The sequence below is a fragment of the Saccopteryx bilineata genome, chromosome 4 (genome assembly GCF_036850765.1).
Source record: "Saccopteryx bilineata isolate mSacBil1 chromosome 4, mSacBil1_pri_phased_curated, whole genome shotgun sequence".
In the NCBI taxonomy this organism is placed as follows: domain Eukaryota; kingdom Metazoa; phylum Chordata; class Mammalia; order Chiroptera; family Emballonuridae; genus Saccopteryx; species Saccopteryx bilineata.
The window spans coordinates 87,389,035-87,460,799 of NC_089493.1; the positions used below are offsets into that span (position 1 = coordinate 87,389,035).

A 71,765-nucleotide genomic window follows, 5' to 3' on the forward strand; every position below is an offset into this window, starting at 1 on the left:
CAGATTCTGCAGCTGCCCATCAGTTCAGCTTCTTTTAGACAGCTTCCTCGGGACCATGTGCACATCTCCAGTCTCAGCATGGTACACAACCCCTCCAAAGGCTCAGTAAATGTAATTAGTATTACCCCTGCTGTTATTCTGGGTCCGATGTGTGCCTACTCTTTAACGGGGAAGAGATGGGTTTCCCATTATTATGCCTGTGAGCGGAAGTGGTGGCAGGAGCACCTCTGAGTTCACAGCTGTCACCTTCTCTGCAGGCCCTTGCGCACTGGTGGGAGCACTAAACCCTGTGGGCTCAGGTTGGGCAATGACACATTTGGGTTCTCAAAGGCAGGCTTGCTCCAGGTAACACTTGAAAGACTGAAACTCCATAAATAGAGTGACTGCCGGTGTGGGGAGCAAACCAAATTTGAGTGCAGAGGAATGCCTTCAAGGCAGAACCTGCAAGTTTCAGCAGTTCATTCTTTTTTTTTCTTAAATATTATTTGTATTTTTTATTTATTTTTATTGAATGTATTGGAGTGACACTGGTTAACAAAATTATACAGGTTTCAATGCACAATTCCATAATACATCATCTGTACACCGTATTGTGTGTTCACCACCCAAAGTCAAGTCTTGTCCATCAGCATTTATCCACCACCTCCACCTCACCCCCGCCACCGAAGCTTCCTCCACTTCCCTTTACCTCCTCCCTCAATCACCACACTGCATTTCATTCTTGAAGGACAGACTTCTTTTAAGGAATTTAAAAAGCTTTAGAAATCCTTTGTAATCAGACCTATACCAGGTAGAGTGAAAATTCGGCTTCGAGATCATTAGGCCCATGTGACTCCAAGACCCAATGGAATCTCCTTTCTTCATTCTGTGCCTGCCTCCACTACCTCCTGGCCTTGTCCTCCTTTTCTAAATTTTACTAAAGGGTTCATCACAGTTTGTCATAGAGTGTCAGAAGGCAGGGACTGCCAGAGTCTGCCGAGAGCAGTCCATTTGGAGCTGAAATAGCCTCCCCCGGGGTAATCTCTTTGGTGGCCGCATGTAAAACACGGGCCAGCATGTGGCAGAGATTAGGCATGCTGTGGTGTTGAATTCTGAGCACCAGGATGTGTGGGGGCCCGCATCCCTCACAGTCACATCACTTGCTTCTTTTAATGAAAACTGAAACCCAGCTCCAGCCAGAGGGCAGTGGGAGTGAACACATGTAGGGGAAGAAAATAGAAATGTTGAGGAAGGCTGGCCGCCTCCCCACCCACCCACCCGCGCGCGCGCGCACACACACACACACACACACACACACACACACTGTCTGGTCTAGAAAGAGCCTACCCCTCCCTCCCAGCCCATGGAATGCAGGGGCTGCAGGAGACAGGGAGAGCTTGCGGGGAGGAATTAAGTCTGTTTCTGGCTTCTCTGTAAATACTGCGACACCTCCGAATGGAGGAACAGCTGAGATAAGTAACTGCTAATCCCCCAGTGCCGGGAGGAAGCGGGGCGCTCCCTTCCAGATCCCAGCAGATGGTGGATGAGACAGGCTTCCCTCGAGGCAAGGGCAGCGGGAACTGTCCCACCTTCTGTTCCTTCAGCTTGCCCTGCTCCTCTCTCTCATGGCCTGTCCCTGCCCAGAAAGGCTTCACTGGCCCTCAAGAGCCCTGGGGACACACCCTGGCTTTGCCATCCCGCTGAGATGCTCAAGGTCAGCCAAGCTGGACTCCAGCCAGCACGGGCAGCTTGGGCAGCATTCAGCAAAACTCTGTGGACCTGGGGAGGAAAAGCTGAGCAGTGCTGCTCTGCAAATCACCTGGGGAAGAGCAGTGGTGACTTAGTTAAAACGCAGACTCAATGTCCCGGGTTAAACTGGGAATCTGAGGTTCTATTAGGCAGCCCAGGTAATTTAGCTGCAAATGGTTCCAGCATTCCACTTTGAGGGCAGCAGTCCAAATGCTCTGGAGGGTTTTTGGGTGGTAGTGAGGACCAGGTGCAAGTCAGATGCCTGGATTTGAATCCTCACTCTCCAGGATATAAACCAGTTTTTCTCAAACTGCAGGACATAGCCATTCCCGGGTTTTGAAATCACTTTAGTCACAATTAGCATTTTTTAAAAAAATGAAAGGGGAAGATTGGTTGCACAACAATATAAATGTACTTAACACTATTGAACTGTACAATTTTAAATGGTTAACATGGTAAATTTTATGTTATGTATATTACCACAATTTTATTTATTTATTTATTACTTTTTTAAATTTTAGTGAGAGGAGAGGAGGCAGACATGGATTCCCGCATGTGCCCTGACCGAGATACACCCGGCAAGCCCACTAGAAGGTGATGCTCTGCCCATCTGGGGACTTGGCTTGGTTGCAGTTGGAGCCATTTTTTAGCACCTGAGGCAGAGGCAATGGAGCCATCCTCAGCACCTGGGGCCAACTTGCTCTAATTGAGCCTTGATTGCAGGAGGGCAAGAGAAGGGAAGGAAAGAGGAAGAGAGACGCTAAAGGGGGAGGGGAAGTGAAGCAGATGGGCGCTTCTCCTGTGTGCCCTGACCAGTAATCCAACCGGGACTTCCAAACACCAGGCTGATGTTCTACCACTGAGCCAACCAGCCAGGGCTTATTTTACTACAATTTTATAAAGAGGACTAGCTAGAATTCATGATAGAGGATAAAATCATTTTTATATACTTAAGAAAGGATGACAGAAGTCAGTCTTATTTTCAAATTAAATAGATTCCTGAAAATTGTGTCAAATGAAAAACAGTCATTGAGTAGTACTTTCCCACTGACTTATATTTTAGAATATAACAGGGTTCAGAATTTTAAAATATGAAAATTGAGCATTACTACAATAAACAAATATTGAACCATCATAGATTTTTAAGGAAAAAAGTGTCCTTTTACCACAAATATGATGCATATGAAAAATACATTTTGTTCTAAGTGGAAAAATATAAAATTGTTTTAAAAACATTTTAAAAGTGAAAATTGTTTTATAAAACTACTCTCAGGGCCTGACCTGTGGTGGCACAGTGGGATAAAGCCTCGACCTGGAACACTGAGGTTGCCGGTTCGAAATCTTGGGCTTGCTTGGTCAAGGCACATATGGGAGTTGATGCTTCCTGCTCCTCCCCTTCTCTCTCTCTCTCTCTTTCCCCTCTCTCTAAAAAAAAATCAATAAATAAAATATTAACAAAAACAAAACTGCTCTCAGTACTTACTGACCCGCCCCACCCCCAGGGCAGACTAACCTGGAGGTCGGTTGTATGGAATTGGCCTCTTGAGCCAGGGAAGTATTTGCGAAGGATTCAGGTCAATAACCATGGTGTTCAGTGATAAACTCAACTTTCCAGGAGTTCCCTTTGCCCATATGGCCATGAACATGGAAACCTGCTGTCAGCCACTCCCAAGTAGAAACTGTCTTTCACACAAATGCTCTTGAACTTCAGTCCTATTCCACTTTAAAACCACAAAGGCAGGCTTTCTTTTGGATGGCTCCCTCTTTCTGTGGCCATGCCAGCGACTCTGTCCTTTCCTTCCCAGTAGGTGCCATAACTGTCCCTCACTAACTGTCCCTCACTTCCCGGTAACTGCCCCGCAGTGTATTCTGTAATGGCTCTACTCTATTTACCACTGTATCCCTGTGACTAACATGGTTCTTGCCTCATAAATATTTGCTGAATCAAAAGATAAATTAAATTGATCCAATTCTCCAAAAGTGAGAGCTATGACTGTCTCCAAATATATCACTGTAACTGAACTGTAATTGTTAACAATTTGCTTTTATCTTCTATGTATTTTTTCAGGTGTCTCTATTATAATAATTAATAACCCTTACCAGAAAAGAATTATTGTGACCCTCTTCAAAGAGGAAAATTGGTGTTCAGGAAAGCAAAGTTACTTGCCCAAGACCAAATAAATGGGCAGTAAGTGACGGAGGCAGGTTTTGAACCCAGGACTATGTACGTAGTCTTAATATAATTTCTTCTTTCTCTTGGTTTTTCTGTATCGACCTAAGCCCAGATAGCTCTGCTCTTTGCATCATGTCCTTTTCACAGTAGAAAAGCCTACTGTGTGAAAGAAGAGATCCCAGGCAGAATTCTCACCTTGCTCCATTACCCAGCTGCCCCCACAGTTTCTCCTCCAGACTAACCCAAAGATGGTCGGGGAGCTCAGCGAGGAGGGCCCAGCATTCCCAGTCTGGACAAGTATCTAATCAGCACGCCTCCTCAGCATATCAATCCAGGACCACTCTAGAGATGGATGCCTGTGCCCAGTCTTCTATTTTTAACTGGTGTGAACAGGAGGAAAAAACACAAGCATTAAAAATCAAAGTGCCAGTCAAGAACTGAGAACACAGGGCACCCCAGGGCAAACTAGTGATCTGTGCCCTTCCCATGTCTGTCTGCTCTTACGTCCCTCTCCCGTTTCATGTTATCTTTCTGTTCCCTTCTTGAAAGTCCCAAGATTCTTCAAAATCTTTTTCCATGAAGGAGCTGGTTTTGGTCATTTATACCATTGTTTCTCACACTTGAACGTGCATGTAAATCAGTGAGGCTCTAGGTGACATGCAGATTCTCCTTTGGTAGTTCTAGGGCAACAGGAGATGCTGCTTTCTTAACTCACTGCCCGTAATGACGACACTGCAGGTCCGCATGATACGTTAATATGGATAAAGTTGCAGTTACCTTCTTGACAAGAAATTGCTGCCTTAGTCTTGTTTCCACCAGGAGCGAAGGGCTTTGCCCCCGGTTTACAGATGTTCATCTATCCACCAGCAAGTGAACAAGCTCCTATTGGCATCTGTTTCTTCATCAACTTTGGCAGCAGGGAATTCTTTTTTGGATAAAGACCATACAGTAGTCTGCTGTGAGCAAAGCCTCTGCCGCATGGAGGAGAGCTACTTGACATCTGGGCTGGGCTGAACCTGACCCCTTCTCCTGCAAGACCTGCCCAGGCTCTCACAGTTGTTCTCCTCAGCCTTTTCCGTGCCAGACCCTGAGCCATTGCTGGGCTGGAGACTAAGGTGGCTTTGGTTAGTCTCAGCTTTCTGCTCCAGAAGAGCAGTAGCCCCAGCTCCTGGACTTAAGTCGTCAAGACTGGTGGGGACTAGACCAGAAGGGTGCCCTGCCTCGGCTGGCTTTTTTCTGGCCACACAAATGTGCTGCTGAGGTGCCCTTTGGGCCCATGAGAACCGCCAGGGCTCTGCGCCTCCAGTGCCCACTGCTGGAAGATGAGAAGTTGTTGTCGCTCATCTGCGGCCTTGGCCCAGCTGTCAGGACCCCTCAGCAGAGGGCAGGGTGCCAAGCCTTCCCGCTTCTGTGTGGCTCATTGTCTTTCAGGCTGGCGGGGCTTCGGAGGGACCGGCTCACAGCACACCCGGGGAGCACCCCCACCCAGGAACGGGGAGGGGCGGGCTGGCGTCATTTCGTCTTCCCCTGCCCCCGACCCTTCACGGCCTGCCCCTCCCTAGCTCCTTGTTTGGCTATCCCCCTGGTTGCCCCCTCCCCTTCCTTACATGGTCTGGGGGGCCCCTGGCTGATCCTCTACCCTGTCCTTGGCTCCATGAATGGCCTCGGAGATCCTCAGTGGCGCGAAGGCAACCAAATAAGGCAAGGTGGCCGACCGGCCCCCCACCCCTGCCCCCGGCCGCTCCAACTGACCCCGTCCGTCAGCACGCTATAAAGCAGCGCGCCCTGCGCCGGACACCCAAGCGCCTGCCGCCGCCCCAGCCGCGCCGAGCCCAGCCCGCCCCGCGGACGGTGAGTCGGCGCCGCCTCCCTCGCGCCCACGATCCTGCCCCGAGCGCAAACTGCCGAGCCCCGCTCTTAGAGCCAGTGCCCCGCGCTCCGGCCGCCCCGGTACTTTTTTCTGTCGAGACTAAACTTTGTTTGTTTCCAAGTTCTTTTGTTCTTGGAAGTCACTGCGAAGGAGCGCGCGGAAAGGGAGCCCGACAGTTCCTACGAGGGTTGGAGGTCCCTGCACCTGGGCGCTTTCGCTTCCAGCCGGGGCACGGGCAGGGGTGCTGAGGGGGCCGAAGTGGGCTCCCAGTTTGTGAAAAGGAGGAAATGTAAAGGGAGGACCTGGTAAGAGGTGGCTGTCCCTCCTTGCGCCTGGGACAGAGGGCGAGCCTCCTGGCCAGGAAGCCTGGCGGTTCCTCTCCCCTTCTCTGCGCGCCCCTGCCTCCAACCCCCCAGGCTTCTTCCCACCCTTTCTTTTTCTGTCTCGAGGGGAAGGGAGGTGGCAGGTGTCCGCGCCTCCAAGACCCCTCTGCTCTGTCCCCCCTCCCCCGGGAGCGGAGAAGGCCAGCTCCGCATGCACTCAGCGTGGGCCGCCCCCCTCTCCTCAACCTGCAGACCCCGCTGAAGCTGTGCCAAGATGTGCGACGACGAGGAGACCACCGCCCTGGTGTGCGACAACGGCTCCGGGCTGGTGAAGGCCGGCTTCGCGGGCGACGACGCGCCCCGCGCAGTCTTCCCTTCCATCGTGGGCCGCCCACGCCACCAGGTAAACTGCCCACCCGCGCGCTGTCCTGGGGGGCAGTCCTCAGCCGCGCCGCACCCCTTCCTGGCCACCTCTTCAGCCCAGCGATCTAGGAAACGTCTGAGCCACCTATTTCATATACGCTTTAGGTCAAATAAGAAAAAGATGATTTAGCTTCAAATCCAAGACAAGCGAAGCAAATCTCACGCCTTCCGCTGAAGGAAGGTGTGAACTGAGCGTTTTCCCGTTCACTTCAGGGACGCTGCTCCCCAGGGGTCCAGCTCCCTGGTGTGAAAAGGCGGCAGCTTCTCTCTCCATTTCCTACGGGCAGTTTTAGTCCTGTCGTCTTCTCCTCTATCTTTTGTGTCCTTCACTCCACCCCCCCACCCCACCCCCGGCCTCTCTTTTCAGTCCTGTTCAAAACATAATAATATAATTTCTCCCAACCAACTACAAGCCAAGACACATTCCTCCCTCTTGTTCACAGCCAGCTTACAGGGCTTGCAAAAGATGTAATCTATCTGCTTGGCTGTTGCATTTTTAGAAATCAGACGTGACAGAGTCAGTAAGTGCCATGGTGATAGTGACATACCACCTTGTTTATTAAGAGAAATGTTACCCTCTCTGGCTTTGCCATATGCGGGGTCAGACAGGCTGCCAGGGAGGAGATCCACTGTTTGCTCAGCCCTTCTGAGTGACCGCCCGGGAAGGCTCTGGGCCAGCTGGCTTGCACTTGGCCCGGTGCTCCTGGCACATCAGCCTGTCTTCTTCTGCTCACTTGATGAATGTCAAAATCTTTTCTTAGGAGGAATACAATGTGTCATTAATTCAGTCATTTCACAATGTAGTCATTTATATTCTAGTTGACATGGGTGATGAGCTTAATAATTTAATGAAGGCATTATGGTATTTTTAAAATGAGGTGTGGCTTTACTTAAGTGCAATAGTGCTGTTCCCCTCCCCCCAGTTATATTCTAAACAATAGAATATTTGGGGAGGGTCGTGGGTGGGGAGAAGGGGACTAGGTTGATTTTAAGTGCTATTTCTAAATTGGAGTAAAATCCTACTGTTCGTTATTTCTGGTTTTTATCAAATATTCCTTGACTTGGGAAGTTTGGTGTAAATTTTATCTCCCCATCTTTTTCTTTTTATAGGGCGTCATGGTGGGTATGGGTCAAAAGGATTCCTATGTAGGTGATGAGGCCCAGAGCAAGCGAGGTATCCTGACTCTCAAATACCCTATTGAGCACGGCATTATCACCAACTGGGATGACATGGAGAAGATCTGGCACCATACCTTCTACAATGAGCTCCGTGTGGCCCCTGAGGAGCACCCTACTCTGCTCACTGAGGCCCCGCTGAACCCCAAGGCCAACCGTGAGAAGATGACCCAGATCATGTTTGAGACCTTCAATGTCCCCGCCATGTATGTGGCCATTCAGGCAGTGCTGTCCTTATATGCTTCTGGCCGTACCACAGGTATGTTCGGGCTCTGAAGACAGTCACTGATTAGTCACATGTGCAAGTCACTGACCTGGCTGTGCATCGGTTTCCTCAAATGAAAAAGAATGATCTCTCCTCTCATATTCCATGGAAAGAGATCTGTGCTAAGAGAGACAGAAAACCACAATACCCTAAGGTTAGTTTCAGACCACATGTTATTTGTAAGAGCTGAAACCATGTGATATCACACGGTGAGGATCTGCAGAATGTATCAGTCTAGAATGCAGCAGTCATTGGTATATGTTCATAAAATCATAGCCCCTGGGCAAACATTACTGAAGAGAACCCACATTCCCCACAGGGTCTGAGTCAAAAGAGAGAGAAATAAGTTAGATGGGAGGAAAGAAAAACACGCCTGGTTGCTTACATAATGTGCTAATGGTTGATAAAAGGGATGGTCATTTGAAAGCATCCTGGGGAAATTTTTCTACTACGATATTTAAAAGGATGCGCTATGGCTGGCTTTAGATGTATGTAGCATTCCTTATGCTCATTTTTATTCTTTGTGTGTAAAAAAATCTAATTTTATCTGGATCCATGCCCAGTGCTAGTTTGTCTTAGCCACAATTGGAAGTAGGCTTTGACACAGCTAAATGCAGGCCCCGCTGATTTTGGGGTTCTTGTCTGTTTCCTCTGACAGGCATCGTTCTGGACTCTGGGGATGGTGTAACTCACAATGTCCCCATCTACGAGGGCTATGCTTTGCCCCATGCCATCATGCGTCTGGATCTAGCCGGTCGGGATCTCACTGACTACCTCATGAAGATCCTCACTGAGCGTGGCTACTCCTTTGTCACCACAGGTGAGTGTGTGTGTATCTCATGTGCTACAGCACGTGTCCGCCTTTTCCCTTCACCCGTGAGTCCATCTGCCTCCCACAGTTGACTTCATTTTTCAGAGCTTGACTAGGATACCTTTTATTTCTGCAGCTGAACGTGAGATTGTCCGTGACATTAAAGAGAAGCTATGTTATGTTGCTCTGGATTTTGAGAATGAGATGGCCACAGCTGCGTCATCGTCCTCCCTGGAGAAGAGCTATGAACTGCCGGATGGCCAAGTCATCACTATTGGCAATGAGCGCTTCCGCTGCCCTGAGACGCTCTTCCAGCCCTCCTTCATCGGTGAGTCGTAGGGTCTGGTGCGGAGGAACGGCTTTGCCCTGGAAATCTGGGGAGGTCCCAGAGTAAAATCTATTGTGATGAAGAAGGATTAAGGGGCCCTTGAATTAAAAGAAGCCATAGCTTGGAGTCCTGCACAGTTCAATCTCAGGCTCTGATGGCTTATTAAAGGAATGGTCATCACAGTTTTGTTGCAGTGAAATGATAAAGGATGACACACTGGCCTTCATCTCAGAAAAAAGGATGAGACAGAGCAGTGATTGAATAATCCCTATCTGCAAGAAAGAGACAATTTCTCAAGGTGTTGATTTATTCCAATAAACTCCATTACCAACTAGCTGGATTTTCCTTTTAAGTTATTCATTGTTAAATTCTCATAGGAATAACTGGAGTGATATTTATATGTCACCAAACATCTTACCTAAGGAATGATTTACAGGAGGAAGTTTGTGAAGCTCTTATTTTAGTCCATCAATAAAACTTGCATGAATTTAACTGAAAAGTGTATCTTATCCTTCTCCAGTACATCTTCATACATCTGGCGAGTGCAGCAAATGTTCACTCCAAACAGGTGCTAGACACAATTGTTTGTTATCTGGCAGTCTGTTGTGGACTAACTGTGAGCACTTTCAGAGACACCTGTTCCACACATGCCTTCAGTGTGTCTTATAAAAGGGCATATGTTTCAGAGACAAATGGTGACAGTTTACCAACACAGAGCAGGCCTGTTCTCACCCTGCCACACTGGCCCCATGGCTTAAGTGCACCGTGATTTTATTTTTTTGAACTTGTTCCTAGGTATGGAATCTGCTGGCATCCATGAAACGACTTATAATAGCATCATGAAATGTGACATTGATATCCGCAAGGACCTGTATGCCAACAATGTCTTATCTGGAGGTACCACCATGTACCCTGGGATAGCTGATCGCATGCAGAAGGAAATCACTGCCCTGGCTCCCAGCACCATGAAGATTAAGGTAAATAACTTTAGTCCCACGGGGAGCCAGAGCAGGTCTGGTGTTCCAAGCACAGGGCATCCCTAACTCCTCTCCCCCTCACACTTAGCTGCCTGTCTGCTAAAAACCTTACCTTTTAACTTCTCTAGCACTTTTTTTCTAGCACTTTCCCCCCCCCCCCCCGATTTTGCTAACACTTTCCCAAGATAGAAGCCTTTCAAAGTGCTTTCAAACAGTGGATATAAATGAATCTTTGAAGAAGAAGAAGAAAAAAAGCCCAATTCTTTTAATACATTTAAAAAATTCCCAAATTTGGGGCTTTTAGCTTCTACTCAGGTTTAGAGAAGTAAGAAATTTAGCTTGTTGTCACGTGATACTTGAGTTCAGTTGATGAAAAATCCTATTTTGTGAAGTCCTTGGTAATAGAAATAATGAAGTAGAGGAAAAGGGCATAAACCTTGACTCAGCCCAATTAATTTGTGGTATAAAGTATCTTAACGTTACTGTGAATTAATATCTAATATTTTTTTCTATGAGTCGCCCCAGCATGTAGCTTGCTCTGTTGCTTGGCACCTCGGAGTTCCCTGGAATTCTTTTTCTTTTGTTTTTTTCCCACAGATTATTGCTCCCCCTGAGCGCAAGTACTCTGTCTGGATCGGGGGATCCATCCTGGCCTCCCTGTCCACCTTCCAACAGATGTGGATTAGCAAGCAAGAGTACGATGAGGCAGGCCCATCCATCGTCCACCGCAAATGCTTCTAAGGTGCCTTCTCTCTTAGTCTACCTGATGTTTGGGATGACAGTATTATGCTTTTTGGAGTCTTCCAACCCACCCTCCCTCATCTCTCATCAATCATTGTACAGTTTGTTTACACACGTGCAATTTATTTGTGCTTCTAATATTTATTGCTTTATAAATAAACCAGACCAGGACTTGCAACCTACAAAAGCCTCTCTTACTTCCTTTTCGGGTAGGCATGGTGTGTGGGCGGTGTTCGTGGACTTCAGACTATAAACGTGGGCGGTGTTCGTGGACTTCAGACTATAAACGTGGGCGGTGTTCGTGGACTTCAGACTATAAACGTGGGCAGTGTTCGTGGACTTCAGACTATAAACGTGGGCGGTGTTCGTGGACTTCAGACTATAAACGTGGGCGGTGTTCGTGGACTTCAGACTATAAACGTGGGCGGTGTTCGTGGACTTCAGACTATAAACGTGGGCGGTGTTCGTGGACTTCAGACTATAAACGTGGGCGGTGTTCGCGGACTTCAGACTATGAACTCCTCGACTGACGGCTTTGACACCGTGTACATTGTAATAGTACAGTACCACAAAGATCATCAGATAACATTTAGCTAGGATTTATGATACTAAATTTTGATTTTATCCTTTGGGACAGAATCATGACCCTATTTCCTATCTGAAAAGTAGATTAGGCTTAGCTTCGCATATGCAAGAAACGGCAGATAAGACAATTCTCTAAGATTAGTTTCCACACATGATATTGGAAATTATGGTTTTAGCATATGCTTCAGCTGTTTTTGTCACTCTGCAGAAACCACATATCTATTGGTAGTGAGAAAGTCAAAGATTATTTTATATAAATTACCTTAAATGATCAATTCTTGGACTCTTCAGGTTGTCTTTCTGACTATGCATATTAGCTGAGAGACTCTGAGGCCAGCTGTCGGTTCAGCCTGGCCATGATTCACCCCAGTGCCCCGTAGACAAATCAGGACTACCCTGCAGGTTTGAAACAGTCACGAGAGACCAGGCACCAGAAAATCCTGCCAAATCAGTGACTGACTTGTGGGAGAAAGATCTTTAGTTTCTTTACTTGTTTGAAATCTTCAGATCTTGGGTTGAGCAGAATTAAGGCTATGAAGTCCTGAGGAAGAAAAGGGAGAAGTAAGCCACAATATATTTTTTTTCCTACATGCTGGCTGTCTGCTATATGGTGGGGGAGTTCTGGGGACAGCACCCAATGAATAAGTTGTACTCTGATCTTGAAAGGCTTCCTATACTCCACGTAAACCCCCAATGTGTGTGGTTTCAAGGAGACAGACATAGGTCTGGGTCTTGAATGATGATTGAGAACTGGAGAGGTGAGAAGAGCAGGGAGGAAATGCCAGCAGAAGGAAGAGGGGCAGAAGCCATCATGCACGGAGGGCCCAGGGCAGGCTGGGGAAGGATGGTAGACATCAGCTTCATTGCAGAAGCTTTAAAATTCTTCATTTCCAAATTAATTGTTAGCGAGCTGTGAAAGCATGTGGAGGGACTTCATTAAACCTTTATCTTTTAGTGAGGAAATCAAGGCACAGAGAGATTAAGCAACTGGTACAATGTTAAACAGTTTGTGGAATTCCCCAGAGAACAATGCAGATTTTCTGACATTTAATCTAATGGTGTTTCTAAAACAATCTGTAGTCATAAAACTTTAGTTTTAAACTTTATAACTAAGGCTTAAAACTAAACTTATAAATATAAACCCTTAGACATAAAACTTTAGTCCGGGCATATCAAGACTAACCCTGTTATTGCACTAGCTGGTGGCACAGTGGATAGAGCACAGCCCTGGAACACTGAGGTCCCTGGTTTGAGCCTGGGGTCGCCAGGTTGATCTGAGGGTGTCAGCTCAAGCCCTTGTCAGGGCACATATGAGAAGCAATCAGTGGCACAAATAAGTGGAACAACATGTTGATGCCTCTCTCTCTCCCCCACTTTCTCTCTCTTTCAAAAAGAAAAAGAGTAACCCCAGTCTATCAGTCTGTCAGACACCTTGTGGGAGTCTGTATTGAAAATTTGCAGTGTTTTAGGCTCATTGGATACATCTTTAGTAAGTTGTTGCCATTGTCATTATTATTCAAGATTGTAACTGTGTCCTTATTTCATTCATTAAAAAATATACCTTGAGCTTCACCAGGCGGTGGTGCAGTGGATAGAGTGTCAGACTGGGATGTGGAGGAACCAGGTTCGAGACCCCGAGGTCACCAGCTTGAGCGTGGGTTCATCTGGTTTGAGCAAAGGATCACCAGCTTGAACCCAAGGTTGCTGGCTCGAGCAAGGGGTTACTCGGTCTGCTGAAGGCCCACAGTCAAGGCACATATGAGAAAACAATCAATGAACAACTAAGGTCACGATGAAAAACTAATGATTTATGCTTCTCATCTCTCTCCGTTCCTGTCTGTCTGTCCCTATCTATCCTGTCCCTATCTATCCCTCTCTCTGACTCTCGCTGTCTCTGTAAAAAAAAAAAAAATTAAAAAAAAATACACACACGCACACACCTTGATTTCTGACTCTGGGACAGACAAGATAGTAGGTACAGGGGACATAAAGATGGACCAGGGCTCATATCTGTGCTTAAGAAGCAAATAGTTTAGAGTTCCATATTTAGCATAATTGAATGGAAGTTTTTCTCTGCATTAAGGGTTAAATTAAATAATAAATAAATTTGGTGACATTTTTATAGATAAGTTAAAAAATTTTTTGTAGAGTTTACTTTTTTGCCTTCAACTGTATCCTGTAGCACAGATGAATTGGCTGAAGAGCTAGATTTCAGCCATGAAGATGAATTTGGGGTAAATATGAGAAAATATGATTTATCCAGTCTCTGTGTCTCTTTTTTTTTCTATTTCTCAGATTAAGTACCATAAGTATTATGAATTTTAACCTCTAAATATAGATTAACTCTTTAAATGTAGACAACTGGCTGGGACATCACCTATGGTTCTTTCTTTGTACAAATGGAAAGAGAATTGGTATTACTATTTCTACTTAAAAGTAGAAGCTTTTAGAATCAGCTTTCAGAAGTGGTAAGCACATAGATTCTTGTTGAATTCCAAAGTTTTCTCATTTCTGTTTAATGGTAGGATATAACATATTGGAACAGCTAAATCTTTTAATAATTGTGCTCAAGGAAGATACAAAAGTAGAGTTTTCTCTCTTTTTTTTTAAACATATTTTATTTATTAGTTTCAGAGAGAGGACAGACACAGAAAGGCAGTGGTAAGGGAGTGGGAAGCATCAACTTGTAGTGCTTCTTGCACATGCCTTGACCGGGCATCCCTGGACCAGCAACCTCAGCATTCCAAGTTGATGCTCTATCCACTGTTCCACCACAGGTCAGGCAACAGAGCTATTTCTTAATGCTACCTTCATATGTGTAAAATAATGGAGATATCCTGTGATGAATATGTCTTTGATTAAGATGCAATGTAAAAATAAATAAATAAATAATATATGTATATTATAATAATTCTTCTCAATTTATGATGAAAAGAATGTTTTTGTTCATTTCTAATACACCAAAACACCTTTGTCATTTTTCTTAGCAATGGTTATGTAGATGTGTTTAAATAATCAAAAGAGTTGAGTTTGAGAGAAAAAGAAAATTGCAAAGCAAATAGAGTATTTAGGAGGTTAGGGTTAATTCACTGTACCCAGGGCCTAACCTAAAATAGCATCACTGGGCCTCTACCTTTCTCTCCATTTCTTCTATGGGATCTGTTACAGATTGAATTGTAACCCCCAAAATTCATGTGCTGACACCCTAACCCCCAGATGTGATTGCATTTGGAGCTAGGACCTTTAAGGAGGTAATTAATGCTAAATGAGATCTCAATTGGGGCTCTAATCAGATAAGACTGATGTCTTTAAGAAGAAGAGACACCAGGATTGTGCACGCACAGAGGAAAGAGCAGATGAAGACAAAGCAAGAAGGTAGCCATCTAGAAGGCACGCAAAGAAGCCTCACCAGAAATCAGCTCTGCCGGCACCTTGACTTTGGACTTCTAGGCTCCAGAACAGTGAGAAAATAAGTTTCTGTTGTTTGAGCCACCCAATTTGTGCTATTATATTATGGTAGCCCAAATTGACCAACAGAGGATTTTTCTACATGTTGGACATCATGGCCCAAGAATCACAGCTTACCAATTTATCAGCCTCTGTATCAAGAGTGTTTTCCCATATAGTTCTGACAAAATTTTCAGGGAAGTTTCAGTCTGGCCAGGCTTGAGGACTGAGGCATATTACCATAGATACCAGTCAATATTATTGAGTGGGGGAGGGGTAATTTTCCAAAGGAAAGGAACCAAATGACATAAGACCATATCCACTGAGCTAGAAACAGAGAAAATTATGGTAGGGGGACCAATTGTTAGATGACTCCAGCTTCCAGTTCAGTAGGCCCTGAGAAGGACTTGAGAACAATGACTTGCCTCAACAAAACTGGAAGACCAGAATAAGAATTATTGGATGGTGATATATGTGATTGATTAATATTTTCCAGACTCCAGTGAGACTCAAGGACCCAGGAACCCAATGCTCTCTATATGACCAATCTAGCCAGTGTTTAAAAAGAAATAATGTCAGAGTCACTTTATGATTAACATGATATAAATACTATAAATATTTGTTAGTAACTGACAGGAAAGAAAGAAAATTTTTAGTCCTTTAGGCCTAAAAGAGCAAAGGTTGTCTATATTCATCTTAAGATCTTCCAGATTTCTATACAAGGAATCTCTCCTTCAGCAGAACTTGGTTGTTGCTATGGCAACCAAACTTACATTAAAAAGACACAGGGAAAAAGCTCTTGGGAAGATGAGAAAGTATATCTTTGGTCACTGGTAACCCTGATACTGGAAAAACACTTCTTGCAGTTCACTCATCAGCTCTGTGTGCAACAGATGCAAGAAAGGTTGAGTAGGAGGATAAAGAGCTTCAGTTCAAGCACAGATCTCTGAGTCCTTGAGGTTCTGGGCCCTCTCCCCTGCTGGGGAAGGGGAGCAGAAGCAGGTGCGAGTTAAGCAGATGGGGTCTGCATGTTCCTCCACACCCGGCAGGGGTCGTCAAACTTTTTATAAAAACCGCCCACTTTTGCAGTGCTGGTAGACCTGGTCCCTACCGCCCACTAGTGGGCGTTCCAGCTTTCATGATGGGCCAATCGCAGCGCTGTTTGGTTGCACGGTAGGGACCAGGTTGACCAGCACTGCAAAAGTGGGCGGTTTTTATAAAAAAGTTTGACGACCCCTGGTTGCTTATTGCTCTACATGGGAGTCAGGGTTGGAGAGGGGAGACAGAAAGGAAACCCATGGGAAGGTTACAATAAAGCTGATTAAATGTGGCCTTGATCAGGAGTCAAGCATAAGCAAGGAGTAGGTGAACAGGTTTAGTGTGTAACCCAGAAAGATGACTTGAAGAATTTTCAAAATACTACTGGATAATGACAGGATAAGCATCATGTAAAGTAAGATATGATAGAGCAGATATCATAAAAGAAATTTAAAAGCAAGCCTGCCTTACACAAAATAGTAAAACTTTCCCAAGGCATCTTTAACCTGAGGATCTACTCTTTGGACCTCTTTTAAGTGTCATCCACCCAACATTGGTTACCCAGGACATTCTCCATTATAATGACAGTTACCCATCCTTTACTTGTATTCCTCAAGAGCAGACAACACTAAATCTGAGACCTGAAAAATGGGACAAGCAGGCAGTGGCAATTACACCTGCAAAGACTCAGAGGTGGGAGAGACTGTCATGTCCAAAGAAATGAGAGGGGCTAAGTGGATGGAGAGTGATGGGTGCTGAGGAGCAGAGTGACTGACCCTGGAGACGTGGTCGCAACACCTGTCTTATGGGGCCTAGAATGTGCAAAGAAGTTTGGATTCTATTCTGTGACAGAATGATGCTAAAGGGTTTTAAGCATGGAAATAGAACACATTTAGAAAGCTCATTCTAGGGGCTCTAAGGAGCCTGGATTGGAAAAGCAAGAGTGGAGGCAAGTAAACCACTGGGAGGCTCTGACCTCGGTGCAGGTGGGCAACACTGGACTTGGACCTGAAGGAGTCATGGAGGCGAGGAGAAGAGTGGGCAAAGTTGAGATGGGTTCTGCAAGCAGCAAGGACAGGATGTGCTGGTGGGTTTAGTGGGGGCAGACAGGAAGTGGACTGCTCTTTGAGTGGACTCTGTGTATTCAAGGAAATTCAGACTTTAAGGTGATACGAAACATCTCCAGTCTTACGCTGGGAAGAAGGCGTCACACTCAAAGATGAGGTTTACTTGAGGTCTTAAAAAGTATTGGGAGTTTTCTGGGAGAAAGGGAGGTAAACTGAATGAGCAGAGGGTGGTTTTGGAGAAAGGAGGTGGTGGGGAGACCTGACTAGAGCAGGAGTATGTACTGGGATGCAACAATTACATCATGGGGACCCGGTAAGGCTAGAGTTTGGGTTTTGGAAACACAGATGTGCTGTGTTCTTGCTCATAAAACACAAATAACAGAAATACCCTTCATAATTGCTGTGAGAATTAAGCAGGATGAGGTTGATCTTATGTTCAGCTCTTGGCACATCATAGGGCTTTAATTAATGTTCTATAATCATTATTATTAATAGTCTTATGTTTATAGATAGTATATAGTATACAATCATACATTATGCAAGCATACATGTGGTTTTGTGCTGTGGAAGAACTGAAAGACAAGTGTGGGAATTTGGATTTGATATGAAAGAATATGTATTTTGCTGATGACATTTTCAGAGAAGAGAAGTGGTTCACTGCGTATTTTTTTAATTTAGAAATTAAATGTAATGGGGTGACATTGATCAATAAGAGTACATAAGTTTCAGGTGAATGTTCCTATAGCATTTGAACTGTTGATTGTGTCGTGTGCCCATCACCCAAAGATAAATCATTTTCCATCACTATATGTGATATTTAAAGAAGGTGAATTCTGGAATTTGGATCCAGAAGAGTCTAGTGAGCAGAGATCCTCACCGAAAGACGTGTCCAAGAGCAACTAGGGGACTTAGGGAGTACATACTGCAAGGGCCAAGAATATACAGGTAGGTTCTCCTTCATCTTCTGAAGGAGAAACTGGCCTCAATAGATGCATGAACTAAGAAAAAGCATGATTTCTTGATAGAGGGTTTAAAAATTTAATTAATAATCATTATGGCCTTACATTACAGGGCCTTTTAAAAACTATAAATTGGCTTTCTGAATTCTGTGTAGGAAGAAATTCTCTGCCACTTTGAACCTTCTCTCCAGTTGAAGAACCTTATTTTAAAACTGTTAAAATCTTACAGTAAAGGGGAGCCATATCCTTTTTATACCCATTACCCCGAGTGTCAATTCCATTGTGTTATTAAACTGGTTTGATGTTACATAAAGGGAGCTCTGTCACTGAAATATAATACGAAGATTCCAGTAAGAAAGCCATAGATTGGTAGGGGTGAGGTATTGAGTAAGAAAGACTCGATGAGTGCTTAATAGGGAGGATACAAAAAATAAAATATGCATCCACACTTCAAGAGAATGAAGCATGAGCTAAAGCTTCCAAAACCTGCTGCAATACGCAGCCCGGGTCCCCACAGGACAGAATGACCTGCAGACATGAAGCGTGGATGAGAAATCAACTGTGTGTCAGCCACTGAGATTGTTTGTCACCGCTGTAGAACCTAGCTCATTTTGACAGTTATCACCAGCTTTGGACATTCACTTCTCCAGGATTCCACTTTGTTTTAGGGCTCTGAGGTGATGTTATGCCAGCTGAATAATACTTTTAAAATAAGCAATGGAATCCAAAATAATTTTTGTTATTTCAGTTGGGACTGTTTCTCAGGGTGTCCACTGTGCCATGCTGTCAGAAATGGAAATCTATTATTAGGTGATTTCATTGTACTTTTGGGAGGGTGAAGTGAGTTTTGTTTTTCTTGGGCACATGAATGAAATAAAAAATCTCTCTGAAGTTACTCCGGTGACAGCTCGGTGGTTCAACATGTGAGCAGAATGCAAAAATAAATAAAAATGAAGGATTCATGCAGGTGTTTTTGCTTTAGTTTATGTCCAAAGTTTGCACCTAAAATCTCATCATACAATTATATTACCTTATTTAAAAAAAAAAGCTTCACATACCATACAATTCACTCAGAGTGTACAATTCAACTGTTTTTAGTATGTTCACAGATAAGTGCTACTATGTCCACAATCAAATTCAGAACATTTTCATCACCTTGAAAAGAAACCTCATACCTTTTAGCTCTTAATCACCTGCACCTCCACCTAGAAGGACTTTGGTGGGGTCACCTGGTTGCATATACCTTCTCTGCAGGGGAGAGCACAGTTATAATTTTTTTCTTAATAAAGTTCTCTACTGCAAGAAAAAAATAAGGAAAATGATCAGGGCCATCGCTCGTGTGAGTCCTTCCGCATGGGCCTCTTTCTTCCTTGGGTTGGAGAGCCTCATTTGCAGAGGAGCCTTCTTGAGACACCTCATCCAAGCTGGACCCCGCCTCGCCTCCACTCTTGGTGCCTTTTCTTTATATCACAGATACTATTTTTTTTGCTTTAACTTAACATTATTGAGGTTTAATTTACATTTACATACAATAAAATGTGCTCATTTTAAGCACACAATTCAACAAGTTTTGACAAATGTATATACCCGGTAATCGCAACCCCAGTGAAAATATAACACATTTCACAGCCTTCAAAATTCCTTTCTGCTTCTCCAAATTGAATCCTCTCCATCTCAACCCCAGACAACTCTTTCTGGCACTAGAAATTACTTTTGTCTGTTCTGGAATTTTATACTAATCGTGATTCAAAATATTTGTTTGCTTATCTTTTTTTTTTTTTTTTCTGTTTCTACTACTAGACTTTTCTTAAACCATGTTTTCTAGCACAGAGAGTCTGGCACAGAGTCAGAGAATGTCAGCATGAATAAATCCCAAATTATGCTATTTTTCAGCTTTGATTTTAAAAAAGTTAAAGCATCAACATATTTAAAGGTAACAGCGAGGCCTTTACGGAAGGGGCTTAACAAACAGGAGGAAGTCCTTTGCTTTCTCACCTTCCCAGCTCACCATTTCCAATACAACAATGTCGAAGGTAGGCTGAATGGTAGAGAAAGCCATGACAGGGGCCATATTCCTTTGCCTTTGGGCAAAATGTGTTATCATTTTGAATGGATGGGTAAAATTAGTCTCATTCACTTAAAAATGTTTTTGCAACTTTTCTCTTCATTAATAAAGACATTCCTAAGGGCAAATCCATGCCCTTGGTAACAGGACATGAGATCAACTCCAGCTGTATCTCCACTTTTGAAAACACACTTGTGATTTGTGTCCCACCAGCAATATCATAACAACCCTGTTATTTTTCGACAAAATTTTTCTATTACCATAATCTAATCAAACTCACATACCTGTGAACTGGCACCTCTCAGTCACACACGGGGAGGATGCTGGCGTTCCACATCTCTGCCTCATAGATGGAGGAGCTGAGGGACGGAGACCCTTCTACAAGGCTTCCCCTTGCTTCCTCTGCATGAATGCCTTCATTTCCGGTCGGGCCGTGTGTGCATCCCCCTTCAGCCCAGGTTCTAAATCTCTCTCTCGCTCAACTATCTAGGACACATGAGAATTAACCTACTCATGTAGATTACAGGGCCCCAGCCCTCATTAACCTTAATATTGAAAGAGATACAGCTTTTGTAGTAGGAGAAATGAAAATGCCCTTCCACTCAGCACCAACAGCGACCTTGGCATCGGCTGAGGAAATGGGCTTTTTAGGAGGCAGTGCTTCTAATGTAAATGCTTGCTTCCAGTCAGTGGAAATGTCACATATACGATATTGCTGAACTTGGGGGGGCCCTTTTAAAGCATTGTGCAATTGAATCCCTGAAGATATTTTATAGCAGATCACGGTGCTGTCTGTTCTGTATTATCATGATGTCCTTTGAATCAATGACTCAGTCCTGATGTTCTCACCTTCATTCCCAGTGGGTAGCTGATTGCTATTTGTAGAAGAAATGAACAATTCCCATTTCATTCTTTTTTAAAAGACTTTATTTATTTGTTTTAGAGAGAGAGAGAGAGAGAGAGAAGGGGGGAGGAACAGAAAGCATCAACTCCCCTATGTGCCTTGACCTGGCAAGCCCAGGGTTTTGAACCGGTGATCTCAGAGTTCCAAGTCGACATTTCATCCACTGTGCCACCACAGGTCAGGCCAGACATTTCATTCTTAAATACTAGAGTTTTCTTTTTCAGATATCAGGCTCTCTGTCTTTCCCCTGCTTGCTGGGCCAAACTTTGCTTTAATAAGCCATGACCTCACCCCTCCTCTTTGGGAGATGTTGCTCTCATTGGTGACACTGAGTTGGAGAGGACAGTAAAGGAGGGGTGGGTAAAGGGAAAGAGAACAGGACATAAATTCATAATCCAGGTGAGTTAGAGAAATGCCTAAGGACCGGTTTGAACCCCAGAGAGGGCAAACAAAGGAGGCAGGTGGGGAAGACCCTGCTCCGAAGCAGACAGGCCACAACCTTTGGCTGGCAGTATGGTTTCTGGAAGCAACTAAACCTGTGAAAGAAAAGCTGGGCAACCAGGACAAAAGCTGGGTAAGTCAGATGTTAATCAAATAATCATTCACAAAAACATAAGTGATAACTGTGATAAGTTTAGGAAGGGTGGTGGGGAATTGCAGGAGTGGAGAAGAAGGTAGCACTCCATGTACAGAGACCAGCCTGTGCCAATGCCTGGCAGTGGAGTGGGCATGGGGAGGGCAGTCACCAGGGAACGGGGGGAGGGATTTTACTAAGCCCTGATGACACCCCCTTGCCAGATAGGGGTCAGACTTTCCCAAGAAGGCTGGGAAGATTTCCACAACCTATCTCTTCCATTTCTCCCAAAATGGTCACTACTCTTCTCTTGACCCAGACCAACAGGCAAGTATTCAATTGCCCCAGAATAATTTGACACTGTTTATAACTATGTGTTGCAAACTGTGAGTCATGAGCCATTAAATGAATCTTGAAATCAGTTGAGTATGTTGCAACCAGCATTTAAAAAAATATACCAAGCAGGGCAAAGAATAGAATATATTAGAGGATACAGAGAGGATATATAATGTGTTGTGGAACTCTGTTTTTAGCCTATATGTGAATGTATTAGGTTACAACATAAAATGCTTTCAGTGAGGAAATTTGAAAATCACTGGTTAACAACAACCAATATTCAGATATTCTTTAAAAAAACTTTTGACTGGGGAAAACATCAGACACATAAAAGTTGTTTCCAAATTGTCTTTTGTGGCTAGCACAATCCGATTCATTTGCTTCGGTAATTTTTTAATTTATTTGCTTCATCTTAGCAAAAGCAGTGGAGAGTTCAGTCAAAACAGAAGTAATCCTTCCTGATGGTTCAACTTGTGAATGTTTCAGGTCAGGAGTCTTCAGAGAGGCCTCAGGAAGTTCCTGGGAAAATAAGTTTGGAGGGAGAAGCGAGGCAAAGCTTACAGATGCTGCCCTCCCTGGTCTGTGCCCTTTTTGGAAGATAGTCATGTCTGTAATCTAATCCAGTTCAGAAGTCTCCCTCTTCATTTCCCTTTGACTCCAACCTCCCCCGAGGACACCTGTCCAACCCCTTTGCCTTACAGATGAAGAAACTGAGCCACCGGGTGGGAACTGAGTTATCCAAGAGAACTTTTCATTCAGTGCTATCACTTACAGTCCTCAAATGATGCCAGGAGCCTCTCAATGACTTTCTGCTGCTTTAAAGATAGAAACCAAGCCCTTTGTGTGGCTGACAAGACCTAAATGGTCTGGCCTCGTGTTCCCGCTCCCTCTCCCCATTCCCTGGTGACTGCCCTCCCCGTGCCCACTCCACTGCCAGGCATCGGCACAGGCTGGTCTCTGTACGTGGAGTGCTACCTTCTTCTCCACTCCTGCAATTCCCCACCACCCTTCCTAAACTTATTACAGTTATCATTTATGTTTTTGTGAATGGTTATTTGATTAACATCTGACTTCCTTTCAGACGGTTCTGTGAAGAAAAGAACCTTTTCTGTTTCTGCTCATCGTGTCATCTTCAACACTTCATACCCGGCCTGCCATTCAGAAGGCATTAAAAAATTGCAGATACAACGGAAATTTCTTTGCACTCTTTCTCCACTCCCTTTCCTTTTTTTCTTCCACTCCCCTGAGATTGGTACCTCTATCTCTAAGCCTTTGGTCTGTGTTTTTTATGCATTTCCTAAATATCCATGTAGAAAACACAGGCTATTGTTTCCTGTGTTTAATATTTATATGAATGGAGTAATATTCTACTTAACCTCCAGCATCCTGCCCTTTTTATTCAACATTTGGTTTTTGAGATATCTGTTCTTATGGATGCATATATATTGATCAATTGTCTTCACTTTTAACTAGTAGATAGTATGCCAGCAAACAAATAAATTGCATTTTGATTCTTCTATCATTGAGTTTATGATTTTTATTTTGTATGCGTTTTATTTTGTTGTATTGGTTCCTTTTTTTCCTTTACTGACGCTTATGGATTTCATGTCTGTGTTGTGTTCTCTCAAAATTTTTATGTTGATACCCTAAACTTTAATGTATTTGGAAATGAGATCTTAGGTTCATTAGAATTAGGTAAGGTGTGAGGATGAGACCTTTGTGGTGGGATTAGAGTCCTTTTAAGAAGAGAAACCAGAGAGCTTGTTTTCTCTGTCTCTCCTCCATGTGAGGATACAATAAAAAGATGGCTGCCTGCAATCCAGGAAGGGAATCTTCACTAAGAACTCAATTGGCTGGTACTTTGGTCTTGGACTTCTAAGAATGATGAGAAAATAAATGTTTGTTGTTTAAGCCATCTAACCTATGGTATTTTGCATGGCAGTTTGAGCAGACTAAGACACTGATTTTTATTGAATTGATGTTTTCTCTACTAGATTTTTCTCTAGGAGTCTTTTTTCTCTACCAGTCTAGGAGTTTTACATTACATTTTTGTTCTTATTGTGTTTACTCTTAAGCACAATCTAAAGTTAATTTCTATGCCCTTTTTAAATGTTTGTTTTGTTTAACCTCTACCCACACACATTAAGTACTTACAGTAATACTTTTATAAATAAGATTACCTTTTTAATAATGTTTTTTTATATCCCATTATGCCATCTGGGTTTAATTTCTTTCTTGATTAATAGCTCTTTGAATTCTTTCAGCAAAGGTTTATGAGCAGGAAACCTTTTCATTCTTTGTCTCAAAAATTTCTTTGTCATAAGAAATGATGACATCGGATCATTTACAGCAAAATAGTGGGATCTTGATAACATTATATGAAGTGAAATAAGTAAATCAGAAAAAACCAGGAACTGCATTATTCCATACGAAGGTGGGACATAAAAGTGAAGCTAAGAGACATTGATAAGAGTGTGGTGGTTATGGGGGGAGGGGGGAAAGGGGGAGGGAAAGGGGGAGGGGGAGGGGCACAAAGAAAACTAGATAGAAGGTGACAGAAGACAATCTGACTTTGGGTGATGGGTATGCAACATAACTGAAGGACAAGATAACCTGGAGTTGTTATGTTTGAATATATGTATCCTGATTTATTGATGTCGCCCTATTAAAAAAATAAAATTATTTAAAAAAAAATTTCTTTGTACTCCTTCTTTAATACAATTGGGTATATAGCTGAGTTAAAATAACTACAAGGCAGTGCTTATACTTGAAAGAAAAATTACTGATAAGTTTCTTTAATTTTTTTCTTTCGCATGTTCTAATTTTTCTAAACTATTATTTATGCAATTTCTCAAAAGTTAAAAAATACACACAAAAAAAGATATGCAATAGATTGATTGCTGGCTCATCAAATAAATGCCAAATCTTCATGTATTCTGATCATGTTTCTATAACATTATCTTCGAGAGAACCATTGAAGGTGATACTATTGTCAGGACACCATATGTGTAGTAAGTACTCTTTGTTATTAAAAAAAAAAAAAAAAGAAATCCCCTCATTCAAGAGTCAGATTTCGGTTGCTCTGAACTGCATTCATTTGTACAACTTCAATGCAAGTATGCCTCTAATCCTGCTTTCCGTTTGGCATTAGAAATCCTCCTTCCCAGTGACAAAATGTAGTGTCTGCTTTCATGCAAAATTTGAAGCTGGAGTGTAAAAGAATCATAGCCAGCACCCTTGCACCTGGGAAGTGTGACTACATCCCTTCTCTGATTTCAAAGCAGATTTTTAAAAAATGCAAGTGATGGTCCAATTGGCGTTGAGAACAGCATTTGTGCATGGGAAGGAAATCCAGACCCCAATCCAGCTCCTCTCCAGAGCCACCAGATTTCAAAGGACAGCAGTAAAAATTAGATTTCTTGGGAGAGATCACAGCCAGTTACATTGGGCTAATATTATTATTCTAGCTGCTTGGAGAGCTGGTCAGCTGGAAAATTCTAAATTCTGTTCACACACAACTTCAGTTAGTCCACACCGTTGTTTTATTTTTAGCAGGTTATGCTTGGATTCTTGTTTTCTCTTGGGTTTAGGTTTAAAATGTTTTCTCCTGGCTCCTATCACACTGTATTCTGCAGAATATATAGTCCACACATCAGCTTCCCTCTTCAAATTTATAGTCAGTAGGTTTCTTTAAAAGAAAAAAACCAAAAACACAACCAAGCCACTCCTGACATCAAATCCACTTGGTAACATACACCTCCACACTCACCATGAGAAATTCAAGAAAATGCAGACATATCACTTTGTATTTGGCATAGATACATTATTTTCAGGGTGCCCTTATTGGAAAACACCAACAAATGTTTCAGTATGAAAAATAAAATTGTGGCACCTCTGCATGACAGATGGAGGAGCACATGTATACACTCTCATTCCCTTCACAAACACCACTGATCAGATAGAAAAGGGATTTTCAAGAAGACATATTCTCTAAAGGCAAAGAGAATAGGGAACCGGAAGGCAGATAGACAAGTGATCATAAAGAAGCAAGTGGCTGTAGAAAAAGCCCAGCAGCAACTGTTTTATTTAGCATAAACCTGCCTCCCTTCCCCCTCTTAGGAACTGGGCATGAAGAGAAGGCAAGAATGTAGCTAAAATCAGGATGATTGTTTTAAAGTCTATCTAACAATAAATGAAAATTTTATATCTCTTTTTCTACTCCATACAGCCAAGTAAATGCCTTTCCTCCACCCTGGCAGAGAATGGCATGATTAGCCTCTGCAGAGGGTCTCAGGACTATGGGAACCTTGGCCATAGTTCATAGTAGTGAGACAACATTGTCAACAAAGTGAGTGACCTCTGCATGTGACTGTTAAGACCACCAGCCCACTTTCTCTCACTGGCTCCCAGAATATTGGAAGCCAGGGCTGTACCCTCTAGGCAGGATACAGGTAGATTTAAAAAAAAAATTTTTTTTAGAGAGAGGAAGGGAAAGAGAGAGAGACGGAAACATCAAACTGTTCCCATATGTGCCCTGTCCGAATGGAACTGGCAACCTCAGTTCCCAAGGATGACACTACAACCAACTGAGCTATCTGGCCAGGGCTTAATTTTTATTAATTTTTTTTTTTAGAAAGACAGAGAGAGGAAGAGAGAGAGCAAGAAGGGGGAAAGGAAACATTTATTATTCCACTAAGTTGTGCATTTTTTGCTTGCTTTCCATGTGTGCCCTGACCGGGGATCAAACCTGCAACCTTATTGTTTGATGCTCTTAATCAACTGAGCTAACTGACCAGGGACAAGATTGGTGGATTCTTATGTGCAGAATCAGAACAGCTCAAGGGAAAGATTAAAAAAAAATACCAATATCAAGGATTTCCTAACTAAATAGCCAAACGAGATACTCTATACCAGGATTTCTCAACCAAAACTCCAGAAATTTAGGTCAGGATGACTCTTTGTTGTGAGGGGTTGTCCTGTGCACTGTAGGATGTTGAGCAGCATCCCTGGCCACTACCCACCAGATGCCATTAGCATTACTTACACTCAAGTCCATGGTTAGTAGGTCCCACTCATCATGGCTTTGGAGGTTCCAATCAGTTTCTTAGTGCTTAATTTTTTTTTTTTAAGATTTTTTTTAAAAAATATATTTTTTAAAGACTTTATTTATTCATTTTAGAGAGGAGAGAAGGAGGGGAGAGAGAGAGAGAGAGAGAGAGAGAGAGAGAGGGGAAGGGAGGAGCAGGAAGCATCAACTCCCATATGTGCCTTGACCAGGTAATCCCAGGGTTTTGAACCGGCGACCTCAGCATTCCAGGTCGACGCTTTAATCCACTGCGCCACCACAGGTCAGGCTAATTCACTTTTAAACATGACCTGACAACCAAAAGTGAGAACATACTAGAGAAGGAAGGCCTTTAATATCAAATATGAAGATCAAAATAAACTTTAAAATAATTAGAGAAAACATAGACTATGCAGGGAAAAGAAAACCTGAAAAATTATAATTATTATCCTGAGAGAATAGACAGTGCAAAAGATCTTGCAAATTAAAAATATGATCATAAATTTTGAAAAATTTAATAAAAATGCAAGAAAACATTGGAGAAATCTCCCAGAAAGCACAGCAAAGAGATGGAGAATTAAAGAGAAAGATAAAAATTAGACAAGTCCAGAAGGACCAATATTCAAGTGATAAATTCTGGCAGAAGAAAACAGACAATGAGAGTGAGGGTCCAAACAAAATCACAGCAGAATAAACAAGAGCTCTTCCTACAATGAAGATGCATGAGTTTGTGTATTAAAAGGACCCTCTGGTGTTCTAGCACATTAGATGAAGAAAGGTCTATATTAAAGCAAACTATTGTGACATTTTAGAATACCAAGGTCAGAGAGAAGATGTAAAAACATTTCTAGAAAAAGTTGCAGACACTATTCAAGAATCAGAATTGCTTTGCACTTCTCAGATGTAACACTGGAAGCTGTAAGACAATGGAGGAATGCCTACAAATTCTATTGGAAATGGCTATGCAACAATAGTTGAAGTCAATTGCAATGTGAGAGTCCTTGGAAATTTTCCTCTCATTGGCTCTTTCTCAGAATGCTGTTAGAAGAGGTGCTTCACCAACACACAAGAGAACACTAGGAAAGGAGAAAACCATTCCACACAGAAGAGAGAAAAGAGAATTCCCAGGGTGATGGTGAAGGTATACCCAGCACATCAGTTGCCCACGTTTCTAAGCATTCCAGATAGGAGAGGCCAGACTGTTCTGGAAGAAATTTCTCCAAGAAAATGTAATTGACAGAACATGGTGTATACAAATATTTTGAGAGGTGACTGAGACAAACAGAAAAGTTGGGGATGAAATAATGATGAGATCTTAGAAAATCAAGCAAACCTACATAAATGTTCGTACCAATAAGAACAAACTTTTGCCTCAAAACTGAGAAATAATGGAGTACTACATGACTAAGTTGGGAAGAGTGTTTACATAGCCATCATACTATAAAATCTGACTATTTGGCAAAATTATAATAGAGTTATTTTCAGAAGATAGTAGAACAAGACAGTGAAGTATGCGGTGGGACAAAGAGGTAGCAATGGAGATAAATACTGAATCCTTTTCTTCCATCAGGAGAAGTTCAATCGGGCCTTGTACCTGATCAGTCACTGTGAGGACGTGCCTGTGTAGATGTCCATAGATCCTTTCCCATAGATACTCGTATACTTTGATCTCACAGTTTCATGCAGTTGGAACCAAAAAAGTATTGGTTTAGACATTAGACTTGTGTTGCGGTTCTTGGTTTAGCCATTTCTTCACTCTATGATTTGAGCAGGTCACTGATGTTCTCTAAGCTTCAAGCAGATCACAAGTAAAATGGGACATTTTATTCAGTCAACAAACCATTACTGCACAATCTTCAGGTTTGGGTGGGTACAGAAATAAAAAGTATAATCCTTGACTTCAAGTCCAAGGAGAAGGCAGACAAGGAAGCTCACAGAATATATATGAAGTACTGAGGGAACACAGAGGAGTGGATGCAAACATTGGGCATCTACCCTGTGCCAGGTAAGATATTTTGTAATGCTCCCAATAACCCAATGTGATGATCTACTATTGGCATTTTACACTGGAGGATATCAATGCTCAGACAGGCTAAGTAATTGAACCTGAGCTGTACAGTGTGAAAAGATACAGACTCAAGTCTTTCAATGCCCCCACGTCATTCTCTTCAAAAAACATGAACTTCCTAAGGGCACCACACCTAGACAAGGAATAGGTTATGGTCTGAAAGGATTCCCGAGAAGGTGGTGCCAGAAGGGAGGGTTGATGAATGGGTTCTGTTGGCCATGGGAAATCTGGATACTAAGTCTCTCTCTCCTGTACCAGTGTCCTATGGCTGCTCTGTTGATGAAGCATTACTTAGCAAATATTTGAGTGCCTGTTACATCCCATAAACAGTGCTAAGTACTGAAGGATATAAAGGTAAAAGCAAAATAAAACAGTTCCTGCTCTGCATAAGCTTACAGTCTATTGGTGAGGATGATCATTACAGAGCATCGAAAATTGTATGATAGACACACCTAACACAGATGTGCAGGGCAACCCTGACCTGAGTAGCAGCGGTTAGGAGAAGGCTACAGGACAGGCATCCCAGGCAGAAAGCAGTGAGGTTACCATATTTCCCCATGTATAAGATGCTCCCATGTATAAGATGCACCTTAATTTTGGGGCCCAAAGTTTGAAAAAAAAGTATGATATAAAGTTATTGAACTCAAGTTTTATTCATCATAAAATTCATCCAACTCCTCATCACTGTCAAAACTCCCATCCATTAGCTTGTCCTTATCTGTGTCTGATGATGAATCACTGTCTTCAATGATGAGCGCAAAAACAAGCACAAAAAGGCAGGAAATGCAAGTAAAAATCTGTAACCACTGTATAAGACATACTCAGTTTTTAGACCACGAATTTTTTGGGAAAATATGTCTTATACATGGAGAAATACGGTACATCTTGTAAAACAAAGCTGATATAAAAAGACATTAAATAAGGATGGGTAGTGTGTTGATCTGTTTCCCAGCAGGGAACACATGACTTACTCACCTAGGATTTTTTTTTTTTTGGTGACAGAGACAGAGAGAGAGACAGACAGGGACAGACAGACAAGAAGGGAGAGAGATGAGAAGCATCAATTCTTCATTGCAGTACCTTAGTTGTTCATAGATTGCTTTCTCACATGTGCCTTGACTGGGGGCACTACAGCAGAGCAAGTGACCCCTTGCTCAAGCCAGCAACCTTGGGCTCAAGCCAGTGACCATGAAGTCATGTCTATGATCCCACGGTCAAGCCAGCAATGCTGTGCCCAAGTTGGTGTACCCGCGCTCAAGCCAACGACCTCAGGGTTTCAAACCTGGGTCCTCTGCGTCCCAGCCCAGTGCTCTGTCCACTGCACCATGGCCTGGTCAGGCTTACCTGGGATTTTTGAAGAAACTTTTCATAGCTGTATGAGCATATTTAAGGGAAACAATGAGAGATATTGAGACACCTCAGGTCCAGCAACAGTGGGAAGCTATTACTATCCCAAGGCTGGAAGAGACAGGGAAAGAAACAGAATTGCCAGAGAGACAAGTTGTGAGCTCTGGGAACCATGGAAGAGATGCGGCCAAAACTTCACAAAGCAAGGAGGGGTAAATGCCTGCTTCTCACCCCTTCCACTCCTCATCTTCTGCCAGGACCTCCCATTGTGCAAACCCACATGCAAACCCAAAGTTTCAGTCTGTAGAGATCAGTCTCCCAGGACATAGGGCTGGGCTGAGAATGGCAGAGTATGGATCTGGGGGCAAAGTGAACAGGTGAGAATTTGGGAGTAAATAATAAAGTCTATCATCCCACCTGGTGGTGCAGTGGATAAAGTGTCAACCAGAAATGCTGAGGTTGCCAGTTCAAAACCCTGGCCTTGCCTGATCAAGGTAAATACAATAAGCAACCAGTGGACAACTAAAGTGAAGCAACTATGACTTGATACTTCTCCCCTCCACTCTTTAAAATCAATAAATAAAATCTTTTTTAAAATGCCCTGTCTAGTTAGCTCAGAAGGTTAACTGCGTAGTCTGGAAATGACAAGATTGCGGGTTCCATGGCTAGTCAGGGAACACACAGGAAGCAACCAACGAATGCATGACTGATTGGAACAACAAATGAGTGCTTCCCTTCCCCCTCCCTTCGCTCTCCCTCCCTCTCTCTCTCTCTCTAAAAAAAATAACAATAAAATAAACCCTGGCCAGGTGGCTTGGTAAATTGGAGTATCGTCCTAGGAGCACAGAGGGTGATGGTTCGATTCCTCAGTCAGGGCACATACAGGAGCAGTGAATGTTCCTGTCTCTGTCTCCGTGCCTCTCTCAAAAAATAATCTTAAAAAATAAAAAAGTCTATCATCCATATTGACTTCTAGATGTCTCTGGGGCATCCATGTGGAGTCGCCCAATAGATTGTGTGCTACAGCAGTCTGGAGCTCAGCAGAGAGTTCCGGGCTGCAGAGAGGTCTTTGAGAGTCATATTTCAGTTGGATGGTCTACTCAAGGATGTTAGGGAGACTAGATATAACGTCAATGTGTTTTTCCTTTCTTTTAAAAAATTTAATTTAGAAAATTAAATTTATTGGGGTGACATTGATCAATAAGAGTACATAGGTTTCAGGTAAACATTTTTATAGCATTTGAACTGTTGATTGTTTTGTGTGCTCATTACCCTAAGTCAAATCATTTTCTGTTATCATATATTTGTCTCTCTTTACTCCCCTTCCTACAACCACTTCCCCCTGGTAACCACTTCACTTTTATCTATGTCCATGAGTCTTATTTTTACATCCCACCTAATGTGTAAAATCATATAGTTTTTAGCTTTATCTGATTTACTTATTTCACTTATTATAATGTTCTCAAAGTCCATCCATGTTGTCATAAATGGCAATATGTCATCATTTCTTTTTTTCTTTATTCTTTTCCAAATGAGATCAGGGGAGATAGGAGACAGATTCCCTCATGCGCCCCGACCAGGATCCACTTGGCAACCTCCATCTGGGGCCATGCTCATGACCGAGCTATTTTTAGCACCTGAGGTGGAAGCTCCATGGAGCCATCCTCAGTGCCTAAGGCCAATGAGCTTGAACCAGTTGAGCCATGGATGCAGGAAAGGAAGAGAGAGATAGAGAGAGAGGAGAGGGGAGGAGTGGAGAAGCAGATGGTTACTTCTCCTGTGTGCCCTGATCAGGAATCAAACCTAGGATATCCACATGTTGGGCTGACGCTGTACCACTGATCCAACTGGCCAGGGCCAATATGTATGTCATCATTTCTTAGGGTTGAGTAGCATTCCATTGTATATATGTACCACATCTTCTATATCCAGTCCTCTATTGAGGAAAACTTTGGTTGTTTTCATGTCTTGGCCACTGTGAACAATGGTGTGATAAACATGGGGGTACACATGTCTTTGTGTATCTATGTTTTTGAGGTTTTTTTGTTAGATACCCAGTAGAGGAATTACTGGGTTATAAGGTAGTTCTATTCTTAATTTTTTGAGGAACCACAATATTCTCTTCCACAATGACTAGACCAGTTTACATTCCCACCAGCAGTGATTGAGGGTACCACAGCCTCTCCAACACTTGTTATTACCTGTGTTGTTGATAACAGCCAATCTAACGGGTGTGACGTGGTATCTCATGGTAGTTTTGATTTGCATTTCTCTGATAGCTAGCAAAGATAACCCTCTTTTCATATATGTGTTGGCCATTTGTATGTCCTCTTGGGAGAGTTTTCTGTTCTACCCATTTTTGAATTGGATTGTTTGCTTATTTGTTGCTGAGCTTTGTGAGTTCTTTACATATTCTGGATATTAACCCCTTATCTGAGCTGTTGTTTATAAATATCATCTCCCATTTGGTTGGCTGCCTTTTTGTTTTGTTGCCGGTTTCTTTTGCTGTGCAGAAACTTCTTAGTGCTCTACATTAATATGCATATTAATATGCTTATGAGATCCCATGAGAGATTAGAGTAGTTCTTGCAGTTGTTGCATTGAACTAGTGGTAGCTTAGAAATTCCTTCAATAGTTAACAAGAACTATAGATTTATATGGAAGAGCAGGAAAAACAAATTAGCCTCTATTTTCTCAACATGGACTAAACCTATGAAATCTCTCTGTATCCTATCCAGTAAACATAAATAAAAATTTCTTGCTTAGGTAATTTATTTTTCTCATACATGTCATTTGATGCTATATGGATTGTACTAAGTAATAAATATAAAATATAATAACACTATAAAACAGAATTTCAAGGTTTTCTAAATGAAAGAATTCACATATTTTTATATACATGACACATCAAGAATTAAATGTTTTTTTTCTTTCTGGGAAGGAGGAGTGCTCTGAAAATGATAAGATTCTAAGATATGAAGCAAATATAGGTGGTGGTATTGCTGATGCCATTACTGTCATTATGTGTTCCCAGAAAACACATTTTGAGTGAAAATTAAACCTATCCTGTATGACCTATTCATTCATAGAAAAGGCTATGTGGGCTTCCATCCCATCCTATCAACACACACACACTCACGCACACTCACACACACACTCACGCACACTCACATGCACACTCACACACACACTTACACACACATGACATTGTAATGGCAACATATTTCAAAGTAGCGTCTCTTGTGTACCACTTGGAAGGTCACACGTACATATTACAGTGTGCTGCCTGTGCACAAAGTGTTTTTAGGAACTTACTCACCACTTGTTATTTTCTCTGGGGCTAGCAAATATGTTTATGAATGTCCTCAGTGATGACAAACCCAGTCATTGAAGGGGGATTTGATTTGGTAAGTAGCCGAAGTCATTAAATATTAATTGACAGCACAAGGAAACCTTCCAACCTAAATTCAGAAGCAGAAGAAACCTGAATCCCAGCTCACAGCTGGGAAACTTTCACAGCCTGGGAAACACACAATGCAGGCACACATCAGTTTTTACTCATGTTTTAAATCTAGGAGCCTTAAAATAAGTATTTTTAGAAGCCACTAAAGAAAATAAATTGGTAATTAAGCTGGCCCATACAACTTGTAGCAAAAATCGAGGTGTGATTTTTCAAGTAATGAGGATATTCTTACATGCTAACAAGGGACTCTGGAGACTAGTCCAAAAGAGAAGCCTCAGAAATTGTTATGGAATCAGGTTTTGGAGTATATTTACATTCTCCTAGGGAGACAACTTTCATCGGTGTTCTGCAGGATTTGTTTATCGACAGCAACATTGTTCTCCTTAGTCCTATTTGATAATTGCACCATCTTTAAACAATATTATTTAAAATGAATGACCAAAATCTCAGGAAATTTCCAAATACTAACATCTTCATATGCTCTTCCTCCTGCAAAAAACCCACCCTCCATTTAGACGTTACGTGGCCCCTGCTGAACTGTAGAACTCAGGCAAAACCTGGGTTGTAAGACAAGGGGAAAATGCACGAGAACTCTGGTTTCCCTAATTGGGGTGCCCATCCTTACCATTTCTTTGAAATTGCTGGGTACCAAGGGCCTACCTTCCACAATTTGTTTACTGTGCCCAGAGGTGAGCATGTCTGAAAGAGTCATCACAATTAGTAAGGCATCACAATTCAACTAATCACGGAACTAATTATATTGACCATTGCAATCAGCCCTATTTATTTCCTACATAATTAAAAGGGATTATGAGTTTGGGATGGTTCTTAAAAGTTCATCGAGCTTATTTCCCTGAGAGCAGACAGGGTTAAACTCTAGAGGCGTTTCCTCAGGTAGCCAGAAAGTCCCCAGGGGAAGGACGATAAATGAGCGTGGGTTACGTGAGTGTGACCCATCACCAGCGGCAGTGATGTCACGAGTATCCCTGCATCCACTCTTGCCTGCCCCCTCCATTCTATTCTCTCCATAATGCAAATGGATTGAGCTTTAAGAAACAAGCCTAATCATGCCACACCCCTTTTATAAGCCTTCAAAAGCTGCACATGCCTTTTCGGGCAAATGCTAACATCTTGACCCTAACCTAGAAGGCTCTGCTTAATCAGACCCCTGCCTGTCTTTCCGGGCTTGTCTCAAACCCTCCCCAGTACTCTGTGAACCAGACATGGAGACCTTGCCGTGATCATTGTGCTGCTCTCTCCCACCCCAGGGCCTGTTCACTGCTTGCTGCTTCTCCAGCTCAGAATGTTCCCTTTCCCCCACTCCAACACCTGGCAGTTGCTTTACTGTTGCCCTTCCTTCAGATCTCAGCTAAAGAATGCTTTTTACCCTGATCCTTCTCCCCAAAGCAGGGCAGCCCCTCCCTGCCCCATTATATACCAAGGGCTGCATATTTCACAGTTATCCATTGGTAGCACTTATCACAATTTAAAAATTGCACATTAGCATTTGCAATTATTTATTTAATCACAACATGTCTCTCCTATCAGGGTTTTTTTTGTTTGTTTTTTTGTTTTTTGGGGGGGAGGAGGTAGGGAGAGAAAGACAGGAACATGATGCTGCTCCTATATGTGCCCCGACCGGGGAATCAAACTGGCAACCTCCACTTTCTGGGACAACACTCCAACAGACCGAGCTATCTGGCCCGGTGTTAATTTTTTTTTTTATTTTCAGAGAGACAGAGAGGAAGGGAGAGAGAGGGCAGGGGGAAAGGACGCATTTATTTGCTGTTCCACGCAGTCGTGCACTCATTGGCTGCTTCCCATGTGTGTCCTGACCCGGGATTGAACCTGCAACCTTGCTGTTTCGGGATGATGCTCTTAACCAGCTGAGCTAACTGACCAGGGCTGTCCTATTAGATATTAAATTCCATGAGGTCAGGGACCATAATGTATTACTCACTACTGCATCCCCCTGGCAGATGGTAGTAATAAATAAATCTTCACTGAACAAACAAATAAATGAAAGGCACAGACTCTATAGGTGCAAAGATCAAATATTAATGGGTGGTGGGTTTTTTTTTTTTTTTTAAAGTATTCCTGCATCTTTATTTCTCTCTTGAAATCTCAACTTTATATATATATGTTATTATTATTATTATTTTACAGAGACAGAGAGAGTCAGAGAGAGGGATAGACAGGGACAGACAGACAGGAATGGAGAGATGAGAAGCATCAATCATTAGTTTTTCGTTGCGCATTGTGACACCTTAGTTGTTCATTGATTGCTTTCTCATATGTACCTTGACTGCGGGCCTTCAGCAGACCGAGTAACCCCTTGCTCAGCCAGCTTGGGTCCAAGCTGGTGAGCTTTTTTGCTTAAACCAGATGAGCCCCACGCTCAAGCTGGCGACCTTGGGGTCTCGAACCTGGGTCCTTCCACATCCCAGTCCGACCACTGCGCCACCGCCTGGTCAGGCGGGTGGTGGGGTTTGGTTGTAGCAGTGCCTATAACACACAGTAGATATGCTTGCACATCCATTGATTTTTTAATGTATACTATAGGAAGATAAAGTGGCAAAACAGAATATGACAAGTTGATAAAGAGTGAGTACCATGCTATTCATCTGTTCTTCCATCTTTCATTCATTTTTGTTCATTCAGATGCCATAAGACGGAAAAACTTTCTTTTTATTTGAACAGTTGGCACTACAATTTCCCTTAGGAGGAAAATCTTCTGGGTTGCAACAACAATACAAAAGACTGTGCTAAGTAGGTCAGTAAGTGGGTCCCTTTCCTCCCTTCCCTACTCTATCAAGCAATGGCGGAAAAATATAGTCTGGGCACGTGGCCTTCTGACTTGTTACAGAGATGACATCTAGAGAAACTAAAGAAAAAGGTGACTAACTCAGCTCTTAGATGCTCTTGGGCGAGTCCTCTTGTATACCAGTTGTCGCAACATGGTTCCTTATTTACTATGAACTATACGACAGACATTTTAAAATGGAGACCACTAACAAATATCTGACATAGGAAAGTAGCTTTTTTTTTTTCCCATTTTTCTGAAGCTGGAAACAGGGAGAGACAGTCAGACAGACTCCCGCACGCGCCCGACCGGGATCCACCCGGCTCGCCCACCAGGGGCGGTGCTCTGCCCCCCAGGGGGCGATGCTCTGCCCATCCTGGGCGTCGCCATGTTGCGACCAGAGCCACTCTAGCGCCTGAGGCAGAGGCCACAGAGCCATGCCCAGCGCCCGGGCCATCTTTGCTCCAATGGAGCCTTGGCTGCGGGAGGGGAAGAGAGAGACAGAGAGGAAAGCGCGGCGGAGGGGTGGAGAAGCAAATGGGCGCTTCTCCTATGTGCCCTGGCCGGGAATCGAACCCGGGTCCTCCGCACGCTAGGCCGACGCTCTACCGCTGAGCCAACCGGCCAGGGCGGAAAGTAGCTTTTGATTACAATATCTGCATTATAGATAGTAGGCAGTAAAATCAAAACTTTATTGTAGGCAACAGCACATCTGAATTACCATCTCACCTTATTGGAAGACCACTCCACCTTGGTAAGAAATAGAAAGAATAAATTATTGACATCACGACAGAAACAGTGATGCTGGAGAACAAAGCACATGGCCTGCCCTTCGTGTGCTCTGACTGGAAGGTGTAATCGGATGCAATCATGTCATTAATACACACATGGCCCTCTAACGGGAATACAGAGGACCAGATGGTCGGGAGTGGACTGAGATGAAATGAGATGGGTGTTTGCAGTTTAGCAAATAACTACTTAGCCTGTATGGATTTACTAAGTACTTACAGACCCACAGAACACATTTTCAGAATGAAATTTGGCCTTTGTGTCTAGAAACACCAGTCTCAGCATGAGGAGCAGGGCTGTTTTATTGGACTTTTAACAGTCAGGGCTGTTGTGCCTAAGTAGTAGTCAGCATTACTGCAGTGCTCCAACTTGACTGCAGATTGGAATCACCTGGAGAGATTTTTAAAAAAAAATATCAACACATGGGGCTCACTTCCAGAACTATTAACTTAATTGGTTTGGGATATAACCTAAGCGTTGGGATTTTTCAAAGCTCCCCAGGTGAATCTAAGGTGCAGTAAAATTTAATAACCATTGCATCAATATGATTTCTATATTTCCACAAGTAGGACCACTTTACAGATCCATAAAAGAAGCAAGTGCTTGTGTGGTGTGATTTGGGAGGGCTCAGAACAACCCTTGGCCCCAAAGAGCTAGTCTCTCCTCTATAGTGTTTGGAAAACTACCTAGAAAAATTCATTTCTTTGAATAAAAGCTTTGCAACTTAAATGAGGATAATTCCTCTGAGAAGGATAATACATTAAGTGATTATCAGTTATTAACACTCTGGTGTGCTTGCTTAACGGATTATTTCCTTTATGGTGGTGGAGTAAGGGGTAGGAGTAGGGGCACAATGGTGGGGGCTCAAAGGTCAACAGGATGTGGATTCAAGGCAAATTCCAGGGATAGGAGATTTGGACAAAGGTAGTCTATGTGGAATGCTGAGTTTATATCAAAAGGAGAAGTTTGGTGTGAGGGTTCTGAAGGTCAAAAAGGCTATGAAACAGGTTATAGAGCCTGTGCTCTTGACAAACCTTTGGCTGACTATCAATATACTGAAGCAAGGGAGATGGACACGCGGTGAGTAACGAGTGAGTGGCAGCCCCTTCCCACGCTCATATCAGATCCAGAAACAAGAGGTTTTTCATACCAGACTTGGACAGTGGTGCCCAAGAACGATCAGAAGGCAGGTAAGTTGATAAGCACTGGGAAATCAGAAGCGCCTCCAACTTTCCAGCGAAAACAGAAAGTGGTTGAATTTTAGGGGGTCAAGATACCAGGCAACCAACCAGGAGAATCAATGTATGGTTATGAAAGCAAAGAATAACTTTGAAAATAAGCTCCAGATCTTAGAGAAGTTTCCTTTGAGGAAGAATATCAATTCCACATAATTACCTTGACTGTAGATATGAAGCAAGAAAATAAATCTAACTTTTAGCAGCACATTCTGATGTGGAAGAAGCATACATGGGAACCAGTATATATTCTCTCAGTGTAACAATTCTGCCAAAGGCAGGTCCTACCCATGTGCATTTCCTGGCAATTTCCTCACCTCTTTTTTTATATTGATTTTAACTTATTGTGTTCACATAGATTCTAGTGTTGCCCCGAATGCATCCCCCCACCCCTGTATTCCCCTCAACATCTCCCTTCTCCCCCTCCCCATAGTACCTCCCGCCCTTCCCTTCAGGTTCCTCACCTCTTTTATACAGACTGGAAAAGCACTCAGTATGAAGCCCAGCGAAACCCAGCATGGCTGGAATTCTGGCTGGACAGTGACAATGAGCTGGTGCCCAGACCCCCGTAGGCAGGCTCTTCTAAATGATTTTTGAATAGTGTTGACTTAAAAGAAATCTCTTCCTGCAGGTTTAATACCCCCCCCCCCCCAGGAAGCTCCTGATGTGAATGGGAATTACAACTTGACATAAACGTGAAAGATTATGTGTCAGCAGGGCCGATTGGATTCTTAATGGAGTATTCATTTATTTGCTGTGACTTCACACAGCTGCTTTGGCCACAGGGTCATATTACGTTAATCCCTGTGCCATTATTACACATAAATTTATTCTCAATATACAAGGTGGTTGGGAAATGAGGAATTTGTACATGCAATGGTTTTAAAGGGATACATAGCCTTTTATTTAAAAGACTAGCCGGTAGAAAAGATTAGATTGCCCACTATTTGAAATCACACTCCCATGGGACAAAGACACTGTTTAGCATTTCAATCTATATGACTGCAGAAGTCTTAAAGGTAACAGGTCCAGGGGAGTCCTAGGCCACATAGCAAACCACTATACTTAGGGATACTTATGAGTGTTGGATTGGACAGCTTTACTCCCATAGGAAATATTCCTCTGTAAATATTGCCTAGACAGCAAAAACAAAAGTGTTTCCCCAACAGTTGAGCTGGGGCTTAAGAGGGGAGGAAATACGAATTAAAAAGAGAGAGAAAATTCACTTTGCAGCAAAGAGAAGGAGATTTCATTTGCCACTTTGTTCTTTTAAGTCTTGCTAGGCAGGCTGGGTTTGCCCTGTCAGAAGACAATTTGATGGTTTCATTAGGAAACAGATGTATGTAGGCCACTGGGGGAGATAAAGCTCACAGTTAATCCTTGCTGTTTGTGAATGAAATGTGGAGGAATTTAACACAGAGACTAGTCCCAAACTGAGTGCTGTCCCTCTGGAGCCACACAAATCCCAGGAGGCTGCATAGGCTGGCACTTCCTGGAGCTTATGTATCCAAGGCTGGGACCGGCCGGCTTTCTGAGTCTGCCTCTCCGATGATGCTACAGCCCAAGCCTTGTAAACTCAACATCATTCTCCAGGTTAGTTCAGCAGGTGTTGGGACCACAGTGAATGAGAGCAGCCACAGAGTGAGAGCAGGGGATAGGGGTTAGAAAGAAGGTTTTCTAGTGAGGTGTCCAGTTTGCCCCCGGTACATAGGGACTTTCACTTGGCAAATGAAAGTCACTTTCCTCTTGGTTTTATGAACTTAGGTCATGGGGGAGCCAGGACTCACCTCTACTGAGGGCACATGTAGCTTTCCCAGGTTGAGGGGGATAGAGAGCCAGAGTCACTATCTTATTCCTCCAACAAACTTAAGATTCCACAATGCAAAAAACACTATGGAAAGCACTATGACCTGTAAGCATGTCCTCTGTTCCCCAGGAATTGATCACATAGGAGAGAAGACCTCAGTAGATTCACTTTCATTCCTACATCTGAAACCAAGTTTCTGGAGTGGGTGGCTTCATTTATTGAATATTTGAATCTGCAAAGCTAACAGGTTCACCTGGGAATCTGTGGTTGAGAAGAGAACGAGGTACAAAGCTCATATAAGGATAAGAGCTAATCCAAATACACCTGTCATATATTAGACCATTGTTAGCAACTCTCCATTCCCACCCTGTATTAGAATATTCAACTCTGCCCTTTGCAATGTGCCTTTACAGGTTTTCCCACTAGATATGAAAATACTTCTCTGCTCATTCATGAAAACTACTGTTTGGTAAGACATGGTTTTGCAAAGCCAACAGCCAAGGTATTAATATTCAGATACTTGCAGGTGACTACTATGCCCTTATGATCCAAACCACTCAAATACCCCTTTTCTTCCTCAAAGGCCACATTTTCCATCTTTTAAAATTATTTGGTCCTCAGGAGCATCTGAGAATCTTGCTCCCCAGCATATGTCATCAGTTTGGCTCAAATAAACACTTAAAAATTTGTTTGGTCCTCTTTTCTAAGACTCTCAATTATCACTTTCCTCATAGCTTTTTCCTTAGCTACTTGTCTGACTTTGAATGAACCACCTAATTTTGGGGTCAATTTTAACATCTGTGAAAAAGGATAGGTGGATTACCTGATATCTGGGGTTTCTTCCTGCCCTAATACAGAAGCAAGAGTTCTCACCTTGTTATCAGAGCCACTGAAAAGAACTTAATAAAAATGCAGGTGCTTAAGATCAACTTCCATAGATTCTAATTCAGCAGGTTAGGGGAGACCCTGGCATCTGTATTTGTAATGAGCATCCCCAGATGGTCTAATGTTTATCTGAAGTTTATCTTGTGAGTTCCATTGTTTTTCATCCAAAACAATTACATTAATAGAGTAAAATGAGTTTTAAGGAAGAGCTGAAATAAAGAACTTCCCAGACGACTTAAATGGGGATCTTCATTCAGAGGGCACTTGAGCCAGTAAGAAGCTAGCTGATGGGGAAACTCAGAGGTGCCTGTTTCCATGCAGAACCTTCTTCTATTTTATGCGGCATTATCAGGGCAAGTTATTAACTGAAAGCCACTTTGGGCTCAGAAAAGAAAACACGACATTGTGAGTATAAAACAACTTATGAGTAATTTTTAAAAATAAAAACAGTTTATTGTTCTCAAAGTGTTGTGGGGACAATAAGGTTTTTTATCAAAAATAAGGCTATAAAATTTAAGAGTCGAGTCTTTTAAAATATAAGTTCTGTGTAGAGGTTCTTTTGTGTGTTTATACGCATGCATTATATATACATGTGTTCATATGTTTAAAATCTGTATGACATATTAATAATGCACAATAATAAAACTAATTAACAATGTAGTCATAACCTAATGCTTGACAGTTGCATTGTAAGAATATTTAAAATGTATCTATTGCAATCTGTGGTCTTAGGATATCATCTTTAAGAGTTTGGAAAAGCCACATATGTAGAACATAATGATTTTGAGTTGTGCAGCATATTTTTGGACATTTAAAGGTGTTAAACCCATGGGACTTTCTCACTCATTCACTCCCTGTCTGAAATATTTTACTCCAAAAGTGTCTGACAGAGAAGGAGGGGATACAGACAACAAGAGCCTGAGGGAGCAGGAGAAAGTCTAAGAAAACACACCACATCTGAGTTGTGGGAATCACCATTCCACCTGGAAGGAGACTGGATAATCAATCATCCATCCATCTCCGTTTTTGCACCACCTCCCTACCCTGCAGGAGATAACAAGTGCCTGCTCTAGCCCTAATGTTCCATTTACACCCTATACCCTTCTCCACTTTTAGTGGACTTTCACTTCTTTGCAGTGAAAAGCTGCTTCCTTGGGGTGAAGTTGCCAGGCCTAGGAGAGATCGCACTGATCCTTCTCACACCAAAGCCCCAGGTGTGCCTTTAAAGTCTGCATTTTGCCTGACCAGGTGGTGGTGCAGTGGATAGAGCGTCGGACTGGGATGCAGAGGACCCAGTTTCGAGACCCCAAGGTCGCCAGCTTGAGCGCAGGCTCATCTGGTTTGAGCAAAAACCCACCAGCTTGAACCCAAGGTCGCTGGCTTGAGCAAGGGGTTACTCGATCTACTGAAGGCCCGCGGTCAAGGCACATATGAGAAAGCAATCAATGAACAACTAAGGTGTTGCAAAGTGCAATAAAAAACTAATGATTGATGCTTCTCATCTCTCTCCGTTCCTGTCTGTCTGTCCCTGTCTATCCCTCTCTCTGACTCACTCTCTGTCTCTGTAAAAAATAAATTAAAAAACACACAAAAAACCCAAATAAAGTCTGCATTTCATGCAGAGGTGTGTTGTGAGTGGACTCAAGCCCATGCCACGTGCCCTTCTTCTCAGTCTCTGGGCGACCAGCTACCCAACCACCTCGGTTGCTCTTAAAGTGAAGGCTCATCATGCTGTGGCTTATGTAATACTCCTATCTGCTATGATCATTGTGGATAAGTAAGACTTCATTATAGGCCTAGAATGAGTTAGCAACCCTTTCACAGTTGTATTTTTAAAAGGGTGACAACTACATACTTTCCCATTGTGTTTTTGGTACATTTATATGAGATACTCCCAACTACTGGGTCTCCTAATACAGTACTGACATCTGAGGTAATTAGCAAGCTGTTGTGATTGTTTCAATCTGCTGGTTGAGGGGAGAACGCCAAGGCAGGCTGGAGAGGGGAAGCGGAGGTAGGGTGAAGGTGTGACCTGCTCTGTTTCTGCTGGTAGAATCCTGGGCCTCCTTAAATTCAGACTCTACTTAAGTTTACCTGTCAAGTTCCCTCTCTTACCCATTAGTAAAAAGCAACAACAAAAAACACAGCAGAGACTTTTACTCATGACCGCTCACTGGCTCAATCTAGGCATCATCTAAGTACAGACTTGTGTCCAGCCCCCATCCTCAGAGGCAGCTTCACACCCGCATGTCAGCTTCACCTCAAATGTACTCTCACCAAGCTTCCCTCACCCCTGCATCAGATCGACCAACCGAGCCATCACACCGCGGGCTCACTCTGGGTAACACAGTCTTCTCCAGGGGAGATTTTAAAACGTCCTATTGTCGCCCCCACTCTCCTTTCCCCAGCCAGCATCTCCACTTAGAATGGGAATTTCAGTTGTCTCCCCCAAGACAAAAAAGCAAAGCGTGAGGGTTGTACGGAGAGAGAAGCTAAACTACCCATTCACGCCCCTCCGCACTCACCCACGCGACCGCTCCCGGCTCCGCCTCCTCCTGCAGGGGGCTGGCGGTCAGGTGAGGTTACCTGGACGCCCCGAGACGCCCCGAGAGGCGGTGCAGTCTTCTCGGGAACTCGCCCCACTCCCCGCGGGGGCCCCCGGGACTCTGTCCTCCCTCTGTCCCCGCGCGCGTTCCCTGCCCCTCGGGCTCCGGCGCGCGGCGACAGCCCCACGCTGCGCTCGGCGCCCCTCCGCCGACCTGGCGTGACGCAGGCGGAGACTACTTAAGGGCGGATTAGAGGCGGCAGCCGCGGATTCCCAGGCCCCGCAGCCAACTCTGCGCGCTCCGCCCCGGCCTCGCAGGTGGCAGCGCGGGAGCGCCCGGTGCCGGCTGGAGTGCCAGGCGCGGGGGCCGGTGCCCGGACCCTTCCGCCGTCCCCGATCTCGGGGGTGAGTGGCGCCCAGAGACCTCTCTCGAGCGGGCGAGAAAGCTCACGGACCTGCACGCTGCCGCCCGCCCCGCCCCTCGCCCGGGCACCCGTGGGCTCCGGACCTGGCCGCCGGACGGCTCCGGAGGTCGTGTCAGCTCCTCGGACCGCGCCAGCTGCCCCACCAGTCGGGGGGGGGGCGCGCTTGAATTTCTGTCCCTATTTCCCTTTCTTAACTACAATAAAAGGGAGAGGGGATTCGCAGATTTTAAAAAATTCTGTTTGCTTCTATAATCGCTGGGCAATTCGCTCCCAGCCGGGAGGTGCGGCCCGGGGAGGAGCCAGGAGCGGGAACGTGCCCTGTGCTGCCCAGTCTTTGTCTGCTGCCTCCGGATGCACAGCGATGGGGGAATGGACCATCTTGGAGAGGCTGCTGGAAGCCGCCGTGCAGCAGCACTCCACTATGATCGGGAGGTAAGGGCGCCGAGCCGGCTGACAGGCGGCCCCCGGGATACTCTTCTCACGTCCAGGCTGAGCCCCCAGCAGCCCCCAGCCCAACCTGACGTCCAGGCTGAGCCCCCAGCAGCCCCCAGCCCATCCTGTGCCCTTTCCCATGGTCCTCAGCCCATGCGTCTGTGTTCCTGGCATGGAAGGATTACCCGATGCCCAGCGATGTCCCCCTCCTCCAGCTGCTCCTGCTCAAGCCCCCCAGTCCCTCCTTATGAAACACCACCGGGGGGTTCACTCTTCTCCCAAAGGAAAAGGAGTTGTTGGCTCAGTCATAGTCCCCCCACTCTCCGGAGTCAGAGCCAATCTTCATCCGTTTCCCTAAATAGAATGTACAAGGAAGGCAGGATTGTATTTGAACAGAAAAGGGCAAATGGGAAGATGGATTGGCTCTTCGAAGCAGATATATCTTTCCTCAACAAATGTTAACAAATATTTATTAAGCTAAACTGATTTGGCTTACAGTGTCAGAAATACGTACACCCAATTAACAATTTTGCATATGTAATGTATATATACATATCCATGTGTTCGTAGCTATCTGTTTATGTAGAGCATTAAGCTTAATGTTAATATTGAGGATAAACATCCTGTTGGAGTTATATACACACTCTGTGTAGACTTTGAAACGCACTCTGTTCAGATATTTCGTGCCATATCCAGACTGAAGGTGTGTTTTATGCCTCTGTACGTTCCATATGTACAGATGAAATCTATCTGTTGCAAATGTACTATGTCCAGTGTATGGAGACGTATATATTTGAGATCCCTGAAATAAAAGTGTTCCCAGTATCCAGCAGAAAGGAAAGAAACAAAGGTTTCCTAAGATTCCCAGTTCAGCACCAGAAAGGGACGGACAGCTCCCCAGTCAAAGGACTGGTGTAAACACTAGAGCAGGGGAGGGAGGAGCAAGGGTTTCCTAAGTCAGTGACTCAGCCCATGAGAACCTCTCTCCCTCCCTCTTCCCTTGCTCAGGATCCTGTTGACTGTGGTGGTGATCTTCCGGATCCTCATTGTGGCCATTGTGGGGGAGACAGTTTACGATGATGAGCAGACCATGTTTGTGTGCAACACCCTGCAGCCCGGCTGTAATCAGGCCTGCTATGACCGCGCCTTCCCCATCTCCCACATACGTTACTGGGTCTTCCAGATAATAATGGTGTGTACTCCCAGTCTCTGCTTCATCACCTACTCTGTGCACCAGTCTGCCAAGCAGCGAGAACGCCGCTACTCTACAGTCTTCCTAGCCCTGGACAGAGACCCCCCTGAGTCCATGGGGGGTCCTGGAGGAACTGGGGGTGGGGTCAGTGGTGGTGGAAAACGAGAAGATAAGAAGTTGCAAAATGCCATCGTCAACGGGGTGCTTCAGAACACAGAGAACACCAGCAAGGAGACGGAGCCAGATTGTTTAGAGGTTAAGGAGTTGAACCCACACCCATCAGGGCTGCGCACTGCAGCGAGATCCAAACTCCGAAGGCAGGAAGGCATCTCCCGCTTCTACATTATACAAGTGGTGTTCCGAAATGCCCTGGAGATTGGGTTTCTGGTGGGCCAATACTTTCTATATGGTTTCAGTGTCCCAGGGTTGTATGAGTGTGACCGCTATCCCTGCATCAAGGAGGTGGAGTGTTATGTGTCCCGGCCTACTGAGAAGACTGTCTTTCTAGTGTTCATGTTTGCTGTGAGTGGCATCTGTGTTGTGCTCAACCTGGCTGAACTCAACCACTTGGGATGGCGCAAGATCAAGTTGGCTGTGCGAGGGGCTCAAGCCAAGAGAAAGTCAGTCTATGAGATCCGCAACAAGGACCTGCCCCGGGTCAGTGTTCCCAACTTTGGCAGGACTCAGTCCAGTGACTCTGCCTATGTGTGAAGAAGAAGGTTTTGGGAAGGCCTAGGGGATGACAAGCACCTCCAAGGCAGATAATTGCTTGTGAGTGGCTATATCTGCCCTAATTTATGTGACTACCATTGAGATACAGGATTAGCCTGGGTAACAGAAGGTCTTGCATCAATGGGAGAAGAGAGAAGGTAGAATCTTTATGACAAATCACACCACTGGTTCCACAAAAACATTTGGGTAGAGTAATTAGATGGCTGAGTTGGACTTGTTTGGGACATTTTATTTTATGGCCCAGTCTGATCTTGATAACAGTGAACTTGTATAACTACCAAGTAGGACTTAGCTCTGCTGAGCTCTGTATCCTTATGAATGGAGTGAGTCAAATGCTTCATTGGTATAAAATTTGTGATTTATCTCAGCACATCCCTTCATCCTGGGCTGCAAGACAAACATCCTTGAGGCATCCATCATGTACCTCCTCATCAGCATGACCCTTTCCCTCAACCCAGGATAGCATGCCAGCTTTTTTTCTGAATCTGGCCTTACAGTAGACCTAATATGGTTTATCTGCAAGCTAGAGGGAATTACTTGGGGTGCTTTTTGGAGAAAGGTCATGGCAAAGGTTTGCATTAGAACCCCATCTGACTGGCCCCTAGTCATTATGAAAACCTTAGGAATGTCTCAATATTTCTAGTTTTCTAACTCAAACTGCATTGGTGCTGTTTATTAGGGACAGGGTTTGGGTGGGAGGGAGGGAATTGCAACATGCAACTTATAACACTTCTGTGAAATGGTGTTGCACTATTAGGCATGTGGTTATGAGCTTTGGGGTATTTCTGCCTTCCAGTTTGTGGACTTTGGATAACATTAAAAGTATTTTTTTTCTGTTAATATCAAGGCTGTCTACCCAAGCCACAGAATTTCTAACTGGTGTATTTCACTCATTTTCTAATATAGTTTATATACTGTAGTTTTGTTGTGCAACACAGCTGCACTTCATCTTGCCATGGTTTGAATTTACCTGTGTGCTCACACCAGAGACCTTAATCAGCTCATGTCAATCCCTATTTATTATTTTATCAGTTAGTTTTTGAAATACATGCACACACAAAATCACTGGAACTAAACGCTATTGGCTAACGTGTGTTTACGGATGCTTGAGGCATATACCAAAGGTTCAAAAACCTATTTGCTTTGAACTGTGAATACGTTTCCTTCTCTTTGCTCTTATTTAAGTGCCATACTGTACCTTTCATATCCACTTTGTATTTAGTTAAAACATTGGCCAAGAATAATATTTAAATAATGTGCTTTTACAAAGCCCTATATCCTTTGCATTATCATTATGAGTTTTAATTTAGATATGGATGTGGTGTAACACACAACTGAGGATTTGTTTAAAATAAAGTTCTTGCCTTTTTTTTTGTAAAATAGAAACTCTGCGTTTTTCTGTTTTGATTGTGGTCCTACTTATTTAAATATATGTTCAGAATGTTTTATTATGTATTTTAAAAAGCAGAATATTGGGGGCAGGAAGTAAGAGATGGATGAATAGTATTTGAAGGATAATCAATAAAGACCAATTAGCCACTAACAAGTGAGAAGAGGCTGGTACATTTTATGAATGTTTAGAAGAGTGCGATGAGTTATTCACATAGTAGCATTTACTAACTCCTTTCCATCTTAGCTCAAGATTTCTCTGTTTTTCTAAGGCTCTTTATTTTAATAAAATGTCAACACTATATCACAATAGCTTATTCCAGGAGTGAAATTTTTTTCCCTTTCCACCATACTTCACTGCCATGGATTGTCACATATGACAGGCATGCTGTACTCTCCATCATCTCTTTAAGGCCTGATGTTGAAAATGATGCTAACCCAGTTGTCAAATAGAACTCATTAGACCAGCACTGTACAATGCAACTGTGTGTAATGATGGACACTTTAAACTGTCTTTGCTGCCCCATATGGCAATGACCACTGAGCTCTTAAAATGTGACTAGTGCAACTGGAGAACTGAATTTCTAATTTTATTTAATTTTAATTAATTTAAGTAGACCTATATGGTTAGTTGCTACTGTTTTTTACAGCACAGTTTAGATTTTTAAACATTTATTTTGGGGTTCTTTCAAAGCAGACTGAGTCTTTTCTTATATGTCATAAGATACTACGTTTTAGCTACATTTTACTATCATTTTGGGTGTTTCCTCTCTACATGTAGTCCTATTAGTTCAGTAAGCTAATGTCCTTTCTCAACTCTTTAATGGTACTCAGCTTCTCATTCCAATGAGCACTTGGTCTGAAATCTGTAAAGCAGTGTAGAAATTCCTGGATGATTATTTTTCGAACACAATTGTTGCACCCTTTAACTATGGCAGGGCAGGTGCCAATTTTAGAATGAAAATATGTTTATTTCAATCTATTGGTTTCCATCTGCAGTATAAATAAGGCAGTTGAAAATTATTTTTCTTGAGTAAAGAAACAGATCCTCCTCTGTTTTGTGTTTGGTGAGCTAAAAATGTTTTTAGACACCTCCCAGAGATAGAGGAATAGTGTTGCTTGAGAACTCTTAGCATATGCTTGGGTGTGAAAGAAGTAGGAATCTGTGTGAGAAACAAAGGCTGTTGTATTTATACCATGATGTAAGATTGGAAGAATAGTAGTGTTTCCTGGTAGAAACCTACTTCATATCAGTGGGGCAGGCCTATTTCTTCTCAGCATATATAGTCATCTCTCAGAACGACTGATGTGTGTCAGCCGACTCTTTTGCTTTCTATTTAATGAGGGAAATATACTGATGATTTGATGGTTCACATAGCTATGTGATGGATGTGACCTTAATCTGTACTTTGTGAGAGGACAGCACACCGATATCTTCTCTCAGATTTAAGAGCCTTTTGGTGAGCTGCAAGCCCTTTTGGCCTGTGTGTACATGTGTGCATTCGTGTGTGTGGTTGTGTGTGTATGTGTGTGTGTGTGCACTTTGGTGTAAATAGTGCCAATGCATGAACTGGGCTTAACATTTGAAAAATAGCCTGGAGAGAGTGAAGTTACTTAGCCTGGAAAAAGAAAAGCTGAAAGTACAGAATTTGTAATTTCTAAGTCCTCGAATATTTAAAGGCTTATAAAAGAATGAGAGCTAACAGCTGTACTCTCTGAGCTCTGAGGAGAGAGGAAAAGTACTGGACATAGAATTGAGGGTGCAGGAGGTTAGGAGAGTACCAGAAAGAATAGTTTCTCTTTCACCTCTGCTTTTTTTTAAAATGCTGTTTCTTCTGCAGAGAATACCTGTCCCATCACCTCCTTTCACTGGGTATGCTCCTCTTCACCCTAAAATCAGTTTGGTTGTCCACTCACCCAGGGACTTATTCTAAACTCTCCTCCAGACAGGCTTAGTGGCCCTGTGCTGAGTCTCCCTGCATGAAAGTCACTTTGTCACTTGCTGCATGGAGATAAGACATTTCTAGATCAGTGTGTGGCTCCTTGAGAGTAGAAACTGTGCCTTACCTATTTTAACCAGGTGTGACATTTATGACCACCATCTCTTTTACCACCAGAGGGATGGGAGCCTCAGTCTTCCATCTGGGAACAGTTTGATAGACTCAGAATGCTAGAAGAATTCTGTGAAGACATTGTCAAGCCTTTTATTGTACAGTTGAAGAAACCAAACTACCTGAAATCAGGACAGTATGTCTCTTTAGAAAATAGTGTAAGTTTTCATCTTGGAGCAGTGGAATATTTAGGAAACAATACTTATATTGGTTTTACTTTTTTTGAATTTTACCAAGTACATTAGTCTTCTTGGGCTGCCCTAACAAAATAATACAGACTGGGTGGCTTGAACAACAGAAATTTATTTCTCACAGGCTGGAAGCTAGAAGTCTGAGATCAGGATGTTGATACATTTCATTTTTCCTGAGGCCTCTCTCCGTGGCTTGCAGATGACCACCTTCTCATTGTGTCCTCACAAGGCCTTTCTTTGGTGTGCACACACATATCCACACATATCCCTGGTGTTTCTCTGTGTGTCTAACTATCCTCTTCTAAACAGGACACTAGTCAGATGGAGTAGGACCCATCCAATGATCACATTTTAATTTAGTCACCTCTCTAAAGATCCTATCTAAATACCATCACATTTTGACCTGGAAGAGTGTAATTCAGTCAGCAGCACTAAGTATTTGTATAATTGTGAGAAAGGTATGAAGATTAAGGGAAAGATCACTGTAGAGTGGAGTCAGTTAGAAAAGACTTCTTGGAAGAAATGAATCATTATCAAGCTTTGAAAGAAGCATGGAATTTACATTGGCAGAAAGAATGGATAGAACACTGCATTTAGGAAATATAAGCAAGGGGATAGAAGAGACAGGTAAGGACTCTACACCGTGTGGCTAGAGTTAATAAGACAACATAAATCTTTATGTACCCTTAGGATTAGGGAGGGCTATATAATTTAGTGTACTAAATGGTATGCCTTAGACAGTGAAAGGGGAAGGATGGCTAATTGAATGAAACACCAGAACAATGGGTGTAAATTGAATCTGTCTTGATCAAACCAAGTTGTGTGCTTAAGACAATAAACAGCCATGGAGCCTGTCTTCCAGGGCCGGGAACCCTGGCTATAATTATAATACCTAAGTTTCAGCTCTGAAGAAGAGTTGTCAAAGCTACTTCTCAGACAAAAAGGTAAACATTTATGTCAATAACAATGAGGAAATAGCACTATATTTAAAAAATACTAATGGCTTTGACCCACTCCAAAGTACCTAAATTAGAATCTCTGATGCTGTAGCCTAGGCATCAATATTTTTTATTTTCCATTCCTAGGGGATTTGAATGTGTAGTCATGATTGAGAACAACTGACCTGAAGACACTAGTATAAAATTATGAGAAACAGATGTTTAGAGGAAGCACTGGGAAAGGCAAAAAAGGAAAGTATTAAATTGTCACAAAAGAGCTGCCCGTTGACATCACATGCAAATAGTGATGAGAAGCTATAGATGGACAACTAACAGCAATCCTCAGGGCTTCAAGGAATGGAAGCAGCAGCTGTGGCAGAGAGAGGAGCTGACCAAGCGTAGAACCTGGGTGGGCGGAGGAGGAGCCTGGGATGGAAACTGAAAAGAGCTGGCTAGCCAGTGATGTTGCACAGTGATGTCATCAGGTTGAGGGAAATAGATTTTGAAGAAATAAGGTTTGTTTTTAGTACTCAATTTTGGAAAGTATACAGCTAGACAAATAGCTAAATAAAAGCTAGACAGAGGCCTCAAAAGCATCTGTTTGTTTTGGTGAGTGAGTGAGGAAGTAGAAAGAGTAAGCACAGACTGTTCTTTGCTTAGAGTCTCCAGAAATCCTTCAGGTTCCAGAGAAACAATTATAGTAAGACTGGGTGAAGGGTAAATTATCACTCTTATCCTGGTCAAGGCTCTGATAACCAGTCAGGTATGGCAAGCCAGCTTTGTTAGTACATAAAGGTTATGTTCATGTAGAAGATTGTTATACACCACATAGACTGTCTATTTGCTAAAACACACCTGGCTGAAAAATCTTATATAAGTAGTTGTGGCTGAAATGCACTCAGTGGCTTTTGTCAGCTTTGGGTCTTGAGGGTTGTAGGCATAAATCTAGATGCTTCTGAGGGATGCTTGTGCCAGATATCAACACCTGATCTGCTGTTGTGAATCAGGTCCATGGTTCAGCCATGCCAATGTCCTAAATCTCCAGTAGCTTGGCAAACAGAGTTCTGAGAAATGAATCAGTTATTTTTTTCTAAGCCTCAAGACTAGGAATGCTCTATAAAATATATTTATTTGAGTTAAAGGATCTATCACCTATAATTACACCCCAACTCTCCTATTCCAACCCTTCCTTGAAAGTCACAATCTCTAAAAATGTCAAGCAATAGAAAGTTGTTCAGTTCAATTGAGTGCTTTCTTGAGCACCAATGGTGTCCAAGGGCCTGGGCTAGGTGTTAGAGGAAATATAAAGACAGGTGTGATGCACTTCCTACCCTCACAGGCTACCTGAGAGGAATAAGAAAATTCTTAAGGCAGAATGTGCACTGTGCCATATTCAAAGCTCAAAATACTCTAAATCTAAGGAGGGAGACAACACATCCTCTCTCTCTGCGTGTGTGTGTGTGTGTGTGTGTGTGTGTGTGTGTGTGTGTGTTGGGGGGGGTAGAGCCAGTGTAGAAAAACTTCAAGAAGGTGGCATTGAGATGAATCCCCCTTAATGAAGCAGGTAAGGAGCAATGTAAACAGTCACCTTTGGCAGAGAAGCCTGGGGTATATGTGAAGACTTGGGGGACTTTGTTTTGCATGAAGTTCACAGAGAGGAGTGCAAGGTGAGTCTGTAAAGCAAGTGGACCATATTGTGCATCAGGCAAAGGAAGACGCACTGATCCTGGGTAGACAATGTGAAAACACACTTTCAACAAAGCTCCCTAATGCCGTCCTGTCAAACCCCAGGCATCAGCCATGCTGTCCCTGTCTGACCACACAGGGATTCCATCTCAGGATCAGCTTTGATTTGGAAAACACATTTCAATCACAACAGTATGGGATTGGAGCCAATATCCAGGGTGATGGTTGGGGATTTGGCAGCATGGCTCCATTAACATTAGTGGGAGTTAGTCTGCTAAATCCCAGACACTGAGCAGAATCCTCATGTTTATTCAACACGATGACCTTTTTGCTGTAAATTGATACAATATTTCAGAATTGTTTAGAAGTGATTAAGCTTTTTTTTGCATTTCCCTCTTCTAAAATGTAAATATTTTTGAAAATTGCTTCTATGTGCACTGAAATGTCTGTGCTTGTGGCAACTCTGGCCAGTAGGAACATATGGACACCTAAATGTAGAATTGGTGGATTTTGGTACCTCTGAGAGGTTTAATCTGGGGAATTTTGTTATACCTGTATCCAGGTAGGAGCCAAATTTCTCACAGATGATTATGTAATTTCTCCAAAGGAAATTTTTTTCTTTTTGCCTAATTTTCTATTTTTTTCCTTTATATTTTTGTTTTCCTAAAGACAATAGAAGAAAAAAATCTTGAAAGCTTTTTGTATAAAATCTGAATGGTCTAAAGATTTCTGTTTATGATCTCAATAAAAGGAAATGTGTGTTAGATATTTCTTCTTTAACCCTCATACCAGCCCTAGAAGAAAAGTGCTAAGAATGATCACACCCATTTTTCAGACAAAACCAGAATGTGTAGGTGTTAAATCAACTTGCCTAGGTCATATGGCAAGTCCATGGCTGTGTCTAAATCCCAGCCCATGCAGTGTGATGTTGAAGCCAAGTTTTGCCACTCCATAACACTACTTCCAAGAAGCTCTGCTAGATGAGGTATCAGGAAACCTGACCTACTGGTCTGCTGCCTTGCTCTCAGGACACCCTTCACTGGAATGTTTTCTCTTCCTCCTCCCCACCAAATGTTCTTCTCCTGGGTGTCTTGGTACAACATAAGATTGTGAGGGGGTTTTTTTTGTTTGTTTTTTTAGGTAGTGCTGCATCATAATCATCTTTGTAACTGTAGCTCCTGGGACAGAGCAAGGCTTCACAAATGACTACAGATTGAATATGTAAATGAAAATGCAGAATCACAGGGCCTTGCAGTGGGTGGGAGAGATCATCCTATTTACTCCATTTTTTTGAAGATATAACTGAGATGTACAGAGTAAACTTGAATAAGGAGCTCCAGGTTAGATGGAAGTTAAGGCCTCCTGGGGTAAAGAGAGTAGTTTCTCAAGTTTTCAGGAAAGAGCTATTCTGGGCTGGACAAAGGTTATTAACAATGATTGGTAAAGTCAGAGGCCCTCTGACTCCTAGTCCAGATCTCCCCAAGCACCAGTCATAAGAATCATGAGTTGGCACAGTGCTGGCAAGAAAATCTTATCTTGATTAAACACATGGCTTGTCCAGTTCATTGAGTCACCATAACCCTGGACTTAGTCCACATCAGAAGATTAACTCAAGACACAGACTTATGGCCTTGACCCTAATTTATGTATATGCATGTGGGTGTATATCTATCTCTGAGAGAACCCTGATCATCTCTATACCCACCACCCTGAGAAGCCATGTACTTGGCTGCATCATCTGGAACCCCTGGACAGAATGGTAGGCCCCAGATGGAACACAGCTCTCCTCAGCCATGAAGAAGACCTCTGACTCCCACCTAGCCTGACTGCAGCTTCTCTTCCTTTTTTCCTTTCTTCCCTGTGAGTGCCCTGTGACACACGCACATTGGCCATTGTTTCCCAAGGCTGTTTAGAGGCTTCTCTCCCTGTCTCATTTCCCCCCCATCATTGTGCTTTGCCTAAAATATGTCCAGAAAATTTACTTATAACTTGAGTACATATATACTGAATACAGTACTTATACATGCAGCTCTGAGCTGAGAACTACGGATACAGAAGAAATCTAGGAGCAAACTGAAAGATGCAGCTTGGGGCTGGCCTTTCTTTACAGAGAATAAAGAAAGAGGTGAGGAACGGCTCATGGCAGATAGAAAAGAACATGAGGAGTGGAGTTCTAGGGCCTTCCTCCATAGAAGCAAGTGGACTACTGTATATGCACCTGACAGAATGAAGGCAAGTCTTCTCTTTTACAAAAACGTATAAGAATATGAACTCAATTGATGCTGCAGGCCAAGGATAACTTGGTAATATGGACATCAAGAATGGTCATTCCCCCTTTCAAGAAACTGAAGTCAAATTACAATGTCATCTACTAGTTTCTTCTATTGTAAGAGCTGCAATAGTAATAATAATGGTCACAATAACAATCATGATAATGATAATAAACACCTAAAAATATGCTTTTTCTCACTTTTTCCCTATGCATTATCTTACTTGGTCTTTGCTGCCTCTGTCTACGGAGTGGACAGCATACACAATGGGTGGTACTTGCTTTTCCTTAGAGGATGGGAATCTCAAAGTCTCCATTTTGGTGACTAGTTCAAAACCACAGTTAGTTTTAACACAAGTGGGACAAATTCAATTCTCTGACTTAGAGTGTGGTGCACTTCCCACTCTCCATGGCCTCTTGACTTGTCAAATATTAAGCTTCAGATTGTTAAGTGAGATATCTAGAAGTGTTAGGAGGAAAATGAGTATATTCTTGAAAAGTAGTTTTCTGTTCTTATGAAGAAGTTGCTAGGAAATGTGGCAGGACTGGTGTATAGGGAAGAGTGTTGGTCTGGTTCTCCTGGGAACTGCTGTTAGAACAGGATACTCTCACCCGGACAGCAGACCGGGTGGAGGCTGCAGCGAGCATACTGGAGAGACAGCAGGTCGGACTTGTGATCCTCCTCATATCTGTTTCCTGTGACTTCAGAGATGAAAGAATAAATAAAAATCAGTACTTAAAAAAAATTAACACCAGTACATATTTATTTTCCATAACTACAAAAGTAATACGTATGCAGAGCAGAGAAAAGCACAACAAAAATTTTGGTCACTCAAAGAAAATCAGTGTTAGCTGTGCCTGGCTTTTAGTGTATACCTGTGTAAGACTTCTGCTATATAGACAAAGATTGAAGGGAAAGGTGGTTTTTTTGGTCCATTCTTTTTCTCTTTTTGGAAACAATCAGTGAGTGTGTGTATGTGTGTGTGTGTGTGTGTGTGTATTATGGGATCTAATTCTAAATACAAGATGTCAGCACAGAGGCTCCTGATTCTGAGGCAAAAATCTTGGTCTAAGAGTTACAGATAAGCAGGATACACAGGTCAGGGGAGCATCTGGAGTATCCATAAAATGATGGCCAAGTGGTGAGTGAGACAAGGAATGGGTAAGATTAAATACTGAAGGCCAGTTCATGCACTGATCATGAACCCTCCTTAGCTAAAGGAATCATATGAATGGAACCACACTGTGAGCAAAACCCAGCTGGTGAACCACAGGAAAGAAACAAAGGTCAAACTCCTGGTTGCAGGGCTGGCATGGTGCATCAGTCATGATGCCTTTATGTGCTTCAGGCCTACCTGGGCTGAAACCCAAAGGCTAGTGGTTGAGATGAAGATTTCATATGGTTACATATGTGGGGACAAAAACCAGGCTACATAAGATAACCAGTCCTTAATAGAGGGAACAACATTTCCAAAGGAATCCCTTTTCTATCAAGTTACTCTGAAATTTATTTAAATAAAGGTGTATGTGGATAAAAATAGCAGCTTCTTTCTCTGTCCCTAGGTGCTAACAAACTCAGCAGGCATTAACTCCTCACTGTGATATATTTACCACACCTCTCTCTACTCCTAGGGTCCCAGGGTGTGGAAATGAGGGTGGCTGGTCTTGAACAAGGCTTTCCTAAGTGAGAAAACACAGTGATGTAATGATTTCTTTTTTAAGAAATGGGGGAAGAAAGGAAGTAAGTGAGTGGTGGGTAGAAAAAAATAATGTTTTAAGAAAATTGGAAGGCTAATTCAACTTCACTTGTCTCCATTATTCGAGGAGGTAGATTCCACATGTAGCAGAAGCTCTGGGGCTCTCTGGGGTCAAAGGGGTATATGAAGAAGACAGGAGAATGGCAGACAGCTGGAGAGTACTCACAAGCACAGGCTTTAGAGTCAAAATTACTGTATAAAAATCATAGTCACCAAGTCAGACACTGAATTAGCTTCTTACCTCTTTCCACTTGATAGTGATGTGATCAGGGCAGCCACTTAACCTTGCTAAATCTCCATTTCCAGATCTGTAAAATGGAAATAATAAAACCATCTATCTTATTGGGTTGTTTTAAATTTGACTATGTTTGTCAATAACTCTTCACATTGCCTGATACTTACTAAGTGCTTAATAAATGTTATTGATTTATTATCATAATGATTATTAGCATTAATGAGACTCTAGGTGATCGGATGTGGCTGTTAACACATTGAGTTCATTAGAACCCTTTCTGCATGATACTAAAAAGGGAGAAAAGAATAAAGGAAAGACAATCACAGCAAGGACATCAGCTTTTTCTCATTCCACAGTCTGACTCAGGCTAGTGCCTTGACTCGCAGGGTCAATCGGACTGAAGGAGCAGGTGGTGTGTAGAGAGCACATGATGTAATCCAACTTTGACCCCAAGGAAGGTAGATTGTCAGCTAGAACAATGAGGGCTCCTACCTGAGGAGGAGTAATTAGAAAAAGGATTTGAAGGAGTTGGAAACCCCTTTTTATTTACCTAGAACTTGGCTCTGTTACAAGATCTAAACTACTTCTATTTGCATAGATTTTTATATTGTTCAACAAGATGCTACATTCACACTCTCCAATGATCTTCCCTCAATAACCTTGTAAGAGAGAATAGAAAATAGCTCCATTTTACAGATGAGAAAATGAAGTCTAGAAACACTTATTCTTTAATGTCCAACAGGCAGTCACAGAGGCAGGGTTAAAACCAGAACCTGTTCTAAACCTAAACTTCTAGTTACTAGAATGTTTTGCTGCTTTTAATATTGACCCCTTCACAGTCCATGTGAATATCTGTTCTCTTCAGAGGGCTCTTCTGAGAAGAGATAAACTTCTTTTAACCTTGGCCAGACAAGAACATGATTAAATGTACAAAATTTTTGGAGATAGTGCAAAGCACATAGAACAAATTCTAAAACCAAAGAGAAATTTGAAAAATGTTATTGCTATTTATTATCTATGACCTTGATCTTGGCTATTAGTGAGGATCAGGGGGAACTTAGAGCAGTTTTATTTTATTCATGAACTCTTTGGGCACTAATGGATTCATTTATTGAATTAAATATTGTGAAGCTTTTATGAATAAGGTCTGGCATATAATATGGTGAATACATGTATTGTTGAGTAAAAAACTATTAATTTTATGTATAATAAGGCATTTGGTAACCACAACAAAACTTTGGGCCCATTTTAAAGAAGAGGAAGGAGAGGCCTAGAGAGGTTATAGAGTGAAAATGTGGTATAAATTCATTTTTGGCTATGTACATTTGCATGTAGAAAAGTCTGCCGGAAAGATACCTGACTATGAGTAGTTAATTGAAGGTGTTTAATTTAATTTTAGCTTATAAATTTTCCACAAAACACAATTTATAATCTTTAAATATGGTCTATTCAATTTTACAAGAATTTTAACTTACTGCTTTTAGAGGTAAGTATGGTGTTTAACACTATCTGGTCTTCTGTAGCTTAAGTTTACCTTTGTCAATTGTTTATTCATGAAAGTCTTCAAACACTCAGATTAAATATTCCATCAATTTCTAGCCAAGGCTCTGACTGATACAAACATCCCTATATGTCATGCTAATACAGTATTCTCTTGAGGAAGGAATCTACAGACTTCAGTGGAAAAACTAAGGTGAGTGATTTGCTTGTCCAAAGCTACAAGGAGAGAGTTATGTGTGTATTTCATGACAAAGCCTTTCTCTAATTTTGTCTTCACAGAATCTTATAGTAGGTTTATGAGAGCAGAAGGAGGTAGAAGGGCAGAGATAAGAGCTCAAGTCACTGACAGTTAGAGGGAAAGACTCTTGGTTGAATTTACTCTTCCTAATGAGAATCCTAGAATTCCAAAACTTTGTGTTTGGAGGGAGTTGGGTGAGGTGAATGGTGAGACTGGGGAGACTGTGAATAGTTGTGAAGATAGAATCTCTACTAAAATCTATTGGGTATAATTACAAGACAATTGGGATGTTGAGGAGGAAATATTTGTAAGACACACTCTAAAATTGCTTGAGGAATTCCAAAGATCACAGCCCTTGTCAGACTTGGTCCCATATTTGTGGTGTGGACAAAATTTTTCATAGGCCTTCCTTCCTTCCTTCCTTCCTTCCTTCCTTCCTTCCTTCCTTCCTTCCTTCCTTCCTTCCTTCCTCCCTCCTTTTCCTTCCTTCCTTCCTTCCTTCCTTCCTTCCTTCCTTCCTTCCTTCCTTCCTTCCTTCCTTCCTTCCTTCCTTTTTTCCTTCCTTCTTTCTTTCTCCCTCTCTTTCTTTCTTCCTTCCTCTTCTTATGGGGTTTCCATCTTTTCTTTCTCAGGAGGAAGGAGAGTTTGAAAGCTTTTTTACCCCAAGGATGAGGTTTTTAACTTATGACACCTTAAAAAAGAATCTTAGGAAAAGAGAAATGATCGACCCAAAGGAAATATTTACTGATGCTGGAATTTCAAAGAAGAAGATTTTTTTTCTTTTTTTAAAGTCATTTTTATTTTTCAATTATAGTTGACATAATACTATATTAGCTTCAGGTGTACACCCCAGTAATGAGACATTATATAACTTACTAAGTGATCATCCTAGAAGATATTTTTAAGTAAGATATTTCCACTTTCATTCAAACAATAATGAAGAGGGACCTCCTACTTTTTAGGAATTTTTCAGCTCTTTTGTGGACTCTCAGACTCCTGGGGTTGGCAGGGCATCACGTTGAGCTAGTTCAGCCTCTTCCTGGAGGTTTGAATTCCTTCTTCTGTATCGTTTCCCAGTGGCTGCCCATTTCCCACTGGTGAGGAACTGGTTCCCTTGGAGAGAGTTCACTATCTTTTGGCAGCCATGACTGCTTGAAAGTTCTTCCCTCTATTGAACTGAAATCCCCTCTCTGGAGTTGAGGCTACTTTCAGACAAGAGTCCAATAGAAGAGGTGTTTTTATCCTCCATTGCTTCCCATTCAGAATCACCCAAAAGGTTTGCTGTCTAAGGTGGAGTTAATGGCCACATGTTTTCCTTTGGAGAAAACTGTCATTGCCATGATGCCTGATGCAATGTGCGCAGCACAGAGAAAATAACTTTGACATTGAGGAAACCTTGAAGTTCTCCAGGCCCTACCTTTCCTTAAATGGGACTGGAAAGTGCAGGGCATAGAGAAGGGTGTTGGGACATCAGAGTAACCCCACACGAGATTCAATGGTTCTCCTTGCCAGGGTTCATGTTTTTATTCTGGAAAAAAATAAAAATGATAAAACTCAAGTAGCAGGAACATTATTTACCCTGCCCTACACAGGGAATAATAATTGTACCAGGTTCACATTTGGAAAAATGGGCAAATATGCTTGTTCTTTCAGATCAAGTTGGTATCAAATAACCATAAATTCCATATGATGCTTTCTGTGTTTTGGTTGCTAAGCACAAGGCATTCATGGGGAGCTTGCAAAATATGTATGACACATTCCTGCATGTGAATTATAAATATTGGTGGCTTTTTTTCAGGAATGGCTGTCATTCAGAAATATATCCTGAATGAAGCTTTCCTTCTCAGGAAAAAGACCCAGTTTTCAGGCTGAACGGCAGCCTGACTGGGTGTGGGAGGCAGTCCCCAGGTCTGATGTAAAAGAGGAGTGGAAATGACAGTCCTTGACGATGGTATGACATTTTGCAGTTAACAAACTGCCTCCCATTTATGATCTCGTTTGACTCTCACAAGTCCCCTGTGAGATAGGTATGAGGACTGGCAGCTGTTTCCATGCCAGATAGAAAGTCGTGGGCACCAAAGAGCTGTGACGGGAGGGAGACCTCCCAGACAGGAATCTCCTGAGAATGACTCTAGCTCAGGCTAGCAGTTCTGGGGCTGTGCATCTTCGCTGTAGAGCACACACTTCACCTCCCTGCTGAGTCCAGCCATTTCATTTCTTATCTCGGTGTACTCACTACTGAGCCAGTGGTGCTTACATAAATGTCCTTCTGGCATGAGGGAGAGAGAGAGAGAAAGAGAAGGGAAACAGCAGCTGTCAGCAGAGTGTCAGACTGGGACCTGCCATCTCACTGAACAATGCTCTGGTCAGCTCCAACAGTGTCCTGGGTGCAGCTCTAATCATGAATGATGGGCTTGTCCCAGGCTCGAGATTACTTCCTGTTCTTAAAGAGAACAGAGAGAGAGGGTCCCTTAGCGGTTTCCAAGGTGTCACCTGTAAATCATTAACCAGGAGCAGAGAGGAGCTTGGGCAAGGTCAAACAAATGAACCCTGATACTGAGGCCTCTCAGGACCATATCCGAGATGTTAACATCTGAACATTAATCTTTCCTGGTAATCACACACATGTGGGGTGGGAGGGACTGTATTTGGATTTTTTTTTTTAACTCTTAAGAGTTTTCTAACATTTAGCATTTTCCACTGGGCTGCAAAAGCACCACTCTGTTGGGTGATCTAATTCATCTACCTGCTTTGAACGACACTGTTGGCCGTTCTGCTCTTAACGCTGTGTTCCTCAAGTTCAGTGCCTCTTCTTTTCCTGCAGTTCTCCCTGGAGGATCACTATACAACCATTCTACAGACCCCACTCCAAGGCCTCAAATTCTTACAGTTTTTCTTTTTGAGGTTCCACTGCTTAAAACGCTATCAAGAAATAAAACTGGCCCTGGCCGGTTGGCTCAGCGGTAGAGCGTCAGCCTGGCGTGCGGGGGACCCGGGTTCGATTCCCGACCAGGGCACATAGGAGAAGCGCCCATTTGCTTCTCCAGCCCCACCCCCTCCTTCCTCTCTGTCTCTCCCTTCCCCTCCCGCAGCCAAGGCTCCATTGGAGCAAAGATGGCCCGGGCGCTGGGGATGGCTCCTTGGCCTCTGCCCCAGGCGCTAGAGTGGCTCTGGTCACGGCAGAGCGACGCCCCAGAGGGGCAGAGCATCGCCCCCTGGTGGGCAGAGCGTCGCCCCTGGTGGGCGTGCCGTGTGGATCCCGGTTGGGGGCATGCGGGAGTCTGTCTGACTATCTCTCCCCGTTTCCAGCTTCAGAAAAAAAAAAATACAAAAAAGAAATAAAACTGGTGAATGTGGATAATGGTTGAAGCTGGTTAATTGGTATCCGGGGGATCATGTACCAACATGTATGAAATCTCCATAATAAAAAAATATTAAAGACAAAGCCTTAGGGTGATAGGACATGACTGAATCACAGAATGGAACTCTTGATTCAGGCTCTGGAATCAGCCTGGCCTGAGAGCAGATCCCAGTCTTGCTGCTTTCCAACAGTCAAGGACGTGGCACCTAGCCTTTCCGAGATGTCTTCATCTGTCATGTTGGAGAAAGATTAGTTACCTCATCAGGTTTCTGTCTACATTGAATGAGATAATCAACTTGTCTTAATGAGTGATAGAAATCACCTTTACTTAGTTTAAGAAAATTAGAATGTAGTATAATGACATAAGTGTATAAAGTCTAAGATGGGGGTGCAGCTGAACCCTCAAGAGTGAATTGAGATCAGAACTCCAAATCAGGGCCCTCCTTGACTTCAAGTGTCTTTGCCTCTCCACATGGTTGTTCTACCCCCCTTTGCCAACCAGCTGCTTTGTTTGCCAGCCTGCACAACCAAAAATACAGCAGCCAGCACATTCATAGTTTCTTGCTTCAGTAGCACCACTAGGCTGAGTCTGGATCTCCTGGTCTGGAGTCCACGTTTTCTGGGGCTGGTCTTGTCCCAACAATGAAAGCCAGGAGCTGGGAGTCATATTGTGCTAACATGGAGGCTCTCCTGATAGCCATATGGGTGGAGTCAGCAGGGAGAGGTTCCCAGAGGGCAGGAGAACAGTCTCCAGAAAAGGGTCGAGGTGGGTGGTATTGGTGGTGCTAGACAGATAAAATGATCAGAGTCTAAATGCAAAATACTTGAACATAGTAGTTTATAGATAAGTATTCGCTCCTATTCCTTTGAATTAACCCATCTTGATGCCTTCAGAGTAAAAGTTTTAGGTCAATCCATCCAGAAAGAAGGGTAGGAGAATCAAAACTACACCCATCCATTCACTCTTCTGTGTGGAGTACTGACCCTGTGCCAGCAAAGGAATGCAGCAGTGTCCAGAGGCGAAGGTCCCTCCCCTCGTGGGGCTGGCAGTGGTGTGATGTACCTCAGAGGAAAAATGAAACAAACGTGGGATGTGAAGTGCCGAGGCTTATAATTTTATAACAGAGGGTGAGCAATAAGAAAGGGACATTTGAAAGTGTCTTGAAGAAGATGAAGGAGTGAGCCATTAGCTTTCTGAGAGATTAGTATTCCAGGTTGCAGGTGCCAAAGCCCTGAGTCAGAGGGAACAGAAAGAAGGCCAGTGGACCCGGAGCACAGGAGAAGTGTACGGGAGTGTATGAGGCATCCAAAACCAATGACCTTTCCTGGGATCTTGAGAATTTCTACCTGAAGAAGAGGAGAGGTATGATATAATACCCATGCTGGTGGCAAAAGCATTAGCTTCATCCATTCTTCAATGATCTCTAAATAAACCATTTCTATTGGGAGAGAGACTAGTAAGTCAGTTTCTCATACTGTAACAATAACAGGAAATTATAGACAGAGTAGAAAACTGAAGGCCCAGCTGCAGGAAAATGCCAGTACAATCCTCACCTCCAGGGTGCTGTTCTTGATCAAGCAAATACATAAGATAGTTGCATAGTTGTGGCGAGAGAACCAAGGATGTCATGAAGGGTAAATGCCTTTTTGTACACAGATGGGCCACTGGAGAAAGAAAATGCAAGGCCAGGATTTCTTGTAAGAAAAAATCTAAAAATTGCTGCAAGATACCAACATGGTAATTTTTTCCAGTGTTTCTAATTGTGAATATTAATCAAGAGATGGCCCAGGAAGTACAGGAGGAGAAGATCTCCACATGATTTGTATCCCAGGGTCCTCTTTGTAATGATCACAGCTGAGTATTTTGAGCAAGAGCATTAGATAATAAAAGGCCAGGACGAAACAGACAGAAGAGCCGAAGAGCAGCCCATCCCTATTCCCAGGAGTCAGTGCCAACCAAAGTCCGCACTGATGTGCTCTCCTCTGGAAGCTAGGATTTGTATATACAAGAGCAATTTGTACCTTCATGCAAAATGGGGTTTGCTCGTGAGCCTCGGAAAACTACATACAAAGAAGAATGTGTGATTATTGAGTGAAGGATTCCAGAAGCTAAGCACCTGTCAGACATCTGGGCAGTATATATATATATAAAAAAAGAAATGTAATTCAAACAGAGGAAATGAATTACAAAGGAGAGCACCGCAAATCCAATCCTCCTATAGCCGGTGGTCCAGGAAAGAGTGGGGGTGTCGAATAAGCTTCTTAACTGACTTAGATTAGTAATGATATTCATCTCTTTTAATAGCTGATTCTGACTGTCAGAACAGGAAACTTCTTTTTGTAGTTTGAAAATTGGTGGTGTCTCAAAGAAGACACATTTTTTTTTTAATAAATTTTTATTAATGGTAATGGGATGACATTAATAAATCAGGGTACATATATTCAAAGAAAACATGTCTAGGTTATTTTGGCATCAAATTATGTTGCAAACCCCTCGCCCAAAGTCAGATTGTCCTCCGTCACCCTCTATCTAGTTCTCTGTGCCCCTCCCCCTCCCCCTAACTCTCTCCCTCCCTCCCTCCCATGTCCTCCCTCCCCCCCCCACCCCTGGTAACCACCACACTCTTGTCCATGTCTCTTAGTCTCATTTTTATGTTCCATCAATGTATGGAATCATGTAGTTCTTGTTTTTTTCTGATTTATTTATTTCACTTCTTATAATGTTATCAAGATCCCACCATTTTGCTGTAAATGATCTGATGTCATCATTTCTTATGGCTGAGTAGTATTCCATAGTGTATATGTGCCACATCTTCTTTATCCAGTAGAAGACACATTTCTAACAAGTAATTTGCATCTATCTTTAAACTCATGTAACAAAATATATATACAAACATACCCAAAAATATTGGTCACATTGAGAAATAAAATTAGGCAAAACAGAAAAAGTAGGAAATTTTTTCCATGTCTTACTTTTATGTGTACATTTTGGTAAATTTACCCAATATATGATATTGGTGTTCTAATTATGATATGGAGTATGACAATTAACATTTTTTTTTCTCCCAGGCATCTCTGATATCAAGAGCAGAAGATATGTGGCTAAGATATGTCCGATCACACTGTATCACAGAGCACATCATTGTGAACATGTGAGTCTGTCTATCTATTATCTATCTATCTATCTATCTATCTATCTATCTATCTACATCTACCTACCTAATCTCTCTATTTGCCTATCTATCTATATAACTTATAAACAGTACAAACATATGATACAAAATTCAAAGATTTAATTTTCTTTTTACCACTCCATCCTCGGTCACTTTCCCAAAAGACACGAGAAATTATATGCACTTATGTATATACACATTATATGCATCCTTTGTTTAATGGTACCATACACACTATTCTCACTTAACAAAGTCACGTTCAGTTAGCTCCATACAGCTCTGTGCCTCATTTTTTTCAAAGGCTTCCATTGAGTATTTGTTCTAATATTTATTTAACCACTCTCCAAATGACAAATGTTTCTATTGTTTTCAAACTTTTGTCATTTCAAAAATTACTTGACTTCTGGATTCTAGGCATTATATAAAAACTGCCAATTTAGAAGCTGCTCAATTTGTTGATAAATCATGCTTTACCACTGAACTGAAAATGTAAAAGGACAAACTTGTGACTCCGCCTGATGTGATGAGGAGCAACAAAACGCTATATTTTTCCACCATCAGTTGTTATGAAGTAAATGAATAGTGTCAGGAGGAAAGAAGTGAAATAGTCTTAATTATTTTTAAAAACAATTTACAATGTTTTATTCACTGGAAAGGTTAATAAGAAGATGTATAAGATCTTTCTCTATTCTAATTTAAGGAACATTTTTTAAGCTTAAGTTTGGACATTAATTGCAAGACAGCAAGAAACTGTGATGCTAGACTGTGCTGTTTCAACTTGGGTTATGTTGATAATGACATGGTCCAGACATTTCGTCAAAGGAGAGACTTGTGTGAGACTTGGAAGATGGAAGCAAAACAAATCACGAAAGTCATGTGGTTATACATGGTAATGGGCAGAAGCAGGGGAATCTCAGGGGTTCCCACTGGTCTCTGCTCCCCTTAGCTCTGCTTCTGGACCCACAGTAGCAACAAACCCTCCATAGTGCTTGGTGATGGCCTCATATAGCTGTATAGAGAGGTATAACCTCTTTTAGACCTTTCCATGAGCTTCTCAAGGCCTTCATCTGGCAGCTAGACATGCTTGGCTTCTCAGATTTCCCTAAAAGATTCAACATGTCATCCATATCAGTGCTTAAGTTTGAATGGTTGGTCATGTCTTCTTTGATCCTTTGACTCTTCTTGCTAGAGCTTTCCCAGCTTTTCCCACACTAGTGTACAGTCTTGTTGTTATAATAAATCCCTTATTCTGGTCATAATCATCTTGGCTCTTTTCTTGCCTGAACCCTGACTCCTACATACAGGAAATGAATCATTAGTTATATCCTTCCTAAAATACCTCACCATTTCTTGACTCTGTGGTATGAAAAACAGATGAGAAACCTGAGGGTAACTACAAGATGATGGTGGCTTCCTATCAACTTCCAATTAGGCAGGAAGAACAAGTGGGTTAAGCTCTCATTAGAAGATGTGAATTAAGCTCCCAAAGGGTCATTCTGGAGATCTTTAGAAAAAATGTGGTTCTCAGCTCGAAATTGTTTAATTGCAATCCTGCTTCACACCAAAAGACATGAACAGTGGCCCTGGGATTCCTTTCTTGTACTAATGTCACACCACAGCCGCATAAGACTCAAGAAAGGCTACATGAGGTCAGCTCACTGGTTCTCGCCCATCACTCTTTTCCTCCCAGTGGTCCCGCGATCCATTTGCAGGAAGATACAGCTATGCTCTGGTATATCACCTAAAGGCGCATGATGTCTGCCAGCAGCCTTTCTTAAAATTATCTTTCATTGCCTGCTATTTGATTTCATTAGGTATGATCTTACTGAAGTTTATGTGGAGGGCAACCTTACTTCCCCCCAGAATGTTATCTGTCAGAAACAAAGTTCCAACATGAAATATTTTCCGTATGATTTTGCTGGGCTAAATATCTGGGTTAAACATGGCTGTTGACCTCTCTCAGAGAAAGCTATTTTTCTTTTATGAGACTCAATTCTATTTTTTTATTGTAGTCATATATATAATAGAAAAATTTCCATTTTAACATTTTTTAAGTGGACAATTTTGTGGCATTGATTACATTGACAATGTTATGCAACCATCTCCCTTATCTATTTCCAAAACTTCCCCCAAACATAAACTCTGTAACCATTAAACAAATACTACCCATTCCACCCTCTCTCCAGTCTCTGGAAACCTTAAGTCTACTTTTTAACCTCTATAAATTTGCCTACTCTAGGTATTTCATAAAGTGAAATAATACAATATTTGTCATTTTGTGTGTGGCTTATTTCACTTAGTATAATGTTTTGGCTTCAGGTGAATATGTATAAGCTTCTCCTCTTGCCCTGTTTAGGAACACCTTATGACTTCAATTTATCTTGGTTTCTTAACTGTCATCTTAGGAAGAGGAAACAGACCCAAATATGTAGGGCCAATTTCAAATGGTGTTTAAAAAACTTAACAATATAAAGAAATAAATTCAAAATAACCTGAAGATGTTCCTTTACAAGACTCAATAGCCTTAAAAAGAACTCTCACTCAGATGAAATATCAGTGAAATATTTCTTTCTATCATTGTGTAGAGACAGTCGAGGTCATAGAGCTACTGACATAAATGTTATTTTAAGGCTGGCAAGCCCTTACAAGCTCATAATGATCCACAAGTATTTTAACACAGCTAAGTCCTTCGATATATGAGAGAGATAGCATGATCATGAATCTTTATACATGATTAATCCTTTTTGACATTTTTCTTCAGTGCTGAGGATGATGGTTAAATTTGCTTGTGGCTGCATTGACAATAACGTCCTCTTTCATTTCTAAAGGGAAATGTCATAATGAGAACCCACCATTAAATAAAACATGTAAATTACAAGGGCTTTTTTTTATTTTTGAAAAACAAGAGAAATTGGCTCAGAGTCAGAATGAATTTATACTGAGCTAAGATACAGTAAGACCTAAATATAGAATCTTATTTATTTGTTATAGCACTTGCTATTTTTCCTGTGGCAAGAAAGCTATTCAGAGAATAAAGCAACAGGAAAGTAGCTACTGCTCACCTATGTAAGTAGATTGTAAAATTATCTAGTTGTAGCGATATGAACACTATAAGGTGTATAGCTCATAGTTTGGTTCATTTAATCACTTATTCATCCATCTAGTTAATAAATGTTACTGTCTACTGTGTGCAAAGTGTTATGGTAGGCATTGTCTGCTCTGTCCTATAAGCCACTAGTCATTTTGGACTTTGTGATACAAATACAATAAATTCTATTAAAAAATAAAAAATCAGTTTCTTTGTTGTGCTAAAAATGTTTCAAGTAGTTAATATACAAGTGTAGCTAATGGCCATCATATCAGACAGAAGGTAAACTGTTCCCACCACTGCAGACAGTTCTATTGGGCAGAGCTGATATGAAGTATAATAAAGTTTTTCTTAAAAGGATTTGCAATCTAGTTGAAATGTTCATATTTATAAAGAAAAGAAACATCAATTCTTCTTTTATCCTACAATATAAGACAGCAATAAAATAGTAAGAGCAGCCTTTTGGGGGGCATGTACTATGTATCAGGTACTGCTAAATTCTTTACAAATGCGGCAGAGCAAAAATAACTCGTAAAAATCTGGTCTTTTGCCTCTGCTTGTTGGCCTTTCCTCTTTTCTCACCCTCTAAATGTGTGTGGGAGAGTGTTGGCCTTCTCTGGGTCTGACTGTACTTATTCTTTATATTTACTTGTGGGGAGAAGACTCAGGACTGGGGGGGAGAGAAGAAAGGATGGGAGTAAGATTGCAAGACTCTTATGGTCTAGAACTGGGAGAGGAGTTACTTGAAAGTCGTGAGAAGAAGGGTTCTGAGCAGCTGTGAGGTGTAAAGAAAACACACGGGAAAAGAAAGGGGACTGTAAAGGGTTTGTTGTGGACTGTAGTATATGTTCCTTCCTGATATAGAGAAATGTGAGGAAAAAGTTGAATTATTTTGAGGTTAAGAGTTTTTTTTAATTGGACTGTTGTCTTTGATCATCACACTCAGTGATAGGACCACATTAGTCACATATGCAATAGGTTATATTGTCATTATTCTCATTAATTTAACCTTTACTACTACTCTGCAAAATAGGCTATAATAATTCTTATTTTACTAATGCACAGCCTAAAATTTGGAAAGCCTATCCATGGTGATACAGACAATAAGTAGCAAGGTCAGACTTAAGCCTAGGTATATATAATTCCTATGTCCATGCTTTTAATTGATCTGGTTTACTGCCCCAACACAAGAAAGATCAGGTAGTGTGTGATAAAGTGGCAATAAAGGCATACAGATATTTATAATGTGAATGAAGTCCAAAGAAACAGAGTTACAGAGAGCAGTAGTGACGAGTGCATGCTTCCTGAAGAGTGTGAAATATAAGTGGCCCTTGGAGAAGTGGCCAAACTTAGGTGAGAAATAAGGAGAGGTAGATGAACAGAAACCAGGGGTTCTGGCTGCAACTGAGGGCTTATGGTCTTATGACAATGACGTTCTAGAAGCTGGACCAGATAGAGGTAAAAACATGAAACAAATAAGTAAATATATGTCGACTTGATGAGGCCATAAAGTCTCCAGATATTGAGTTACAAAAATTACCCTGGGTGTGTCTGTGGGGGTGTTTCTGGAGAGATTAACACTGGAATAGCTTTTGTGGGGGACACTTTATCTGATACTTTGGAGGCCTGAATAAAAATTAAAAAGTGGAGTAAGGGAGAATTCATGCTTTCTGAGCCTGCCTATTTTTGAGCTGGGACATGAGTGTTTCTAGCTTTCAGACTTGAACTTGGATTGGAACTACACCATTAGGCTTCCCCAGTCTCCAGCTTGTTGACCATGGATCTTGGGACTTCTTGGCTTTCGTAGCCACATGAACCAGGCTCTTATAATAAATCAATGTATATATCCTATTGGTTCTCTTTGCCTGGAGAACCTTAATATATATAGTTTATGTAGGTTGATCATGATGAAACAATAAATCAAGAAGTACAACTATCTTCACACTAACTCAACATGCAGTTCCTTAGTGAGCAAGTTCAGAACAAGGAAAAGACATGTCTGTCTTCTCAGATCCTTAGGTCTGGTCTGAAACAAGACTAGATCTGGATCAACAAGAAGACCTAGAGCCCAAGGATTGGGTTTGAGTGGTCTTTCTGTGGCCAATGGCTGACTAGTCTCCCCAGATTTCTAAGAGAAACTTTATTGAAGCAGCATGACTTTTGGTAACTGATAAAATAAAAAAAGGAAAATTAGACTACCTCAGAGGCAAAAAAAAAAAAAAAAAAATTTGTGACCAGACTCGAACTGGGAATGTTCTGGTTCATGAGTCTGCCTGGTATTACTCAGAAAATCATGTGCAGGTAGAATCTTTCAGTCCACAAATAGCAGAATGACCAAGCTTCAGTTCTTCAGCCGAGCCGGGCAACTTATTCCATTGAATCAGACTTTGAGCTTTGAGTCTAGCCCTCCTCCAGCCAGACCAGAGTATGGACTCCTTTGTCTAAGCATTTGTGTGTGTGTGTGTGTGTGTGTGTGTGTGTGTGCGCGTGTGACCTTTGTTACATGCAAAACAGTTAGACTAAAATTTCTCGACCTGGAGAGATTAAAAAACAGCCTTGAAACTAAGGCTCCGGCTATTAAGACTTAATCCTTTGAATGAAATTCTAGCATGAATACATTTTTCAACACTTTTATGATTCTCAAATACAAGCAGCCACCTAGATCCTTTTACAACAATAACCCTTATCAGACCAAGACATCTTTAGATTAGCCCATCAGTTCGGAGAAGAATTAGATTCCCGCAATTCTGTTACATGTAGTTGTGCCAGGATAAAGCAGAGCTTCCATCCTCCTTCTCTTAGTTTCCCTGTTTTGTCATATCTTTGAATTGTCCTTTAGGGCTATTGTCTCCTCTCTTTGCCCTATACTCTTCTGCTCCCAATTACCTTGTTCTTACTCTAAGCCTTTGTTATTTGAAGTATGGTTCTCAGACAAGCCAAAGTGCCATTACCTGGATGCTGAATATAAATGCAGAACTCTAGGTCTAAGTGATGAGTTAAATTGTGTTTTAATAAGATACTGAGGTATTTTTTGTGGACTTTAAAATCTATGACTCATTGCTCTATCCCATGTCTAATGAACCCCACTGGGATAGGTGCCCTGACACCAAGGCATTTACTGTGCAGAGGGCATGTGCACTGTTCCTTCTCTTACCTCCTGAGAAATAAGGTCATTCATTCTCTACGCTCTTATGTTTGTTGTTAAGTGAAATTATATATGTGACTTAGAGTCACATATTTAATTACATATA

General features: G+C 42.3%; 2 protein-coding genes and 2 long non-coding RNA genes across 4 annotated transcripts; 2 read left to right on the forward strand and 2 right to left on the reverse strand.

Annotated features, from left to right (window-relative positions):
• Positions 1-5,618: 5,618 nt before the first annotated feature.
• ACTC1 (actin alpha cardiac muscle 1) lies at positions 5,619-11,002 on the forward strand. Its single transcript, XM_066277212.1, has 7 exons — positions 5,619-5,752; positions 6,347-6,497; positions 7,628-7,952; positions 8,617-8,778; positions 8,906-9,097; positions 9,893-10,074; positions 10,672-11,002. The coding sequence occupies exons 2-7, from the start codon at positions 6,369-6,371 to the stop codon at positions 10,813-10,815; spliced, it is 1,134 nt and encodes a 377-aa protein (XP_066133309.1). The 5' UTR covers positions 5,619-5,752; positions 6,347-6,368; the 3' UTR covers positions 10,816-11,002.
• On the reverse strand, positions 7,040-20,441 carry LOC136335953 (uncharacterized). The gene is made up of 4 exons (XR_010731341.1): positions 20,261-20,441; positions 11,663-11,941; positions 8,008-8,080; positions 7,040-7,273 (listed from the first exon to the last, which is right to left on the reverse strand). It is a non-coding gene; the product is annotated as an uncharacterized lncRNA (long non-coding RNA).
• Positions 20,442-21,090: 649 nt separating this feature from the next.
• On the reverse strand, positions 21,091-44,086 carry LOC136335956 (uncharacterized). The gene is made up of 2 exons (XR_010731342.1): positions 43,778-44,086; positions 21,091-22,309 (listed from the first exon to the last, which is right to left on the reverse strand). It is a non-coding gene; the product is annotated as an uncharacterized lncRNA (long non-coding RNA).
• Positions 44,087-44,190: 104 nt separating this feature from the next.
• GJD2 (gap junction protein delta 2) lies at positions 44,191-47,258 on the forward strand. Its single transcript, XM_066277213.1, has 3 exons — positions 44,191-44,202; positions 44,497-44,654; positions 45,663-47,258. The coding sequence occupies exons 2-3, from the start codon at positions 44,584-44,586 to the stop codon at positions 46,555-46,557; spliced, it is 966 nt and encodes a 321-aa protein (XP_066133310.1). The 5' UTR covers positions 44,191-44,202; positions 44,497-44,583; the 3' UTR covers positions 46,558-47,258.
• The last annotated feature ends 24,507 nt before the right edge of the window (positions 47,259-71,765 follow it).

What these genes read in the sequence shown, in the direction of transcription:
- ACTC1 (XM_066277212.1), top strand. Translation starts at nt 6,369, where the DNA reads ATGTGCGACGACGAGGAGACCACCGCCCTGGTGTGCGACAACGGCTCC. An exon ending in TGGGCCGCCCACGCCACCAG is followed by an intron (nt 6,498 to 7,627) that starts GTAAACTGCCCA and finishes TTCTTTTTATAG; the next exon opens with GGCGTCATGGTGGGTATGGG. An exon ending in TGCTTCTGGCCGTACCACAG is followed by an intron (nt 7,953 to 8,616) that starts GTATGTTCGGGC and finishes TTCCTCTGACAG; the next exon opens with GCATCGTTCTGGACTCTGGG.
- GJD2 (XM_066277213.1), top strand. Translation starts at nt 44,584, where the DNA reads ATGGGGGAATGGACCATCTTGGAGAGGCTGCTGGAAGCCGCCGTGCAG. An exon ending in CACTCCACTATGATCGGGAG is followed by an intron (nt 44,655 to 45,662) that starts GTAAGGGCGCCG and finishes TCCCTTGCTCAG; the next exon opens with GATCCTGTTGACTGTGGTGG.